At 33.2% G+C, this 72,089-nt stretch overlaps 1 protein-coding gene across 3 annotated transcripts; it reads left to right on the top strand.

Annotated features, from left to right (window-relative positions):
- Window positions 1–17,091: 17,091 nt before the first annotated feature.
- Window positions 17,092–59,016, top strand: LOC123554750 (uncharacterized). Of its 3 annotated transcripts, none has more exons than XM_053547785.1 (6): window positions 17,092–17,248; window positions 37,337–37,431; window positions 51,170–51,345; window positions 54,684–54,795; window positions 56,926–57,049; window positions 57,743–59,016. In XM_053547785.1, exons 1-6 carry the CDS (start codon window positions 17,149–17,151, stop codon window positions 57,820–57,822), a joined length of 687 nt encoding a protein of 228 aa, XP_053403760.1. In that variant the 5' UTR covers window positions 17,092–17,148; the 3' UTR covers window positions 57,823–59,016. The 3 variants fall into 3 exon arrangements, with proteins under 3 accessions (XP_053403760.1, XP_053403761.1, XP_053403762.1); XM_053547786.1 differs by having other exon boundaries at window positions 17,093–17,248; window positions 56,926–57,043; XM_053547787.1 differs by having other exon boundaries at window positions 17,203–17,335.
- The last annotated feature ends 13,073 nt before the right edge of the window (window positions 59,017–72,089 follow it).

Below are 72,089 nucleotides of genomic sequence, written 5' to 3'. Positions count from 1 at the left end.
ACGACAGTTCAAATCTAACTGATTGAAAGAATTTGTTTAAACTTTGTATATGAACATAGTGTCATTTAAAAGAAAAACAGAATTATGAAAAAATCGAAGGTCACCATGCTGGTTCAGGAGTTATTTGTCTTTGAATATGCAAATTTGAAGAAAATTCCAGTTTTAAGATAACTCCTAAACAAGCACGGTGACCTATGATTGTTTTTGCATTTTTCTGTTTCTAACATGAAACTGTGATCATATACAAAGTCTGAATAAATTCTATTTTTGGGAAAGTTTTGCCCCATCTCACATACAAGAAACTGCAGCATGTGTCTTTAAAATACATTATTTATATTGGTTTGAAAACAAATAATACCTAAATGCTTAAACCTAAAGAGATAGTATACGTTTCGGCGCGTTAAACTGGACTAAATTTATGTTCAAAAGAGAATAATCTTGTTTTCAAACTCATATCTGTATCTTTTTATCAGTCCAAACTGTTTATAACGGTTTAAATCATCGAGACATATTCTCGGAGTTTGAACGTACATTAAGTGTCGTATGATTGTCAAATATTTAGGGGTTTAAATTCAGATTTTTCTTAATACGGTGTGACAATGAAAAAGTAGTAAAAATGAAAATAAGAAATTATTTCGAAAAAGCCAAATGTTCATATTTACACATTAACAAAATAGGATATGCATTTTAAAGATGAGCATTTGGAAAAAGAAATGTTCGAATGAGCAAACATTTCTTAGGTACAATTCAAGAAAACCTAAGTCCATAATCCCCGGGATTTTCCAGCTTTTTATCATTACTCACTTTGAAACAGGTTTCACACTATAGACGGCAAATACTTATTATTTAAAGTCCAAGAAAGTGTTTTAATATCATGTTAAAAACAGATAAATTGGCTGTTCAGACAGAGATAGTAACATGCTTAAAAATTGAACCGGTAATTCAAATTCCTGATAAATACGTGAAAAAAGTATTATCGAAATTAAAATGTATCGGATAATTAAACATTGTGACCCCCGCCTTATAAGCAAATGTCTTAAAACTGGAAATTTTAGTACCCTGTAAATAAAATTCTAGTATTTGGGACATATATATGTTTATCCTTTTCTCTCTTCCAATTTGCCACTCAGATATTAACACAATCGTTTTCTCATTACAATTACTATTTTCCACTGTGTCTCTTTAAAATGTTGTTAAAGTGTTGTTTGCTCTTTAATCGAATCTTTACGATGCTTCCCTGCATGGAAACCAATCTATTATAACACCGTACAGTAAACGATATCTGAATGCAAACACTAGTACACGAATACTTTAACGAGCTACTTCTATTTTCTATGTAATATGGTCCTTATATCCAAGTAAGAAAATGGCGTACATCCGTACTTGCCTCAGGTCAGAGAGCGCAAAAACATGATAAAAGATTTCATGAAACATAATGGTTCTTTTGACGTGCATGCTGCGTTTCAAATTTGTTCATTACATCTTCAGAGGTTGTTTAATGAACGGATAATAAGAAACGTTACGAGCGGACCTTCACGTATGATATGCTTTATTATATCTAGAAGTAATTTTGTTTAATGGCTCTACACATGTCATGGCATTACAATACTTATTTATCTAGTCCTTTCGCAAATAGCTTGTCATTAATTTTTTTGAGGCTAACGTTGTGCTGATGTACGGAATAACACAGTTAAGGGATCCCCAAGATGACACTTAGAGAACGGTTCCTAAAACAAACCAATATTATATATGGAATTTATATGACTTTGAGGCCTCCAAGGAATTTTCTGCTTGTTTTCTTTTCTATAACGGTTTGATACAATGCAAATCCATGAAAGTATGATATCAATATTTGCGGAAAGGTCAAAGGAACGTCAAGGGTTTTAGCCCAGTTAGATGCACTACTTTACTTCTATGATGCTCCAGAATACTTATATTTTACTATTGGACTTTGACTTTGAAAAATTATGATATGATTCTAAAAACAAAAACAAAAACAAGATAACTTAAAGAGTTTTACTTGTCAGTAAACAAAGACGAAAATAAAGACATGGCTTGATCTTGCCTTGTAGAAGATCGTTATTTTCAACTGGAATCTTATATCTTCAATTGAAATGTTGAACATTGTTCTTCATCAACATTTCTAACCCGTAAATTCTTAAATAAATATTGTTTCTCTTTTATTATTCATTGATGTTATCTGTTGAATGTGTAATCAGCAAGTAAACATGTTTCCAATGCATGGTTGTAGTGTTGTTTTAGGATATCTAACGATATCACTTATTTACCTCTAATTTTAATAATAAATAAAATTAATGTTTCGGCACAGTATACCTTTTCTGTGTCGATGCGCCGTTAATATGAACTCATTCAAAAGCAATCACATATATACCATTATCCATCTATATACCGATTATACAATATATCTCGCTTTTAAGTACTCCTTAGTGCAACATTAGTAAACATAAAGTGTTTTCTAGGAGATCTTTTAAGAATGTAATCTTAATAAACAGCAAAAACTGCTTACCTTGTTAGGTAAGTAGCAATTAGTTTTAGAAAATAGATAAGACTTTTAGCAAAACAATTTTATATTTCAGCTTCGTTAGTTATGCATACACAATTTTCAGGAGAACTTCGTACCATTAATAAACAAAGCTTATATGTCAGATTCCTCAATTCATCACATATCAATTTAGTCCAATCACTCATATATGACCATCCACGGTTTATAAAACTTTTTAAAATCAAATGGAGCATGCTTTCTAGAGAAATTGGTTCGAGAACTTTTTTTTTCATTTTGTATTGCACATTGATATTTTGTATCATAATTCTCAATCATTATTAAGAAGTTTTGATATTCCTTTAACATATCACCATTCATTCACAGATATGGGATAAAAAGTTTCCAAAAAATAAACCCAACCTTTTGTCATTTCATAATAAACGTCTTATCCATTATAATGAAAGATTACTTCAAACTACACCGGTGATTTTCCTTGAAATAAATTTATAGGTAATGAACGTTTGAAGCAAAAAAAATGTGATTTGGACAGGTTAAATAAATTTGCTACTTTTATTTGAATTTGCAATAATGCCAAAAGTTATGGTCATTTGACATTTCAGAGGAATTCCGTTTCTTTTCTTTCTCGAAGTTTTGACATATATACTCATACTGTATATCTGGGTTTTGAATTTGTTACTTTCCTTAAACTTATCTCTAACTTAAAATGTACACGCACATTACAAATTTTCAAACGTAAAACGTTTTTTTTTTCTAAAATATTGATTAAATACATTTATGAAAATAAGCATACGTTTAGATACTTATATTATGAATATTACATAAAATAAAACAAAAAAAATTGAAGTCATCCTTTATTTTCCCATTTTACGACGAAACCCAGTTTTAAGATGTCATAAAACGGATCTCCAGAGTTTGGCTAAAAATGATCTTTCTTTAAAGTTGATGTTTGGTCATATTATGAACATTAGAACATGAGCTCTTGTTTTTAAACTATTTTAAAAATATCAAATCGAAAAAAAAAAAAAAAAAAAAAAAAAAAAAAAAAAAAAAAAAGAATCATGCCCGAGATAAAAAATCGAACTTTATTAGTTATTATGATTGACTGAAATCGTACAACAACACCATTGGTTAAGAAGTAAAGTAAAATTTATGAGTATATTTGTGCGAAAACGAAATATACGCAGTTCTGTATTCATTCATTAGATGTTCGCTCTATAAAAGGTCGATGTAACTCATTGCAGACTTGGAGCGGTCTTCTGCGCATGCCCGAAAGTGATTATCAGTTGTAGCGCACGGCAAAAATATGCATATTTTTGCATGTCCGCATGCATTTAGTGTACAATATGCATAAAATACTGGCTAAAGTTTAGGGTTAGTATCACCATGGTTACAAAATATATACATTTAAGATATTTTCGTTCAAATTTAGTTAATCCGGTATGTACCGGAGCCTGTAATTTCTACCGGCGCTCCAAGTCTGCATTGAGTCACACTCATAAAAGGTACACTCATATACGGTTGCCATTGTGAAATCATCTTCATTGTCTAATGTAAAAAGTCTCTATAATATTGTTCTATAACAAAAGATGCTGAAGTGAAATTATTTTTGTGTGTCAAACACAGAAAATGTCATATTACAGAAAGTCATGCCGGAAAAATTATCTGTTATGCTACTTGGAAAGAAAAGCAGTTTGAAACATATGTTCTAGATAATTCCAATTTACCAGTGGAATATGAGCAATGTACTTATATAAATTCATATATTGATTCGTATTTTGAAACATTTTCAAAATAATTGAGGTACATGTATTTAAAAATATACGTAATTGCATCATTTGAATGCACTTTTTCTCTAATATGTAAATAAGTTTCAAAAGTTTTAAGTTTTTCAAGAGAAATTCACAAAATCGTATGTTGAGTTTGCAAGTATCTGTTTATCGTTTGAATGCCACTTTAAAGTTGTCCTTGAAAGTACTTTACTGAAAAGAATGAGTAACAAGGATTTGCACGAATGACGTTAGCAATTATCAGGTAGGTAATGAAGGACCAGGTTTAATATTGACTTGCACAAAAGTTGTACAGAAAACTATCCAAATACAGTGGATATAAGGCCTGTATTAAGAGTTACCATAACAGTTTTGTCTGAAAACATTCTATGTATCACAGCGGGTCATGTATGTCGCATTTACACCAGGCAATTACAATAACACTAATCAATAAGTTTTATATGATTGCGATGTGAGAAAGAAAGGTTTTAGATTATCATTTTAATATAATAATAAAGTTGCATTTTTGTTTTTGTTTTTTTTTTTGAACAGCCGAGTTTGGTTCAACATGTAAAGTCTAAACTTTACCCTTTATAAGAGCAATATAATTTCCCAGTGTTTAGAGTTTACACTTAATTTGTGTATCACGTTTATTTTATTGCATGTTTTCTATATAGCAATAGCAAAAACAATTTTTTCTGCCAGTTCAATTTTCTCAAGGCTTTGATTGTTCAGATCATCAAAGTGTGAGCTCTTCTACATATTTAACTAAACAATTGACAAGATATCTCTCTATCTCACTTTTCTACAAATTATCTAAATTATCGGAAAGACCTTGACTTTAAACTTTTCAAATTAAAGTATCTTTAATGAAATCAAACGACCATACGCGATACCTGATTACCATTTAAGGATGTAGGAACGATTTTTTTCATACTCTGTGAGCTTGAAGAACAGTAGTTTCCAAGACAAACAAGAGAAGAAGAAACACAGGTCACCGAACTCGTTTTAATTTTATAAGGCATTTTCTCCACCCACTGTTTAAGCATTTCTGAAATTTTGTAAAATTTTAAAAATGGTGGTACTTAATATAACATATAATATCCCACTTAATGTTATAGGTATTTCAGGTCTTACAGGTTAATATGAATGCAAGGTTATGGCAGTATTATGCAAGCATAAATGTCACTCACAAATCTCTTTCATTTTCACATATTGACATAATTACCCCACCCACCTTATTTTCAATGACAAAAATGTATTTAGATCTACAAAAAAAGTTCTGACCTTAAGATTTTCAAAATTTTGCAGCTTTAATGACACACTAAAATGCTTGAAAATGGAAAGATAAAAAGTTGGGGTCACTGTGCATCTAAGTGATTTATTAAGAAGAAACTGTTAAAACATGTGAATTTTGATATTTTTTGTTCTTTTTGTTTTAATTTATATTTTCTAGATAGTATAAAGTGCTATCTTGAAAACGTTTATTTTAAATATAGCTTATTATTATATGTATCAGTCAGGAAAATATCAACTCCAAACTTGATCTACTTTTATAAATATTTGAAATTAACTACCCCTACCCCATTGTAAATCTTACGTCAATTTTAGGCAAATGCTAGCCGAAAGTAAGTGTGAAAAAAAAATCGCAAAAAATAAAATATGTTTGGTTAAATGGTACATTATTAACCATATTTTAATTATTTAGCATTAATTTTTGGCAAAACTTTTTCAAAATAGCGGATATCCTGAAAAAACGCTCATACAAGCCAAATGTATCTGTAATGCGGTTAATAGATACTTGGTGAAAAGACCTTGATTCCGGATAATATGTGAGTGCAGTTTTTCTTAACATAATAAAAAGCATTTGATGTACTAGATTACAGTAAGTTATGCTAATATTTTAGACAGTACAGTGAACTTATCTCAATCGTATTTATCATTCAGGAAGCAGTTGTTTAAAGATGACTGTTACGAACTTCCGGTGTCTTTATGTTTCCATATGCGGACCCTGTTATGTTTAACATACAATAAAAATATAGACCATAAAGTACCCTATGCGGACGATTCAGCAATACATGGTATATAATTCTAATTACGATCTAGAAATTCCATGTTTAGAAACTTTTACTGCATCCTTTATATATATGATGATGTGAATGAAACGTAAGTAACGCAAGCAAAGTTATTGTAGTGATTTGAACTTAATCATAAATGCATATTTAATAGATTACATAAATGAATAAAAAATAGTTCATATCGACAATACACTTTAAAATTTGTAGAATATTCAAAGAAAAAACAACTGTTTACAACTTAACTAAAATTGCACTATTGAAGACCATTTTATTTTGAGAATTATTCTGCAGTTCTTATAAAATGTATGTTTTAGAGTACTACAAATCGATGGCCAGCAGTAAAACTCAGTGACTTCGAAAAAGACATTTAGTAGACTGAGATAGAACCTAAAACTTTTAAAGATCGAACGACATTAAATAAAGTCTAGAAATTGATTTCTTTGTCCTTGAAAAAAAAAAATGATTTTACAAATGTGAAATTTATGAAAGTTGTGTTTATATCAATAACTGAAGTTTTAATATTGAATTTAATAATGTGACCACAAAGAGTGATAACTCTTACCTTAGGCAAGTACTTTTAAGCTGAGATATATATTAGTACTCCCTTGCAATTACACAATTGAGTGAAAGAAAAAAGGGTTTTAGACACAATATCATAATTCTTTTAACAAGAAAGACAATTAGAATATATTCATAAGCGTTATATGTACTCTTAAAATGCTTCAAATGTTGTTTTTTTTCAGCTTAATTATGGTAAAAAAAAACTTTTAACGGGCCGATAATAACATAAAATATCACTTACCGTTTTATAATGAAGATAATACAGTTTTGCTTGTATCAAAATGCCACATTAATTTGTGACCGTGACCTATGAGGTGTATTCAAAACATACCCGAAAAGTGCTCTAATACCTTTATTGCTGGTCCTTTTTAGCTAAAACTTGAAAATATGATGAGTATGAGCATACTTATTATTACGGTGTCCCTAAAGTGACATGTTACGCACTTTTTTTCCACTTAGGTAATGTGAGACTTTTTTTATTTCGTTTAAACGAAATCATTTCGGTTTGACGAATTAGTTATCTCACATTACCTAAGTGGAAAAAAAGTGCGTAACATGTCACTTTAGGGGCACCGTATATTATGAATACTTACATTACAGATTTTAGAATACTCCCATTATTTATTTTTCATCTCTAAGGCAACGTCACTACCTCAAAAGCGGCCCAATGTAATTATGACGCTGTTATATTACACATAATTGATCATACCAGTGGTTCAATGTTTCTTATCATTAAATACATTTTCTACATCTCCTACGAACAAATAAATACTGTTCATATGATATTCCTGTATTTAATTGATGAAATGTGATGCACAGATACGTATCAGGGAGCTCTTTAATTTTCAATACGTAACTGAACGTTATTAACTTCTGACGTGTGAACCGTGGGTCGTCAGCAATATTCTCCTGATCTCTTTTAAACCTCCCGTACCACTAATAAATTATTGCTTTCTACAGGGAATTGTCTCTTCAATCTTATACAGCATAGCATTTGTCTCTTTCCTTGATTTCTGGTTCAAAACACAAAATATTATCTCATGTCTCCGTCTGACACTGGTTTTAAAGCGAAACTCAATATAATATGCCTGCCGAACTTCTGAATGATGTCACATTTATAATTTGACGTCATTGGTGTAACGCTTACATTTCACGTTAATATTTTGCCAATTTAAGAATATGTAACATGAAAAATAGATAAGTGGCAAGAAATGTATTAGCAAATGCAAAATAGAAAAAGAGACAAAATTGGGTCGGATGACGTCACATGACGTTGCCATGGGGACTAACATTTACTTATTATTTGTCCAACGAAAATATGATCCGAACATATCAACTAAGTATTCCCTAACCTACGTTATATAACACGTTCATTGAGTTTTTGTGATACATGAAGAAATGAGAGCCCTTTTCCGGGTATTTATTGAACACCCCTTGTACTGACCAGCTAAATTGCTCTATATTGTACTGTGTTTAGATAATGTTCAGAACGCTTGGACTTGAATCCAAACAGTTGGGATACTGCTTTGAGTCGCCCCGCTCCCCCCACCCCCCTCCCCCCGACCTTGACACTTTCCAAGACAAAACTGCAGTCGTTGATTCCTATACTTCAGTTTTGCGAACTATTATGTAAAAGTAGCACTTCCAGGCACTCAGAAAATTTTTCAACAGCCTTTCTAGTCAAATTACATTTGTAAATAGATTGTCTAATAAAACTAACAGAATCAGTTTTACAATGATATGGAGTAACTAACAGAGTGTGTTCTTGACATAAATAGGCATTCCACACTTCTCCAGTAAAAGAAATTGTAGATCTTATTGTCAAACGTGCAATAAATACTCATCACTGTGCTTCTAGATATGTTATAATTGTTACACTATAACGCTATTATTTCACTGGATAACGAAAAATCAATGCAATTATACATGAATTAGCTATATGATTCTTTTAAAATCATGCCATTCATCTTTACTTTCGAAGTTTATTTAAGGAAATGAAAATAAATCTTTCAGCGGATATATTTACACGTTACAAAGCTAACGGAATGAACATGAACCTCATCCGTCTACGAAATACACTTGTTAAATTAACAGTTTGTACACACGTCTAGTTTGATTTTAATCAAATGGACGTGTAACACTGTTTTTGACTGGGTGCTTGTGACACATGCGTCAGACAAAATAATCCGTCCTTTCCAATTTTTCCTATGTACAAAATGAAAACAGATAAGGCAATCCTAAGAGAAGAAACAGAACTGTTTTTCGTCAAGTTGTTTAAACTAGCATTAAACAGTACAATTGTTTCGTAATAATAACGTTTCTAAGGTTAACCTCATTTTATGTTGATCTCTAATATGAACTTAGGTGCTACCTAGAAGGCAGAGCTCCCTTGAAAAATCACCTGTGCCGCTTGAAAATTAAAGGAGTGCTGCTGGAATTATCTGGAATTATGGATCCGTTTTAAGAAGTTTATGTTCTTTAAGATCTATTAAAATTTTAAGAATTGATGATAATTCATGATTTCTGAATGAATGTCTTAGAATGCATTAAGATTAAATCTTGACATGCGAAAACTCTACAAATATGCTATATACGAACTAAAGAAAGTTACGGTTCTTTTTAGAAGGAAGAATGTGTCCAACATTAAGGCAAAAATACTGCTATGATAGACGTCTGGTATGGGGGAATGAAAATCATTTACATGTACAAAGCTTGTTTAAAACCAAAAGACTAGCCATCTTGAAAAGTTAGTGATGAGAATTTTACCCAGAGAAAATCACTGTTTGCCGAAATTCTCGAAAACTCCTGTTTTATTTACTGAACAGCTAAGTTAACAGTCTATGACATTTTTATGGTTAATCTGTAAGCACTACAGGTATAGAATAGGAATGGTAGTAGGAGCCTTTTTGATGTTTATTGATAATTCATAGACAATAGTTTTTTTTCCCTAGTAATAAACTCTGGTCAGTGATTTTTAAGCTTGTGGATGAAATATATGTGAACGGGGAGAAGAGCATTATGTGCTTTTCACAGTTCAATGCCTGTATATTTTGTTTCCAAAACCTTTTTAAAAAACAAGTTTTATCTACAGACAGTACATTGGAACCTGACATCACCAACAAAACACTTGTTAAATTTCACATGATTATGTATATATATATTTAAAAAATGCTTTCAAAACTCATAAAAAAGACCAAAAAAAAAAAAAAAGAACTGAAATAAAAAAGAAATTGAAAAAAATGGTTTCCAGTGAGAATCGAACTCCCGACCTTTGGTTTTCAACGCGAACTCGGTAACCACTGCACCAATGTGGAAATATGACATAATCATCACAAATATAACTATATACATAATAAATTTCAGTTATGGCAGCCTGACAAAAATTGTTTCCCATTGAAAATATTGTATTTTATCTTTTATTTCTTCGTAGAAAATGCATTTAGCACTAAATTCTTATTATCAGACGCTCATTTTCATTTTTATTCAACGTTCAAAGTAGTTAGCGAAACGCTTTTGTCAACCGTAAACAGCAAGCGTCTACTGACGTCTTTCTGATTAATTACTATGAGCATTGTGTACTGGAAGAAACCCGAACAACACCGATTCCAAAAAAGTACCACGAATTTTCAACTCGATAGTAATTCTATACACAGTTTTATTCATTTTCTTTTTCACACGTTTAACCGTAATGCGACGCTGTCGGCGCCGGTAGCTCTGCTATTAACGTAGTAGTTACACTCAGCAGTAAAACAGGGTGCATGTTAAAAATATAATTTTTAGACAGCATTTCAATAAATCTAGATAGTCTTCAATTTCAGTTTACTTATTTTTAATATTGTCATATATTCTCAGGACTTTTACAAGCTGCACGTTTGTGTAGTATATATTTAATTTCTGCTTTCTCCTGTGGCTATGGTCGATACTGGTGGATTCATGGACCCAGAATTTGGGGTTCTTACGTCACTCATTCTCTGTCACGATGATGTTTTGTTGTTTTATGGGGAGGGGTAACGTCACAACGACACAATAATAGATCATATGGCGACTTTCAAGCTATCCTTGGTTGAAGAAGATCTCTGTTGCCGCTCCAGTCATTATTTCATCACGGTCACGGATGAGTACCTGGATAAAACCGCTGACCTGTAAGCCAGCTGGATGACTTCCTCACAATGAAGAATTCTACGACCTAAGTAAAGCTCGAACCGACATCTATGAGGGGCAAGTGGTTTGAAGTCAGCGACTTTAACCACTCGGCCACGGAAGCCTCTTGACACTTTAATGTTGTAGTTTTTCTAATTTCAAATGGCTGAATGTGCCTATCATCTTTCTTGTTTACAATGTTGAACCTCCTTGTCAAACTTTATAGACGTGTTTACAATACTTAGATTGTAATATTTGCAATTTCTGTAAAAGCTATAAAACGGCAAACATTATGCTATAATTGCATAATTGAGCCGCGCCATGAGAAAACCAACATAGTGGGTAAGCGACCAGCATGGATCCAGACCAGCCTGCGCATCCGCGCAGTCTGGTCAGGCTCCATGCTGTTCGCTTTTAAAGCCTATTGGAATTGGAGAAACTATTAGCGAACAGTATGGATCCTGACCAGACTGCGCAGATGCGCAGGCTGGTCTGGATCCATGCTGGTCGCATACCCACTATGTTGGGTTTCCCATGGCACGGCTCAATTGTATTTCAACTTGTTTTCAATTTACCTATTTTTTTCACAAATTAAATGTAGCAAATGTTTCTTTGTTTTGCAGCATAACATGCTGTTTTATAAAAGCATTTACCGTCTAATGTAATGGCAAACGTAAATTTAGATATGTTATGTCTCTAGTTTTAAGAGCGTTAATTGTTATTACTTGGACAAAATGTTTTTGATGTTTCCTGTCAATTTGTATTTTTATACGACTGAGGTCATTCGATTTTTAGGCATATTATTTATCCTTTAATTTCCTTTTTAAACTGTTTTAATTCTTTTCTACCATTGGCAATAGATTTTTTAGTAGTATAGTCTTTCCTATTTGGATATAATGCTTTATTTTACCTTTACTTTCTTTGTTGTTGGATTTTAGAACGTTTATTTGATTGCTTGTTAATTGTGCATTTTCTTCTAACATTAGAACCACAGTCTTTTTAACTAAATTGTTCTGTCGCAGTAAGCACTTCTTTGACAGATAACCGTTTCATAGTGACAGGTCGGCGTAAGGACTGTTGCAAGCGTGGCTTATGGTACTAGTATTTGAATGAGATTTAATGTCTGTCTTTCAGTGAAATATATATTCCGCTAGTATTTAAGGTCATTGTAGAATACATTTCGTTTGGCTACATTTCATTCTCGGTGCCCTTGTATTGTGTTAGAATGGTAAAGATTCAAATTTTGTTTCAATTTTAGAAACCTGTTTTAAATCTTAAAGAAATGATTTCGCATTTACAAAATAATTGTAGCATTAAAAAGAACAAAGGTACTACGTATATTCTAAATCAAATTGTAATGGGTAATAGAAACTGGTAATTGGTTCATTGAATAGTTAATTAAGCCATTGAAAAGATTTAATGATTCGTATATTTTCAAGAAACTAAAATAATTAGATAAAAACGAAGTACTTTTCCAAGCTAATGCTGTAATAACAATTTTGCATATCTTGCATAAATTGAATTGCACAAGTAATACATACAGTATGGGAAACCTCATTTGCATAGTTGATAGCAGCATCCATGGCAGAGTGGTTAAGGTCGCTGACTTTAAACAACTTGCCCTCACCGATGTGGGTACGAGCCTAACTTGGGGCGTTGAATTTTTCATGTGAGAAAGCAATTCAGCTGGCTTATGCAAGGTCGGTGGTTCTACCCGGGTGCCCGCCCGGAGGGTTACTTAGGATCTTTCTCATTCATCAGCCCTGACAAGATACCATATGACCTTTAATTGTGTTTGTGTGACATTAAACCCAACAAAATCAAAACAAAACTTTCATATTGTTGCTTTTTCTCTGAACAAGGCAATTATGTTTTGCCAAAAAAAGAATTTAATTCCATGTTTGTACCATTGATTAAATCTGTTTCTAAGTTTATTACCATATACAATTCAAAACTTTACAAGTTTATGCAAATTCTGAATTTTAATTTTATAAAAGTGGGATGCACTTTTGGATCTTTTAAGTTTTTTTTTTTGTAATATATAACTTTGAACACAGTTAGGTCACATGCTAGTTTTGTGTACGATTTAATGTTAAGATTAACTACAAGCAAATTCAGACGTCAACAAATGATTGTTCAGATCAAAGTATCCAGTTTTAAAGTTGTCCTGAAGATTAAGCAATACATTCCTCTTAGGACATTACAATAAAGATAAGACTGTTTCCTGTGTACATGCTATGAGTAATATCTAACACATTGATTTTGTTCATTACATATTGTTTTGTATAATGCTTCGTTTTATTTTTATACTTTCATATTTAATATTATCGTCTCATGATTATGATAAATCTGCATGAGACATCATCTATTTAATAATTATTTATAGATTAATGGCTACTATTATTCTTTCAATTGATATGATGACTCATTGATTACTGATTAATCCTGCCTTTTGAGACATCATCTTGTTAATAAGTTATTTATGATTATGGCTTTATATTATTCTTTCAAATTTGAATTGATGACTCATTGATTACTGATTAATCCTGCCTTTGAGACATCATCTATGTTAATAAGTTATTTATAGATTATGGCTTACTATTATTCTTTCAAATTTGATATTGATGACTCATTGATTACTGATTAATCCTGCCTTTGAGACATCATCTATGTTAATAAGTTATTTATAGATTATGGCTTACTATTATTCTTTCAAATTTGATATTGATGACTCATTGATTACTGATTAATCCTGCCTTTGAGACATCATCTATGTTAATAAGTTATTTGTAGATTATGGATAACTAGAAGGTTCCTTAAACAGGGTGTTTACACTTTTTAAGTCTTGGTTATTCTGGATTTTTCCATAATATTCTCTTTATTTTTGATCATATATGAAAGTGCAAGAATGAACACTTTTATTATGAAGCTGTCTGAGGACAGAACAGAACTTATTAAGTTCTTATTGACAAACTGTCCTGTATTTCTTAATGACAAAATGAAACCAGTTTGGACGTTCGAAGGATTAATACGAAGAGAGGGTTTATATATGTTTTAGGATGTGCTATATTCAGTTTGGTTTGTGTGTGAAATATTTTGGAATTTATATTGATTGGATTTAAATTTGTCTAGGACAGGATTTGGACAATTCTTGCATATTAGATTGGCCTGTACAGCTAGTTAGCATTGTAAGCTATTTGATTTGCTACTTTTATAAAAAAATGTTGTTAATAGTTGCTGGTTTGTTTTATTTCAAGTAACAAACAATTGTTACCCTTAGACGTAACATTATTTGAGAACTTCTTTCTGATTATTTTTTAAATCTAACAAATGAACTTGAATATAAATTGCTTTCCACACTGGGTAAAATGTTATTCAAAGGTTTGATCTCATTTCAATAATTTCTAATAACTATATGCATAGATTTCATTACAATTATACGAGCATTTTGTTTTACCTTTCTACAACCCCAAAGGTTGAGATTTTTTGGACTGAAAAGTATTATTTTCAGTTTTAATTCCATGAAATTGATACATGTTCATAATGACAGCTTTCACCTTTAAAATGCTGAAACATAATAGGCACAAAGGAATTAAATTATTGATGTCCAAACTGTTTGTGGGAAAAAGTATTTTAGGCACGCATTATTTGCAGAGCAACTAAAAGATACTTTGTAACTCCATTGCTTCTTGAATATATCATATTAAACATTTTTCTCTAGAATATATGATATGAAACATTAGTATCACGAGACCACTGTATGATCAAAGCTGTTGAAGTTATTTAGAAACCATTTACCCTGGAGAAATAAAAGATCTTTGTATTCAAAATTGCATAATGAAACAAAAGCTTCGTTAATGCATCTACTTTAGAAGAATTATATCTATATCAATAACAGGATTAAACGGACCAAACTCATCAATTTCAAATTGCTATGGTACATGACTCCAACTGACAATTATGAGCAATTCATCATAACACGGTTAGGATAATTTCCAGGAATGTTTCTCATTACAGATCTGGTGCAGCCGTTCTGCGCATGCCCGGAATGATTTTCATTTGGAGCGCACGGCAAAATTACTTTTTTTGCGTGTCTACACGCATTTAGTGTATGATATGCATAATATACTGACTCAATATACATGTAAGATATTTTTTTGTTCAAATTGCTTGAATCCGGTATATACTAGTAATATATCACAGGCGCACAAGATCTGTTTTAGTCACAGCCAATTTCAAGGAGCATTCTACGAATTCAGGGTCTATAAGTTTTAATAAAAACTCTTGGATATGGTATTTTCTTGTATTTTACTGACTCATGCGATTATTTTCGCTTTTGTTGACTGTAAGAGCAGCTCTATGTAATATTTTGTAAATTTATTCGAAACAGTAGTAATGTATTGTTAATATGAAAATCTTCTCCAGCAGTTACAGCAGAATGGTTAAGGTCATTTACCTTATATCACTTGCTCCTTACCACTGTTGCTACAAAAATACCATTGGTGTGTACATTATTGGAGAATTCATGTGAGGGTCGTGCCTGTAATTATATTGCGCACTGGGGCACAAGGGATTTGCCTCCATCATGAAGTCAAGACCCATAACTGTGTTAGTGTGACGTCAAAAAAACATAGTAAAATTAATCACAACTAGAGAATGTAAGAAATTACGGTGGCATAGAGGGGACATAGGCAATATTTTATTTATCACGTGCGTTAATCTATTGCTGTCAAAGACCTCTATGAAACGTTTCCGTTGCATCATTGGTAATAAGATTCGTAAGTTAAAAGAAAATGTTGGTAGGACAACACAGAGCTATTCTTATCAAATGCACGTAACTGTAACACATTAATCTGTCAAAAATTTATCTGATAGCTGGAGTTGATTATTACATTTATATATAGTAATACTCTTTACCGTGATTGAACGTGTTAATTAACACGTGCGCACGTGATAACTATCACGTTCGCACGTGGTAGCTAACACGTTTGCACGTGATAGCTATCACGTTCGCATAGGAAATATTTTATTAATCACGTGCGCACGTGATAGCTATCACGTTCACATAGGAAATATTTTATTTATCACGTGCGCATGTGATAGCTAACACGTGCAAACGTGATAGTTATCACGTGCGCACGTGTTAATTAACACGTTCGCACGTGTTAGCTAACACATGCGCACGTGATAAATAATTTATTTCCTATATCCCCTCTATGCCGCCGTAAAAAAATATGTATTAACATGTTATATATTTAAAGATATCCTTTGCCTATCTTTCAATAATAATAATAATAATAATAATAATTATAATGATAAAAATAAAAATAAAAAAATTATAAAAATGTAAGCTATAGGGTAACAATTGTTCGTATTATATTTTCAATGTGATATCTAGGTCCAGTAGACGTATGTATAGAAACATGAATTATGTGGACTCAGCTGCTCCACAGTTTCTTACGCAAACAAAATCTTACAGACAATATTGAGCTTTAAAAGGCGTTTTAAGGCTTGTAACTTATCAGGAAAAAAGTGCTTTGTGAGGAAACTCTTGTATCATATAGACGTATATTCTTGCTATTCTGGTCCTATATTTTTACAGTTTGTCTTCAGGTCTTAGATTCTTTCTGGCTGTTCAAGCATATGCGTCAAAAGAGGCTCGTTGCTTGTTATTAGCGAATTTCTTACGACAATCATTGTAGTATATCTGGCAGTTGTTGGCCTTTAATCTATTGCTGTCAAAGACCTCTATGAAACGTTTCCGTGGCATCATTGGTAATAAGATTCGTAAGTTAAAAGAAAATGTTGGTAGGACAACACAGAGCTATTCTTATCAAATGCACGTAACTGTAACACATTAATCTGTCAAAAATTTATCTGATAGCTGGAGTTGATTATTACATGTATATATAGTAATACTCTTTACAGTGATTGCCTTGAAATATTACACTTCGTACATTCGCTAGTAATTGTAAAACGTCGGGTAAATTAAAGCTTTCCAATAGCGCATTTGATACAGAGTAACAAAGACAGACATTTTACATGATATAAGATTATCTTAGATTTTTATATTGTTTTCATGTTAAAAGTGTCCTTTTCCAGCTACATTCAGACGTATCGTATTTTTTTTTCATTGGACGGTTTTGATTGGCTGTCGCTTCGCCACGTATCACATAAAGGTTTGTAATATTCTGTACATTTGGAAAATATTGTGTTGGACATAAACTGTTGGTTGAATCTGCTGTTCTTCTCTATTCCAGGCAAGGGTAAGTGTTTAATACCTTTAAAAACTAACTTTATTAATGTTATTTCTTATTCATTATTTTACGTGAGTATATTTATATTGTTAGAGTTGAAATTAAACGTACCATTAAATGTTTAAATTACAAAAATGTTTAATACATAAAACAGAAGTTGCACGCATTCATACATTTGTGTTAGAATGATTTACTGTTAATTAATTAACTTGGAAATAAATCTTGATGGAAATATACACTGTTGAAAGTATTGCGAAGTTTTAAACAGTGTCACTTGCTTTACAATGAGCGCCACATATAGGCCTGAATTAGAGTCTTTGATAGAGGCATGAAATAAAAAAAAATGTTTCATATAAAAATATATCTAACACTTTATATGGATATCATGTTTAAAGTGTCTTTTGTCGCATTTTTAAGCTACAAGCAAATTTACCTGTGGTCGAAATTGATTTACTGTTATTTTGCCACTTCATGCCGAGGGTTTGTAGAATAGTCTGCATACAATATATTAAACAATATGCTGTACATTACTAATTTATTCTTTGTTTGTATTATTATTATTATTATTTATATAAATATGTTCAGTAGCATTCTCTTCTAATGATGTAATATAAGAATGTACTCATGTATCCGTTTTGATAATTGTCCCGCCACTTTCAAATGTGTTTACGTTATTGGACAGTTGGGAGCGAAAACTTCGAATAAACTTATAAAACTTATATTAAAAAAATGATGAATCCTTTTAACGTCCTTCTAGGGAGAGATCAAGAGGTAGTTTTGCTTTGTTCTAATTAGAAAATGTTTTGAAACTAACTTCATCATAACATATTTTGACGCTGTTATGTGATGAATGCGATGGTATAATATACTGAAGGTTAACACTAACTTTGGGTTAATACAGTGTTTGAATTATTCATACCATTTTTGCCCTACTTTTAAACATTGATTATCCTTTTCAAGTCTTGTATATTCTATAAGGATTTCACTTAAGGAAAAATTGATCTTTAAAATTTAGTTGTAATGCTATTTAAACTTACGCGTTAAATTGTTTGTTATAACATTTTTGTAATTACACCCCTTTAATGTAAAACATTAAAATCCGTAGTATTTCTATTAATTTCAATATAATTTCTAGATTTACATTTGCATTAGGTAGATGTTAGGATATATCAATTATCTGACCAAAAAGACAAGTTTATAAAACTGTGAGAAACTTGCATTTCTAAAAACAATACAGCTTTATATGTATCATATATATCAGTCTGTGCAAATTTTCTACAAAATACAATATGTCTCATACTCATATGATACCTATGAAACAGAACGTGGTTAAATCTATACATTTGCTGAAACAATTCCGTCATTGTTGTGCAACCAGAATTGGATAAGCAAAGTTTGAAAATACTTCAAATGAAAAACTAACAAAGATGAATAACATAAAAACTAAACGTGTAATGTGAAATTTTATAGAACTTTTTTGAAGTTATCCTGACTTTGCATGGAAATTGCAATCCCACATCACCAAAGTAAGAAACAATATATCTATTTCAGCTAAGCGTGCCAGTAACATTCGAGAAGTATCGTTTCTAAAAAGTCTTAAAGGGTTTTAATTTTTCGTCCTCCGCAATTATACATGCGTGTTCGTTTAAGCACCCATGGCATACAGAAATGTGTGATTGCTCAGTTAAAAAAGTTTCGAACAAAGCCAGTACTGGACCAGTATCTGATTGACTACTTTTAACTCATTAAATTAACATAAATATTTTCTTTTGTCTCTGCATTTTGCGTGCATGTCTGTCATACATTCATTTATATACTCGTATACACTGTTGTACACTGTGAATTTTAGGGGAAGGCGGGTGGGATGGCATTCTTGGAACGTATTTTTATTATTATAACTTTGTCCTTATTTTGATACGAATTCATATCAAATGGCAAGAGCATTTTGTTGACAACGTAGGAGACTGGTAATTTTCATAGCTTTTAATATGACGCCATTTTAATGCCACGTAACATAGCAATTCAGTAGTTAACATTCTAATGACAGATAATACTTTTAAGATTTTTTGCCAATACCAGTTTCAATAGCCAATAGTGCCAGTGTTTGCCAGTTATAACCAATAACAGGAAATAGCCACTGGGTGCCAATAAACTGTAAAAGAATTTTGTTAACGTTAAAATTTGTGACATCCGAAGTAATTTGTACCAGTTGAAACTTCCCATTAGAAAAAAATGGATGAAACTCGAAACTTCTCAATATCAATTGTTTAGAACTGAAGTAAGTTATTCATGTAAGTAAATAAAATTCAAATACTGTGGTACGTTGAATAAGAACCATTTCATGGGTAAAGGGATTGAGATACAAAGGAGCATTTAGAACTAATTGTGTTGCACATAAACTGTTAAGAGTGTGATACTTATTAATTCTAGACTTCATTTAGGAGTATCACGAATTGTTGGATTTTATTATCTGTGTTTCAACTGCATTTAAGTGTTAAATTGAATGTGAAGTAGAATTGTAATCAAAGATCAATAACAAGATGCCTTGGTGAATAATTCAACACTTTTATTTTGAACCATCCTCACGCATCGAATAATAATATTATTTCATGATACAATACTGGTAGAAAAGTCGGACCATCTGATAAACACACAACGAATATTAAAAAAAATATTTAGTTCGAAGTTGTTTTCACTCTTCAATGAATTATCCATCATACTCTATATTTGTAAATTTATAGAGTCCTACTAGAAAAAGAATTACATTCAGAAGCGAAAATACAGTAAAGTATCGCTCTTAGCACGTTAGTACCTTCTAAAGATGAAAGCTGCGTCGTGTATTTTTTTTTTAGAAGTTGAATTGTGTTTCACATAAAGTCATTTTGCTTATGTTGCTAATGCATTTTAATTCTACAATAGGGGCCGTCATGGAGTATCTAATAATAAGCATTTAGCAAATTATATATTGCTGCAATTTGCCTCCAAGGTTTGTCCAAACATTTTGAAACAGATCTGCCAGAAAGTATGAAACTGAACTTTCAACAGATATTTATGATTACGCTTTGTTTATTAATCTGTGGTAAAGAGACAATTTATCTCATAAAACTCGCATGAAATCAGACATTTTTAGAATGTTACATAGATATAACATTGAAAGCGTCTTTTACAACTCCTCTGTGGATTCCTATAGCCGATGACAGTAGCTGTCGCTATGTCGCTTGACAATAAAACACTTGCATTATATGATTGTTTAAAGATCAGGTAGACAAATATTTTAACAGCAGGTAGAGAAATGTTTGAAGATCATGCAGACAAATCATAAGGTAGACAAATATTATCAAGATCAGGTAGACAAACGTCCGAAGAGCAGGGTAGACATTTATTTACTTATCAGGTAGATAAATCATTATTGATCAGGTAGACAGATATTTGAAGATCATTTTGTTTGTTTTGGGTTTAACGCCATTTTTCAACAGTATTTCAGTCATGTAACGGCGAGCAGTTAACCTAACCAGTGTTCCTGGATTCTGTACCAGTACAAACCTGTTCTCGCAAGTAACTGCCAACTTCCCACATGAATTATCAGAGGTGGAGGACTAATGATTTCAGACACAATGTCGTTTATCAAATAGTCACGGAGAACATTTGAAGATCAGGTAGACAAATGTTTAAAGAGAAGGTAGACAAATATTTGAAGATCAGGTAGAAAACTTTTGAAGAGCATTTAGACAAATATATTAAGAGCAGGAAGATGGGTATTTAAACAGGTAGACAAATGTTTGAATATCATATAGATATATGTTTGAAGATTAGGTAGACCAATGTTTGCACATCAGGTAGACAAATGATTGATTACCAGATGGACCAATGTTTGACCAGTAGGTAAACCAATGAATAAAGATCAGGTAGACCGATGTTTGAAGATCAGGTTAACAGATGTTTGATAATCAGGTGGACAGGAAAAATATTCGAAGAACAGGTAGACAAATGTTTGAAGAGCAGAAAGATAAATTTGAAGATACGGTAGACAAGTGTGTGCTTGATGGAATTTTAGCATTTCTCATTTTAGACTGAAGGAAAATAAATAGTTACAAGTATCTTAAGGTAACAAGTATCTTAGGTTTATTTTTATAAGTAATAATTACAATTCACATATCCAGTTAGCTATATGATACTTTTGATTAATCGTTTAAGCATGCTCGTTAAATTTTAGTCACAGTTCTGGGACGATCCTCATGACTCATTTCTTCCGATTATTTTGTAATCATGCGCATTCGTAATTATCATACGGAGTTCTTTAAGGCAATTGGTGTTTTCCTAAATTTGACCGGCCAAACTGAACATCAAGGAACATCAGAAAAATTTACTTGCTAACAGTGAATAAAGACGACATAATATGACCGCGAGCAATAAAATCTGTTCGTTATAAACTTTGTTCCTCTTTCAGATATTTAGGAAATTATCAGGCGAAATAAGTATATTCCTCGTAATTCGATGAGCCTATTTTGAAATAAAAGCGAAAACACTTTTCACGGGCAAGTTTTATTGAATTAATTATTAAGATGGTTTTCAAAAAACGCCGCTGTTGGGCTACAATCTTTGACCTTTGATGTTAAAACCCACATAATATATCGACGAAGAGTATCCAGAGATCTTAAATATACCAAAGAGTATAGTAATACAATGGACCTTTGCACTAGACATGTCTTTTCTGAAATGTTTACGGATAAGAACGGTACATGCAAAAACCCCAAGTTATTGATACTTCTTTCGCTTTGCGATCAAATACAAATAAGAATTTTTGAATACCAAATACACACAGAATTGTTTAAACGTAGTGTGCTATATTCTGGTCCAATTATTTGGAACTGTTTACCTATAGAAGTTAAAACTGCTCATTCATTACAATGCTTTAAATCATCATGTCTGAACTGGATCAAAATTACATAAACTATTTCCTTTTTGTTTTCTGATATGTATCTGTTTTATTTTGATATGTACATGCCTTTTCAATGTACTCATGTTTATTATGCATTATGTTCTGTATATACATGTGTTTTCTTCTTGAGAGGGCCTCATGGAAGATTAGCATCAGCTAAATGAGCTACCCTCTATAAATAAAGAATTTACTTATTTACTTACTTACATACTGTGAAATCATTTAAATTCGCTGGCATAAAATTTCGCGCCAGTTTGAAAAAGGACTGTTTCGCGCAGGCTTTAATTCGCGCGTTTCAATTTTAGAAATGAAAAAATAAAATTGAAAAATAATAACAGCGCGGTCGGTCGGTCCTAGTTTGTTTGATGGGATACAGTAAAGAGTTTGCTTTCTTATGTTCTTGAAACTACCATACAATAAATTCGATCTTCTAAATCAGACTACTAAATCTTCAGATCAACAGAAATACGAAAGAAAAGAAAAAATAAAAAAAACATCACCAGACAAACATACGACAAACAAATTGCCAAACCATAGACAAAATATATGGGGTGGCGCAGAACCACCTTTGAACAGTGAGAAGGAGAAAGCTAAAGTTTAATTTAATCAACAGTATCACTCTTGTCAGCGGAAATATTGAAAATACTTATTATAAATACAAACAAACTGATTCCCCAAGTTCTGCCTATTTAGCAGCAGCCAAAGATAAATGATAGTTTCCATGCTAAATAAACAAGTGTAGAAGCGAAGCTATGGTAGGATAGGCAAATCCTATTGTGCCACATTCTCATTCATCAAGCATTTCCTGGTTATTTGGAATAGTCAATTGTAGCCACCGTCTTCTGATTAACAATATATATTTATTGAATCAACTTAAACATGTAACATACCGTCACCAAAAATCTAATGATAGAAATCCTATGGTTTACCAAAGGTGGTAGTTAAAGTGATTACTCTATGTCCTACAACAATCACCCTTAATCAGTTTTACGTGTATAATCTAATAGATGGTAGTCTTCAGGGTAATTATGAACTTTACAATTTGCCAGCGAGATGTTTTAATTTCCGCTTTCATGAAGTTCGGATAACTCTTAAGTGCGACTCTGCTGGAGTTCACGGCAAAGATGTTAAAAAACAATGTTATCTTTGAATAATTATTTCATTTTTTTTTTATTCCACTTGAAGTGATACCGGTTAAGTTGTTAGACTGAACAAACCTGAGCCACGTGAACACTCCGGATACAACAATAAAATGTGTAATTGTGTACTGTTATCCACATTCTGGTATGAATTAAAACACTTCACATTTAAAGACACTGAATGATTTAAGGTGGCCTATAAAGCTTTAATTTAATATTTCGAAATTACATAAACCTAGGTATTCTTTTTGAAATTTGTAAATATATAAAATAAAACTGAGCATAGTCTTTATGACTAACATAGAGACCCCATAGAGTTTACTACCTCTGTGGCCGACTGGTTAAGGTCGCTGACTTCAAATCAATTGGCTCCTCATCGATGTGGGTTCAAGCTTCCCTCGAGACGCTGACACTGTCATGTGAGGAACCCATCCAGCTGATTAACAGAAGGTGGGTCATTCTTCCCAGGGATAACAATGCACTGAGAGGGTCCTCCGCCACCATTAACGCTAAATTGGTTCTTGCGACGTTAAGCTCAACTAAAAAGAGCTTACTAAGGGAATACAGTGTTTGTCCGATCATCAATTTTTGAACAAGGCTTACGACTAGGCTCACACCCTGCACCTATCACTATACTGTAAAATCTAAATGTTTGTGGGGACTGATTTTTTATAATTTAAATTCGAAGGTACATATACAAGTCTCATTCATTTCATCTTAAAAGATTTAAATCTAGCAATTCATAACCCCATCACGAACAAGTCATTTCGGGCATATAACATGTCCTCGATTTAAGAAACAATTAATACCAAACCACTGTTTTAACATTATTTATACACGGTGAGCAGTAATACGTCGTGCGTAATAATTTCACGAGGGTGAAATTATTCCAATTCTTATACGTCTTTATTGTAAAAATTAGTTCAAATGTGATAGAACTGTTTCTTCCGGATGTATGGCGCCAAATTGTAGGTCGTCAAGCTCCTTTGATTATACACGCCTGGACCGGACATGGTAATATGTCTTGCGGAATAGTTCAGTTAGAGCGCAAATAATGGCGAATTATTCTGCACGGCGAATTACCAACTCAGTGTGTGTGTGTGTAATTTATCAAGGCAGTTGTGCTATGTGACATTTTATCTTAAACATGTTTTTCAGTAAAATGTTTTATCAAAGTTGAAAGAGCTACTACTCGAAGCGCACACGGCGCTAAATATCACGTCGACGTGACGTCAACATAGTATCGTTGTGATGATTTAAGCGCTGCCTGGTCATATTAGAATTTAAATTATTGCATAATAACTGCAATTTATACTGTATTCCCTAATTGATTTCCTCTTCCTGAAAAGGCTCTCGCAAAACCTCCCGATTATGTATTTAAAGGCAGTTTTTCGTCTCCTTGTTCCCAATTTCAAAAGTCAAACTATAAAGTTTAATCATATTCAAAAGTTGCTGTGAACAATTTGTCGTCAGAAACCATGTTTATAATGATTATGTGTCTCAGCGTCACAGAATGAATTCTTATTAAGTCGATGTTTATAGTCTTTTCAAAATAAGATAGCTTCATACAGTAATCGAATGCATGCACTAGAAAGTACCATTGAAAATTTTTATTTCGAAACACATCATGATGCCCTTTATCTCAACGACAACAATCTTCATAACATGTTTTGTTTAAACATGTAACAGTATTTTTTTCAAACACCATGTACAATTACAGCAAGCTCAGATGAGATGTTAAGGCATAAATTATTTTACCAAATAATCGAGTCTGACTAAGGGATCATAGAGGCAGCGGTCACATTAAACTCTCAACGGGGTTCGAACAAGCACAAAGCGGAATATAGTTGTGAAAATTTAAGAATTGTCATTGATATATAGAACATTTTAACGTCAGCATCAACATTGGAATAAAAGATCTTAATTTTGCTGTCTTTCACAAGAGACAGTCTAAAAAATACAACCTTTCTTTGCAAGTGTTCATTAGGACTAGAACCTAGTCCAGCTTTTCGTGGTGGAGGAAGATCGAGTATGTCCATTCGTGCCTTATTTCATCAAGAACGGGCACCTGGGTATAACCATCGGCTTTGGGTAAACCAGCTGGATGGTTTCCTCACAAAGTCATGAAGAATTATACGCTTCAAGTGAGGTTCGAACCAAAATCAATGAAGTCACTTGGCCACGAACACCCATATATCCACAGTTCTGATACAGTGGCTCGTATGAAATAAAACGATTCACATTGAAAGAAACTCTCTGATAGCATGTAACTCTTTATATAATTGTCTTGGCTAAAATCTTCAAAGCTTTTTCTCTGTTATATTTTATTTCAAAAGTATATAAACCTGGTCTTTCAAATCTGTAAGCAGATGAAAAGCTGATCGTAGTCTTTATGTCTACAGGAAGATACATAGCTTAACCCATCATCAGTTTTTGAACAACGCCAGCAACAAGGGTCACACCCGAGACCCTAAAAAACAAAGACAAATATCAAACAGGGAATGCCACGTACCAAAATCGCAGCCTCCCCAAAACGAAACCTACAGCACACAGACGTGCATACCACAAATACACACACATACACAAGCGTGCACACACACAAAGCCAACACACGAGGACAAAACGAACAAACAAAGGAACACAGTGGGGCACCGCCCTAGAACGGTCAGTGGCAAAAACACCACTGGGGAGCTTAAACCGTTTTATGGTGCGCACCCAGCCTCACTATTACCCCCACCATGTTCCAAAGACACGGGACAGTGTAAATAAAAGTAATCCCCTCCAGGTGAATCTCTAACACACGTAATGGAAACAGAAAGGCATGGCAAGTTTACTGTATAATCATTGATATTCGTGGTGACTGATTTTCATTGACTGCGTGGTTAAATCCACAAAATTTAATCCAAGCGAATAAGTGCAATTTTCATTCATTTCATTTTAAAAGGTAAACACCTACTACGAATTCATGAAAGTCATTCTTTGGCAGAACCACGGAATTTTACGGGTACGAAATTTAATTGACAGTTACTGCATTTAAATCCGTATTCCCTACCTAAAACGGCTATCACAAAACCTCATGAATATGAATTTAGAGGCAGTTTTTCGTCTCTGAGTTCCAAATTGCAAAAGTCAACCTATAAAGTTTAATTTATTTTCAAAAGTTGGCTGTCAACAATTTGTCGTCAGAAATCATGTTTATAATGATTATGTTTCTAAACGTCTCACAATAAATTATTATTTTTCTCATCTAAGTAACGGATCATGGAGTGAGCTCTCACCGGAATTCGAACATTCATTACGCGGAATATATTCGTGACAATTAAGAATTGATATAGTTATATTATTGCTCCCACTTTTAAACAGGAAATTAAATGTTGAATTGTATCAAAAGTAATAGGGTCATTATATGCCAGTAAAATGAACGGTAACTGTGATTTGCAGTAACAGTATTTAAACCAAAAAGTACATATATATAGTCATGTTATATTTATTTTTAGCACTAAAAACCATTTTATTAGCAATTGTAATAAAAAAAAAAGAACTTCGAAACACATTAAAGTTATTTCAAGGGCATTTCGAATGCTTTGAAGATTTCTAAGGATTTTTTTATTAAATTTTGAGATTGCAATATACTTTAACAAAACCGATAACATTTATTCATTTCTGTGACTTTTAATTAGTTGATTCAGCTCTATAAACAATCAAACTTTTAGCATCATTTGTGAAAGGATTTCAAACAATATTCAACTGTAGAAATCCTTTACCATATCGTATTCGCTTGTTACAGGATAGTGTGATACTAGGAACATAGGATATGGTATCTAACTTGTCGTCACATAAATTGTGGATGTCAGGAAGAATAAAAACAATGACGGTTTAGTTTCATTCACTACAAATTTCATAAGAATCATCGAATGATAAATAACTTTGGTACGTAATAAAACCAATGGAAATATCTTTTGGAAACATAGAACGACTTGACTTCAAGCACCGGCTTAAGCGGATTTCTTTTATTTCCTCATGTTAAAAGGCAATATAAGCGTGAGAATATAAGGGCTAAGTAATCACACACTCTTCACTTCAGACGCGCATCACTGCTTTCGTAAATTAGCAATAGTTCAATGCATTTAAAGAGCCAATGATATCTCTTTTTGTGTTAAAATCTCACCTCAATTAACTATCTACCTTGGTGTAAAGATGGATAGTATACATGCTTTACACTTTCAAAGCAGTAGGGTGTATATTATGCTAAATACATACTTCAGGAATATATATAATTATCAGTAGAAGTATTTAACGACGGATTATTTGCAAAGTCATTGGTTGAAGCAAATCTAGAGCTGAGCGCGAAAGAAGACTATATCAGTTTGTTTATCTATTTGCACTTAGAACTCTCGTTTTCACTGACTCGAAGAAATAAACTTTGACAAATGGAGTTCAAATATAGTTTCTACGATCAAAAGTTTATCTCGTAAATGATCACACATTTTTTTGAGTATAAGAATCATTCACAGATGGAAGAGATGCCAGTTCAAATTACAAATGTATTAGATCGTTGGTAACTAGGCGGTAACGAGGCTTTGATGAGTTATCACAAAACCAGTTATCCAAGATCCAGATATATTTCCATCTGCACCTTCTACCAGTAATTCATTTTTCTTTAATACAGTATTCTTCAAACAACAGAAGAATTAAAATGAAATGAATGCTTTTCTTTTAGGCACTACTTTTATTTTACTAGTATATGAACTCACGCATTCATTCATAGATTACTGCACGTGAGTAATCTTACCCCAGTACCGACAAAAGGACACGGAAAAATCCTGTTTGGCATGCAATGACACAGTCGCACTCGTTTTCTCGATTTCCTACTGATTTATCTTGGGAGTGACAAAAATGTGTCACTGGACGACATACAAATTATATGTAATATCATTATTGTCGATGATAGCATGAAAATATGTCTGAGAAGGTCTTATCTTTGCCTTTCTTCACAGGAAAAGTAATTACAAAAATCCTATCTATATAGGGACACAGTAAAAATTGGAAATGACCAGCCAATAGATATGTATGGTAGACGATATTTACTTGATTTGGTGTGAATCAGGTGTAAGGACGCTGATTACTTCTAAATCAAATGTATACCTACGCAGTTGTAGTCCAAAACTCTAATTAGTCCAAATCATTCTGCCTCTCCACATTACTCTACTGCCTTTCAGTATGTATGTATGTATGTATGTATGTATAGCATTATCTGAAGGTCTGCTATGCTCCTATTGCATGTTAGAATGGCAGCTTAAATATTTTATGTCCACACAAAAGACACGAAAAGAAAAGCGAAACATTGTTATAAATGATAAAGCGTTACCTTCTGAAACAACAGGTATTACCTTTTTTTTCTTTTTCTTTAGAAGAAAACATTTCTTCATGGGAATATAATTCTCTGAAAAAAGATATCTAAGAAAATGTCGAATAAAAGTTATCAGTGGAGTGCTTATGGCATAATGAACAGTCCGACTTAGCGATGTACATCAGATGAAACACATTTGCATTGTTTGAATTCAACCTTTATATTATCAAAAATGATACGTCGTTTTATTGAATAAAAGAATAAACTAAACACATGATGACATTAACTTTTGAAGCGTGTCTTTCCCTCCTGTTGAATATTCGTCCTTGATTTGTTCCTTACACCCCGACCTTTTATCTAGACCCCTTACACATTTGTTTTATTTTGCATATATAATGTTATTGGAATTTATTAAACAACTCAACTTCCATACTTTACCATTACATTTTTGTTTGTTGTTGCTGGCCTACTTTGCGATGCAGGGCTCTTTGGCTGTGTTTTTGGCTTCTCTGTGCACCCAGGAAATCTACCCTTACCTTTTATCTATTTATTTTTTTGTTATGTAGTACTCTTTCTTTTCGTGCTTAGTTTGAGTTTCATTCAACATGAAATATGTTATACAGTCTATCTCATGTTTAAAGTCGAAAACACAACATATCTTTTCACGCTGTAAACATGATGTTTTATATCAAACTGTGTATTTTAAGGTTCATACATACTGTAACATGACCAGTTTGTAACTGATATAATTACATTTTTTATACATTCAACATGATCTTTGTCGAAGATTTTATAACGTTTTTAAATGTCATTTAATACAGGGAAACAAGTTCATTCTAATATAACAAATTAAATATATAAAAGTACGAAGATTGACTGGCCTACTCATAGGTTCAAGAATTAGATCTAAGTCAAACTAGCATCAAATGGAAGATATTTATTTAATAATATGTAGTTGAAACTTCTGATGTTTTATGTAGTTGAAACTTTTGTGGAACTATTTCACATGACTTATTAACCTCAATGTCTTGAATCAATGTATGACAGCTCACTTCTGCTTCAAGCTAATGGTCAGTTTGATTATTTTGTCCTATACAGTACTAAATTGTGAAATATAGTCAGTAGTTTGTCACAATTATAGCAGAAAAAGGAAAAGGAAACAATAAAATAGACAGAATAGGATATCTTTAACAACTGTAACGTGAAAAAATGTGAAGAGTGTAATAACGCGTAAAATCTCTTCAGTCGAACGGTTAAGGTGACTGATCTGGTTCTGAGCCTCGCATAATAAAGGATTCTTCCATGTGATGAAGCCATCCATCTAGCTTACAGAAGGTATAGAATGTATGTATGGACTACTGCTAGCCTATATATATTACATTCATCTAACAATAAACTTCCGATGGTATAACACATTTTTATCATCAGTTGACTTTACATTGACTAGGGATTCAAAATTAGAGTGCATCCTGTATCTTCATGGGACTTTCAAGCAAGGGTAAATACTAAAAGTATGTAAGACTTGCAATAATTTAATACCACTTTCGAGTTAAAAGTATTTATAAATATGACCAGTATTATGTCCTTAAATCTCAAACACTCGCGTTCCGCTAATTAGTGACATACAACTAAAGAAATTTTGAGATCGCCATGTGTGTGCAATCATAGCAAGATATGAAACATTTTTCATTATTTTACCATAACAATGAGACAATGTTATTGATGGATCTTCATTTCTATATCAAACAATATAAAAGTATGATAACTGTCTATAATTCTAACTGAAATTTTGTTTCCCATGCCTTTTTGTCTAAAATCGTTATCATCGTAATACGGACTCATGTATATTTCATCACGCTTTGTCCTGTGCCGCCGATGTTTTGTGGGTAATTTGATGAGTTTGATTGTTCTCTTTTAACAATGCATAGTATAGAAATTCAATGTGATTCAGAAATTCTGTATTGACAACATTTATCGTTGGCATTTTGTGATATGGAAATTATAATTTTTGTTGGGTGTTCAACGTCGCATGGACACAATTATGGGTCATATGGCGGCTTTCCAGCTCTGATGTGGAGAACGCCCCAAGGTGCCCCTCCGTCTTGGTTCGGCGGACACCTGGGTAAAACCACTGTTCTTCTGTAAACCAGCTGAATTGCTTTCTCCCATGAAAAATTCAACGCCCCGAATGAGGCTCGAAACCACATCTTTGAGGGGCAAGTGAGGCGAACTCAGCGACCTTAACCATTCGGTCAGGGAGTCCCCCCTAGGCATGGACATTATTATTTACCTTTTCATACTTTCACATATGCACTGGTAAAGTATGTATTATTGTTTTAACAAGATGATGTGATCTGGTAAAATACTTTAAACCACTGTCTTGCATCAGGAATTAATGCTAAGAAGGTTATGGTTATCTAAATAAAGCGCGGTAGGTGTTTGGTAACTAAAAACAAACTGCAAGCCACTTTCAATGACATCCTTCAAAACAGAAGGCAAAATAGATGCAAAACATATTTTCTAAGTATAATGTAAGCTTTAATGTCGCCTTATAAATAAAACATTTCATTTCATGCCAGACTTGCAAGTATTTGTGACATAAACCAACTGCTAACCCGATTTTGGAATTAGTGCTTAGCATATTAACTCCATTAGGAACTACTGCCGAATGAGAGAACTGAATTTCTAACCGCATAATAAATTATACGGATCGAATTGCAGCTCAATGTAGCGGGCTAAATATAATCCCAGGCGTAAATGCATTACTTTTACAGGTTTAAAGTGGAAAAAATATATAAATAGCATTTTATCATGTATTATGTTGATATTTAATTAGCACGTTAGGAGAACGGTTGTCTGGTTAATGTGTCGGCCGCTCAGTCCGGAGGTCGTGGGTTCGAATTGTATTAAAATCACGAACAAGTGTTTTCATATAAAGCCAGTGTTGTGTGTGTTCCATGAAGTTGATCCTAGCGAGATTAAAATGGCAATACATTTAAAAATAAATGTAGTATGGAAGGAAATGAACCGACCTGAAAGGAACCAACGTACACCATATAAAATAAAAAAGTGGAAAACCACAGGTCGCCTAACACGACATAAATGAAACTGTTGCAGGCTCGATTTGATTGAGCCTGTTCATGGACATTGGTGGAAATGCAAGCTACCGTCCACGCCCTCTAGCCCCGGGTTGAGCAGAACTCAACATTTACACCTGTTATAAGTACCGGAATATAAATCAGAGACATCCTGAGATGTATTCATACGGTAGTGCACATGGAACCTTCAATGATGCAAAGTGTAATTCCACGAAAACTGGCAGATGAAATAATAATTTTCAAGGCTTAAAGGCGTACGCTAGAATTCCCTGTATATGAGATGGGCGAAAATTTTCCCAATAACAGAATTTCTTTAAACTTTGGATATTGAAGGACAATCATCTAAGAAACCAAAAAATGCAATAAAAATCATAGGTCACCGGATTCGAAAAAGAGTTATCTGCCCTTGAAAACGTCATTTTTGGGGGAAATGCCGTTTTCAAGGGCAGATAACTCTTTTTCGAATCCGGTGACCTATGATTTTTATTGCATTTTTGGTTTCTTAGATGATTGTCCTTCAATATCCAAAGTTTAAAGAAATTCTGTTATTGGGAAAATTTTCGCACCAAATTCTAGCATACGTCCTTAAATTGATGTACAGTACTTTTTTTAAATACACGATGCCTATCGAAATAAAGAAAATGTTCTGTATCTATAATTAAAACAGATTGATGTTCTTTTTCTTACAATGTGATTAACTTTTGGAAACGCATGAAGATCAATTTTGCACTCTAAGGTTCGAAAATCATAGCGGCGATTTTTTATGCTACCTTAACCATCCCTGGCACAATGAACCTTGACAGAAAAGTAATTTTGACACAAAATATATGACGTCAGTTCGGAAGAAGAAAATTTCTTTAAAAGAAATATATTGGTTCCATCAAATTTTACGTTATTAGTCGAGTGTCATTCACAAGTATAGTAGCGAAAACGATGTCTGGGGCTTTATAAATGTAGGCCAGTCGTATATCAGTCTTCAGAATGCCTGAAACGTTCATTTGGCAGTTTGTAACGCTTATATCAACTGTTTTAATTCAGAATATATGTGGTGTTATTACAGTCACTTGATTTATTGCATATTGCAATTTACGAGCATTGTAACACGTGTGATGAACTAATACAGATCGGAAATGAACAGATTAAGTATCAGACAGATGTGTCTGTATTGCAGAAAGTTATACTCTGTACAGTTTTGATTCGTAGACAATTGTTATAGTAAAACACACCCGGTCCGGAATGTAATAATTTAAGATTTCAAATCATTTCAGTAATCATATTCTATTCTTTTTAAAATGAAATAGGATTACGTCATGAAGAAAGTCTTGGTGATTTTTTTCCTAGTAAAATTGTGATAATTTATAATAAAATAGTAGAGGTAAAAATATTGAAATTCTTGGTTATATCACGTAAACATTCTGAGACTGTACCATAATCATTAAACACACAAATACACAAAGAATTTAACATCCCTTAACCGTGTGTCGTAGTGGAATATACTAAAAATGAAAGTCTTTGTATACTATTAATCGATAAGATCCAAAAAGTCGCGTTTCCCTTGAAGAATGATCAAACAAAGCATTCCGATTGTGATTTTTAATATCGTAATACTTTTTTTTCGAAAACTGAAAAATATTTCACTTTTGATTTAGTAACTTTTGAGTCCTAAGAACCCTCGTCGTTTGTTTCAGAAATGGTACATTTTGTGTACTGGCTCTCATAAAAGATTTTTGTGGCTGTATTCATCAGTATAGAACAGATATTGTTAAATCTTTCATCTTGTATGGCAGCTCATGTCTTCTTCTTATAGATAGGGGGATTTTCTGTGTCTTAAACTTTGTATATCTTGTTTAAAAGCGGAATATCTGATCATCAATCTTGCCTAAATTGTCATACATATTTTCCGTGATTCTCCCGTTAAGAGACTTGACAGTTTGACTGAAACTTAAGTTATAGTAGTCGGAATATTATGCAGCTGTTTCTAAAATAATCTATTTTTATTCGTCGCCATATTCTTAAATTTTCTATTTACCAAATGGGTGTTTTCGAGAAAAATAGGTTTTAGATTCAAATCACCATATCTTTTTACCTAATTGAAAGGCACATTTGGAAACTGGTGTTGATTGATGACAAAATATGTTCTTATTATCGTAATATTGTTCTTTAAAGAGAGATATTTGGAAAAAATGTTTTGAAGAGAGCAAAAGACGAGCTTAACTGTAACAGTACTAAAATACTCTTAAAGTCCGTTTGTGGGGAAAGTGGGACATACAACAAAAGAAGACTTGTACTAAAACAAAAAGATTAGACAGGATTTAGCTTTACGTCAGTATCATACAAAAATCTCAGACAAAAGTATATTTTCTTTTCTATATTCCATAAACGTAATGTGTCCGAAATAAATTATCCGATATACATACACATACGATCCGATAAAGTATAAAGAGGCATGTGTTTGCAGCAAAACGATTAAGGAATAGCAATCCTATTACAAATCATATTATACTTATATTTTGTTGATGGTGTCTTGACATATTCGATAATGTAAGTTTCTATGAGAATTTGAAGATGAATATCATGTGACGAAACAATGTTCATTGATTGGTCCATGTGTCTTTTTTAACCTCGAATAGTCCCTTGTTATGGAGATACAACAACGCACAGACAAATCGTGGATGAAAAACGTTGAAATATCTGAGTAGTTGAACAAACAGCCACAATTTCAGTGACATTACACTATTTAAAGCAGAAAAACGCCATAGGATCTAAACTGTCTAAGGCTATCTAAATATCCCATGAGATAACAACTTTCCGACATAACAGCAGAACACTTTCAAAATTATTTACATAATACGGAACAATACAGAACAACACGGAACAATATGGATCAAATTGAAACTATTACTTTAAGAGAGTAATATCAATTTGAGGAACAGTTGAGAAATAAAGTGGAGTTAATAAAGTATAGTAACTGTAAGACTTTTTAATTGTTTAGCACGAGCGAAAGTATGCAATGCAAATTCTCGATATAGATATATTGTCCATGATAGTTTATCATTATTGCAGTCATATTCATATCCTTCTTCGTTAACCAAGTGTGGTTGTATAAAATAGCATGGGTTTTATGCAAGAACCTGAGTTGATATTTCTTTATAAGGTTGCTGCTCTGGGAGACTATGCTCCTAATAACACTGTAAAAGTACCCTTCTTAAATCAGTCTATGCTTTTCTTGTTCGCAACTTCATGCAACAATCAGCATATTGTTTTGGACTATTTTTAACAATTTACTAAACTTACACATTCGACAATTTGTTAACGTTTGTCACAATTTGTTTAAAATAAACGTTAATCAATATTGCTTTGCCAGGCCTGTATCTACAATGAGACAAATGAGGTGTGCTTTTTATGGTGGCATGGAGTTTTTGTAATTTTGATACTGAGATATTTTCAGTTGTGTTAAATCAGATTAAAAGTAGCAGCAGTTATGCTTTATTTTGTGATATGGCAGTTATATATGAATTGATTTGGACCTTTGTGATCAACTCAAGTATTGGTATTGGTAGGCATAAAAAAATTGGTAGGCTCCATTTTAAAATCAAGGAAAGTTTGACATTTTTACGCACTTCAGTTACCTGACATACCTTCGTGTGTATGTGTGTGCGTTTTAAATATAAATTAAGCATATTTTCATTTTTATCAACCAAATTTGGGCACGCCCTTGCCGAGCAAAGTGTTCGACATAAAGCAAGGTTTTGGAGAATATGCAGCTCAGAGACACATACTGCGGTTTTTCTGCAGAAAACTAATTTTATCAGAGTCTAGCCGACACTTAGAAGCATAGTACACATACATCTATTTTTCCCCAGTCTGTTTAACCTTCCTCTGTTACCTAGTCTTGCATGTATTCAAATGTAAGCATAAGGGTATTAATGACATGTGTGACTTAAAATATTGCTAATTCTCAATTTCATACTACTTTAATTTATTTTTATCTTTATATCTCTTTTATTATGCTTTAAGTCACACCATTACAATTGTTGATCATATAACATCTTTTTCGGTTTTGATTGTTAAAGAAGACCCATAAAGCACTTTCAGATATTAATTAAGGCATTGGCGGGCACCTGGATAGAAAGTAAGCAAACTAGACGGCTTCGTTATTCTGTTTTGTATCTTTTGCAGAAAAAATAGTACCTTAACGAAAAGATATATTTATAAAGGTATAAATTTGCTTCGCATAAATGTTTTAATACAGATCTGATATGTAAGTTGCAATGTACCCTGAAAACATCTGCATTGCAGTTAATCGGGGAACATCATTCGTATTTGCACAGACCTTATTACAAATCATGTCATTTTATTCCTTCTTTTGACTTGTATCAAGATTCGTACTCATTCATACAGGTTACGCTGTTCCGACCACCCATTAGATATTGTCAAAGAAATGTATTTTAGTGATTTGCAATTTTCTCATGTAGCATACACTTTGTCCTTTATATGAAATCAAATTAACGTTGAAAAGATAATGCTGTGGAAAAGAAAGATCAAATATAAGAGAAATAGTTGATAAAAGATAAGAACGACCTCGACAACTGATTAAACAGAGAAAATTCAATACAACTATAACTTGTAACTTAATCACCCATGTTTAGTTGAAAGTTATTACTCGTTCAAAGCTAATGCGATAAATGTATATAAAAAATCAAGACTTTATTTCTTTCTTGAGAAATAAAAGTTTGTGGGAAAATCTGGCTGATCGAATTTCAAAATGTAATTTTGGTTTAACGGAAAACCTGATGAATGTTAATGTTTTCTTGTGTTGAAATACCGATTACAATTAAACGAGTTTCCCAAAACGCAATGATTACATGCGTTTGTTTATTTGTTTGTTTGTTTGCTTGTATTTGTTTTGTTTGAAGTGTTACCGACATAATTCATGTTATATGGTGACTTTTAAGCTTTCGAAGGTAGAGGAAAGCCACCAGATGCCTTTCGGGGGCATTATTTCAAGTACGACAGTGTCCCTTGGTCAAACCACCGACCTTCCAAAAGGCAGCTGAATGTCTTCATGAAATGAATGTCGACTTTAGCAGGTAATAGTCCTTAAGAGGTGAAAGACGAGTGATTCAAAGTCAGCGACCTCAAACACTCGGCCACGAAACTTAATTAGTATGGAAATGTGAAAAAAATCTAAATATCCTTTATGGTTATGCACCATTAAAATTTGTCATATGAAAAAACAACATTTTTTCTCATTATTTTATAAACATATATGTTCGTCATATAGTGAAAATATTTAATTAATAACCTAATTGCTGTTTTGCAGCTTTATTTATGTACAAAATACGTCGTGTCACAATTTACGCTTTATACGGATCGCTTTAGATTGTTTCCCCTTTGTCGCCTCGATGTATTTGCAAACGCGGCAAATGTAGCGTTACTTGTTTCAAGACAACAACATCTTATGTTCTTTCTTTTTATTTTCAGATAAAAGACAGAAAATGGTTATAAAGTACCTTACAATACTGTGCGAATTGTGCGTTTTGATGGTTTCGTCATCAATAGTTAAACGTTCTTATCAGGTAACGAAACGAAATACGTTAAATATTTTATTTATTATTACTCCAACAAACCAAAATGTTTGATTTGTGAATGTTGTCTAGAAATATATTTTACTATCAGAACTTGTTTCATCCCATGATGGAATCTATCATATGCTAGAAGTTTGGAAATCACTAGCATTTTCTTTCTTCATAGAAAAACTACAGACAGTGGAACCTTTCTAAACCGAACAAAAAGTTCGAATTAGAGGGTTTTTCGGATTAGAAAGGTTTCTATTTTAGAGCGAGAATGATCCTGCCTGTTACACAGGTTGTGTATTTTCATTCTTTTTGAACAGGATATAATTAAATCATAAGCAACATGTAGATTGGTTTAGTGTAATGTCAATTTTAACATGGTGATTCACATATATTCAACATACTTTATGTATTGAATTTTAATTGATTCTTATAAACGTATTAACATTAACGCTAAACTGCCATTCATATGTTTCTTGTCACTAAAAATTTATGAACAAAACTGTCCGTGCCTTCTTATAAGTTATTCATAAATTTACGCCTCGTTAGAAAGGTTACCTAATCTTTAAAATGCATATATATTCGTAATCGGCACTTAATAGATTTAATATGACCAAAGTCTTTCTCTCTTTACAAAGTTGACTTGACTGTCGCTCATGTTTTAACACAAAGCGTATCTATCATGATTGTCTACAGATATTGCCCTTAATCAATGAATTATAACTTCATTGACACTTTTTACTACTTAATATTTAAGAATATTAAAGTTGGAATTGTCACATTAGATGAAATTTATATGTGCCTTGCCATTTGGTAACAAATAAGGATTGGCAAATACATTATTCTGAAGGGTCCGACCAGGTTACAATAATATAACCTTTAAGTAATACAGTTCATAATTATAACTCTTTACACCTCATTCTTGGTATCTATCTCCATGAGAACATATGGGAAGAAAAGTCAGTTTCTTCTTTTAATGCTAAACTCCAAGTAAATAAGCATTTGGTGCCATCTTTCATGTCATTGTTACATCGCGGATGAATGTGAACAACATGACCTCCTGCACTTGAAACGGACGCTCTACCACTAAGCTACTGCTGGTAATACGCCGATAATGCTTCTATGAGAAACCTGACTAATTGTTAACGGGTTCTTCTGATATTTTTTAATAAAATCAAATAAAGTCTTCACGGATGTTCGATATTGAACATTATGAACTTTCTTTATGCATTCTTTATGCATCTTCGGTGCGAAATAAAATGCTTAATCTTGGCAATGCTTCCTTCTGTCTATCAAATAACAAAACTTGTTTGGAATATTTAGAAGAAATTGTACTAGTTGCGAAAAAGACACGATTTATTTTTATGTTTTGAAAATATGTTTAAAATGCCCCCAAATCAATCCTCTAAAACGTTTAACAAATAATAAAGTTCATTAATTTTAATTGTATGCCATAATCAAACACAATGATTTCACCTGATAATCTTGAAAGTACATTTAAACTTCTATTACATCTATTACATAACACTTGCATAGCGATCCGTGTATAAAGATATTTTAATCAGCTTTTAAAGCAAGCACGACATAAAAGTACAAAACTTCAACAGAAAGATTCACTTTCAAATCATTCATTCATCACTCCTACAACATTGAAATAAATGTACGTGTAAATTTATAGATGTACAAAACACAATGACTGAACACATGGTAACACAAATGACTACAGACACAAACATGCGGTAAGAAGGAACAAGTGGCAAAACCACCGTATGGGAGTTCAAACTGGGTGACTGGCACAATACCTCACGTTTTAAGCTTCATCTAAACTTCAAGACAGTGTAAATGATGGGGTGTTGTATGAAATGGTTTGCGACATTAAAAAACAAACGTTAATTTGAAAAGTCTAAAATTGCTTTGGGTACACTTGGAGGTAACTGAATTGATTATGGTCCGTAATTTTTATTGAAGTGTTTAGTCTTGACGCATATGTGATCTGGTTTGACTTGCGCTCTTTTGGCCTGTAATAAATAAGCAAAAAGCTTGAGATACTGGTATTTGTCATCATTCTGTTAAATGTCTGATGTCGGTTTGTTGTTCATGAGTATGATGTAAACATAATAATATTTGATATTAAATTCCTATCTATGATAGCGGCTTTTTATACCATTGCTCTATATTGTTAAAATGCTGAATCCAATGAAAACAAATGAAACTTGCAGCTTTTTGCCCAACACCCTTAGTCTAACAGTGCTATATAGAAAGTAAGAAATCTATCATCGAAAGAGAAGATTAAACATTTCCCTTAAAAAACCCCCACTCTTTCCTTGTATTTAAATTTGTACAATGTCATGTTTTCATAAAACATAACTATTCGAGTACTCTTTGAAGGGTTAGTCCATGTGTCTGTCGAATTTTAGAGCAAAATATTTCAGATAAAACAGCTGATTATTATTGCAAAATGTTTAAGTCACAAGAGATACCGAACAAATGCCGCTTCAAATTAGAGAAAATCCTGTAAAAATGAGCCACACAAGAAAAAGCCAACATAGTGCATTTGAGACCAGCATGGATCAAGACCAGCCTGCGCATCCGCGCAGTCTAGTCAGGATCCATGCTGTTCGCTAACGTTATCTCTAATTGCAATAGGCTTTAAAAGCGAACAGCATGGATGCTGACCAGACTGCGCGGATGCTGGTCGCAAATGCACTAGTTGGTTTTCTCATGATGTGGCTCAAATGTTAGATACTATTACTTGTAAGAGTGATCGCTATTTCTTCATGAACATACAGAGACACAATTATATACATCTATGTTTAATTGTTGGATTATAGAGCAGAACTACACTTTTATCGCCGTTCAAAGAAAGCGTCCGCGCAAAATCAAATACTAAATTATTGTCTTATTGCCAGCGGATATGACATTACCTTAAACAAACATTCAATTGTCATAGCAAACTTTCAAAATTCTGGTGAAATGTGAACTGAATGTGAACTATAACGTCAGGTTTTACAACTATGTTCCATCATTCATTGGTTGCAATTTATATTCGAATATATTCGTCGTTTAGTAATTAGTCATCGTCCGTTTACCATTTTCGTCAAACGATATTTCCTTTGAAACCGTGCCGTGGACGTTGATGAACTTGGGCCTCGATATTTCTTGGATAGTCCTCCCCGAAGGTTGTTTAAAGGGTTTGGCTTGGTTCGCTTAAACATATTTTTTCCCAACAATGTACATAATTATATTTAAATACAATCATTACAAGTACAGTTGATGGAAAGGATTAGAACGAAAGACAAGTCTTATAGAGTTCTTCTCCTGGCTTAGTTGAACATGAGGACCGCCAAAGTAAAACATAGAAAACTCTTCAAACGAAATCTCCTAAACGACTGATCCTATTTTATACTAATTTTACACAAATATTTTTCTACGTAACTTAAGTAAAAGTATTCAATATTGCCAATAGGGTGCCTGGTCCTTTAATACATTGTATAAAAGCATTCTTTTCAGAATTAGCTGCCCAATTTTGTAATAATTTTACGCAAATTTTCTTATGGTGCCCAAGAAAATATTCCGCATATGGGTGATCGTCTACTTAAAGTTTGTAATAGCTAGTTTTCCTTGTTTTGCCGCGTATGGTGAACAATAAACAGCTTAAAGACTTCTTCTCTGAATCCTCAGGCTATATTTCATTTGATTTTTTTGAGAAATTTAACGTTTTATACTGGTTTCAGCTGTGAGCCATATGGAGCCATCATGCACCTTGCTACACAGGGGCTTCCATGGCCGTGTGGTTAAGGTCGCTGACTTAAAATCACTTGTCCCTCACCGATGTGGGTTCGTCCCTCACTCGGAGCGTTGAATTCTTCATGTGAGGAAGCCATCCAGCTGGCTTACAGAAGGTCGTTGGTTCTACCCAGGTGCCGGACCGTGATAAAGTGATGCAAGGAGGGGCACCTAGGGTTTTCCTCCACCATCAAAGCTGGAAAGTCGCCATATGACCTATAGTGTTGGTGCGACGTGAATGTAACAAAGGTTTTAAATGTTTAGTGTTCATATGTATGCATTATCGTTAAAAGAAAATACATCGCATAAAATAAGCGCATGATTTCAGACAATGGACTCAGCTGCTTTAGATGTTATAAACGCAAATACATAATAAAATTTTTAATAAAGCAAAACGGGAAACAATTTGAGAAAGGACGAAATGTACTTTCGGTAATAATGTGATGCTAAACTTTTATTAAGTTGCTGAATTCACTAAGCGGACTCGTTGCACATGTGGTATTGTAATGTAAAAACAGAACATTTTCATTATATCCGTTGGATATTGTGTTTGTCTAGACGCTATCTGCACTTTCTATTGTTGTCTCGTGAATAAAGTTTTGCAAAAACAAGTATTTAGAAGACTTTATTAAGCGAACAAGATGTCAACAACGTTAATAACAGTTTTACTTCACTCATTTTAAAATATATTGTTTGTTTGTCAAGCCTCTACATGCTGAACATTAATCCTGTTCTCATATTATGTGGAACAATCCACTGCAGTTCAAGCGTAACCGCTATCATAATAACACATTAAAAGAATTGCTTTTTGTGTATTTTGTAAACCTTTAAATTTATAATCGTAGAAAACCATACTGACGATATTTCATGATTTAATAAACAAATATTCTGGACGTGTAAAAAATAGTTCCTTATTTATTTTTTATAATCTTGGTATTGTGCGAGTGTTTGAGCAATTCAGGGCTGCCGTTTTTAAACAACAAAAACAAGCAGCCACGGATTCTAGAATAATTATGAACTTTATATTCTCATCGAAATATTCGGAATCACTCCGCTCTATGGTTAGGATTATGGTTAGGTTATGGTTGAAATTGGCCTCGCTCTGAGGCAAACTTAATTTTACATAGAGTTGTATAGGGAAAACCTTTAAAAATCTTCTTGTCTTGAACCACAATGCACAGAGCTTAGATATTTGGTATGCAGCATTGGCTATTGGACCTCTACCAACATTGTTCAAATCATGACCGGTCTATGCACAAAGAAATGTTGATTCTTTAGGCGTATCGGTTGAAATGTCACTAAATAAGCACTGGCTATCAGTCCTTTCAGGGCTTTGATTTTTACAAAGCTGTACACATCTTGCGGCGAAGCAATTTTTGGTTAAGTATTTTAAATGTTAGTTTGTTAATTGAAATTTCACACATTTGTTCACTGTCATGACCTTACATATAAAGTACAGTAACACCATTATATTGCGCATTCACATTTTTAGTTAAGCGTTTGTATATACTGTAAGCTTGTGTCTTAGTAACTTGTAGCTCTTGCAGGAATAAATTTGAACTTCACACACTTGAGTCATTGTGCTGTGACATGACATGCAGTACCGGTGTCACATAACTTTGTTTCGCGTTTGTATGAAGTTATGCCCCTTTTTCGAGTGAACATTCTCTAATTTAACATTATACAAACGGTGAAAATTTTATTCTTCAAATTTGCTCCCCGTTTTGCGCTTCGGTAGTTACTTATTTCTTAGACTATATTTTCGTTATTTAAATTTTTACTGTCTTCCAACAGCTCTTTTTGCTTAGTTCCCTTAAATATGCTACTGGCTGACAAGTTTTGTAAATGTTCAATTTTGTTTAAGGGCATGAGTTTTAATGTGAAATTTCATATGTGCCCTGTTGTGCGTAACGCACGAAAATGAGATCATTTTAAAATTTCCAAGTACTACCGCTTCCGAAAGGCTTCGACTATTGGCGTAACAGGCTAAAAGCAAAACAATCATTTAATAGCTTACAAATTGCGTATTGAATTTCTTTAACTTTGGTCCTAAACTGTTTCTATTTTGTTATAACGAACATAGTACATCTCCTTCCGAAGTGACTAAAGATTAAAGATCTTGACGTTGCATGTTGTCGCAATTATATTGTCAATAAATTAAAACAAAATATGCTTCTTTGATGCAGTTGACGGAAACCATACTACATAACGTTAATAAAGCGACCATATGATTTATAAAGTAACAATGTTAGCAATTACAGAAGCAAAATTCTAAACAAAAAAGTTGTTTTTGAAATAGTATTCTTATCTAATTTACACTCTAACACGACCAGCAAATAACCTACATACATGTAGAGCAAAATCTATCTCGGGTTATTATGCAATAAACCACTCGCGTGCATTGACGTCATCCGCTCCAGGTACGTAGCACGGTCGTAAAAAGTAGTTATCATTTTTTTGTAATACTGCTGTACTAGTATGTCGTGTTAGAATCGAAATAACGAGTTCCCAAGTGTGATTTATCGTAGAATAACCCGAGTTTTTCATTCTTATGCGAAATAATATATCACTCAGGCCTACGGCCTTCGTGATATATTCTTACGCATAAGAACTCAAAACTCGGGTTATTCTACGATAAACCACGTTTCGGAAGTTATTATTTCTTAAATATACCAGCACTTTTGCGCAATAAATGCCCTTTGAAAACTTGTTTGACTTCTTCTGTGTCTCGTGATTTGTTCTACGTGCGTATAAAAGATAATTATTAACAGGGAAAAAAAAAACAATTCTAAAGACGTTGCTTGCAGGCTTTCTTTCAGATTTTTAATTTAAATTTGATTTTGGAAATATAATTTGCCTCGCTTGTTTGAGAATATCTTTGTTTAAAAGATACTACTAATAGTTGTTAAATTATGTTATTTCATTGCTGTCAAGATTAATTGCGTGGTATTCAATATATTCCTGTTTCATTATCGTTTGTATTTTTTAGTAAGATTGTTCAGTAAATAAAATTAACATTTTTTGTATTGATACTTTCATTAATAATTACAGTATGTTTAAATGTTAAAAAGTCACATTTAGGTGAATAGAAGTTCCCGAAGAAAGTGAAAACAGAACAGAAAAATGAACATTCTCCAACAACGGATAATTCCTAAGGCTACGGAAGTTTTATAATATGTTTCATTGTTGTGGCGACGTTAGTAATTATTTTATTTTTTCATAAAAGTGAGACGTGGCATAATTTTCAAACTTTGAGTTTTGCCTGCAGAAAAAAACACCGCTTCTTTCAAATTCCAAATAATTATACAAAAAGCTGTATATTTCCAAGAAAACTGAAGTAATATTGCCTTCAGACATTTAAAAATAAAATCAATTGTAATGTACCATGTTGAACTACTTCCTTCCCTACTATTTAAAATAAAAAGATATTCAAGCTATTCCAATACTAAAAGAAATCTTAAAATCGAATGGAATATACCTAATCTACACACCTTTTCTTGAAGTTGTTTTGTCTTTTGTGGTAAGAGTGGAATGTGTATAACTTTTAGCGTAAGTTAGAGCGGCAGGTGTACATGTATTACTTTTGTCATTTGTTAGAGCGGCAGGTGCATTACTTTTGAACTCGTTTTAAGCGGAATTTTCATTCTGACATCGTTTCAAGCAGAATATTTATTCTTTATATATCGTTTTAAGGGATTGTGTATTATTTTTGACATCGGTTAGATGGGCATGTGCATTATGTTTGACATCGGTTAGACGGGCATGTGTATTATTTTTGACATCGGTTAGACGGGCATGCGCATTTTGTTTGACACCGGTTACATCGGCAGGTGTATTATTTTTCACACCGGTTACACCGGCAGGTGTATTATTTTTGACATCTTTTAGACAGGCAGGTGTATTAAGGATGGGTTTATGTCCGATAAATTAGCGAAAGCTTTACACAAAAAAGATTTTATTTGTTTCTATCGAAATACGATAAAACCTTTTTAACTTACACTGCTAGCTAATGTGCCTCCCGAGGAGTGGCTGCTATAGACAAGTTTAACAATGTCAGTTTTTATGAAATGCTGAAAAAACACGTTTTTTTTATAGTTTTAAAACGTAACCGTTTGTTTTTGACTCGAAAGAATTCTCTTGGACCTTGTTTATTCAAAATATGTTCACCGTACCTTTGTGATTTGAACTACTTATTCCAAGTCTGCTGATTGACTGTTTGAAGCCAAATGAATGTAATAGTACTCTAATGTTTAATTGGAGAATCATTACATTCTAAGTGGCTACAGCATTTGGTCATCAAATCCATTTTACTTAAGAGATACGTGAATGTTTTGATTGCTGCTTTAATTTACTGATTGTAATTCCATGTACCACAGAAGTTTGACATGTTGAAACTCTCTGAAAGGCCATTTGAAAAAGGACGGTGTGATATTATATCCACTTGACAAAAGTCAGTTATCAGATATTGTGCATGTCTAAATGATTTTAGTCAACTAAAATGATGAAATATATAAAAATCTTTATTGTAAAGTTTCTTTCTGGAATACTTTACCTCGGACGTCTTTGGTAATAGGGGTCATTCCAATAAAAAGATATGAATTTGAACAATAGGAGGAAGACACTCAAGGCTTTAGTGACATTTCTAGTTAGATGCTTTAGCATTTCGGAGCCACTTAATCTCGAAAAAGCAGAGTACCATAAATTATAACGACCAACAATTGATGTTAACGTTATGTCGATTAAATATAAAAAAAAAATGCTATAACAAAAATTGTTATGACTTAAATAACATGAAATGCTGTTATGGCGACTACAAATCAAAAAGATTTTATAGGGGCTATATATTATATTGTAAAGTAAACTATTCTTACGGCAGTTATAAATCGAATTGCAGTTACGCCAACTTTAAATCGAAATGTTGCCTTTACAACTAAAAATCGAAATGCTGTTATTGGGACCATCAAAAAGCTCAATTGCATCTATCAATTCAGCTGACGTTAAGGCGTCTATTAACCATGTTAACTGAAATCTTGTTTTGACAACTATAACTGAAACGTTTTTAATAACGACTATAGACTGTATCTGTTATGACGAATAGTGAAATGCTTTTTTAGTAACACAAACGAGAATATTGCCAAACAATAAGTGTCCCCTACAGAAAAGGACATTTGTCACATACCACGTTATTTTGAATTTAACTTGATTGAAATGCTTGCATATTCTTGAAATTAGCTACAATCTATAACAGTTTAAAAAAGTAAAAATTGTTGGAAAAAAATCCCATTGGATTTTTCGAAATTTATCAGCAGACTGCTACTTGATACAAATTACGTTCTAATAAACAAAATATACAATGACTAATTGTTTTTACACACTTTGATAAAAATTATGTTTTCCGCCCGGAAAAAATCCAGCACGCCAAAATATGGGAAAAAAAGTCTAATTGGACTTTCAAAAATTCCAATCGGACGACATATATCCGATTGGAAAATCCAATTGGACAAATTGTTTTAATCATTTTTTTGTACATAAGGAAATTAAAAACAATGCAAAACTATATCATTTATTGCTCATTGGCCTCTAAACTACCATCTAAGCTAAAGCAGAAGTTTCTTAGTCACTTAGAAATAGTAGTGAAGTTTGCCAAAATCCTGGTTTTGCAAAGATATCCCTGTGGCTGTTAACTACCACCTTTTTATAAGTTAGTAAAGGAACTATAAATAAATATCTATACTAAGTATTTTGTAACTGCGGTTGGAAAGACAGATGAATCAACGAACGGGTAAAGGAACAGAATCAAAGATTTGTATATTCTACATATAAGTTTCTCGGGTTTCATAGAAAAAAACTCTCGTGAAACTTATAACGGTTTGAAAGAATCTGACATTTGTGACTGAGAAAAGGACAGAAAATGGACGAACGAAACAAATAAAAAAATAAATATGGGCATTTTAACAAGAATCATATACCTATTAACCAAAAGTGAAGAACACAATTTCTTGCACTTTTTCAGTAAATACAGAATTCCATTTAGTATGATGGTTGGGTAGATGGGGAGTACACCAGACGCCCCTCTAGTAAAAACAAGTTGGGTATTAAATAATGTAGATAGTGCATTTGTTTGTTTGTTTTAGGTTTAACGCCGTTTTTCAACAGTATTTCAGTTATGTAACAGCGGGCAGTCAACCTAACCTTCTGTACCAGTACAAACCTGTTCTCCACATGTAACTGCCAACTTCCCCACATGAATCAGAGGTAGAGGACGAATGATTTCAGACAGAATCTATTTTATCAAATCATCACGGAGAGCATGCGCCACGCCCATGGCTCGAACTCCCGACCCCGAGATCCGTAGATCTGCGCTCTCCCTATTGAGCTAATCGGGCGGGCTAATGTTACATATATAAGCATTAGTAATTCCCCGCATAATATACATTACACTTGAATAAAAATATATATTGTACACTGCACTACTATTAGATGTACTTTGCATCATAGTTGATGTGGAATTATGCTGAAAACAGCCTTTCAGGTATGTCGTCTGCTATTAACTGAAAACACGAGATGAAAAATGTACCTTTCCAAACACTACTTTTAATCATTTAATCATTTAACAATGACATTCACGTATACTAACATTCGTATCCAAGGTATTTTCTCCGCACTTTTTTTTTTACATTGTAATTGCTCAAGCAAGTAATTTTCTGTTTCTTGTTTAATTAAAGTGTATTGAATTAGGATAATTACTTTCTCATGACCTATATACAAGAACTTTGAAAAACTAATCTACTGTAGATTCTTAATATAATTGTTTCCGCCCTAGAAAAATTGATAATTAGCACGGACTCCAACCATGGGAAGTCAATTAAACAATCACTTTACTGTGAACTTTTACAAGTTGTATTTTTATTTGTAATTGATTAGTACAATTTTGTTTGGTAAATCACTTGACAGTGTATGCAAAATCGAAGTTTAATAATTTTCCATAAAAATACGAATAATCATAAATTTGTACCTATCCTAAGTATATAAAACGCCTCGGTATCCTGGTGGTAGAGCTCCGCTTCGAGTGCTGGAGGTTGTGGACTCAATTCCTGTCCGCGTCATACCCAAGACGTGAAAAATATAAGTTGTAGAACTTGTTTCACATTCGACCAAGAACAAATTAGTATAAACCGTACAAACATACGAACATAACTGGAGGAGTGGACATCAAGTGCTACAAAGGTTGAGACAGCTGGCTTTCGGAGTAGACGTAGGTTCGTAGATGAAATATGGTTATCATGTGTACAGTGTACGCACACTTATAAACTTTCATATCCCTTTCCATTTTAGGGCATATAACTAAAACACATTTATGAAATACATGATATAGCGGGTATTTACAAAAATATGTCGTAAATGATACATCAGCATTTCTACAAAACTGGATATTGCTATAGCATTTTATGTATTGTTTTTGGTTTAAATTTAAAAAGGGATGTTTTTTGTTTCGATTCAAATATATCTTTTATGTTGAAATAGTGGAGTGCTATTTATTAGCATACTTAGCATACTTAAGGTGCAAAATAGTAGGCCTACTAAACGCAATGACATAACCGTATTTTGGCTCAGTTTGGGGTTAAACGTACCGCGGAGTAGCGTAGGAGTCCATAAACATCACTGAGTTATTTTGCACCATATAACTCAATTCATGAGGTGCGAATTAGGTGAAACAGCTTTGTGTTTTATCATTTTGATTATTAAATCTTTTTATATTAAACAATTGACAAAATATGGCAGCACTCCTTTGGCGCCTGTAGGGTGCAAAGTAATATGTGACACGACGTTAATATAACAATTGCTTGTATTGACGCCAGAAGACAAAATGATAACAATTAATCATAACAGATGTAATCATTTCACCGTGCAATAGCATCAAATTCTGAAACTTGAAACTCTCAACCCAGGATACAAAAAAAAGCAACTTGCTCAGTGCAGAGCAAACACAAAAATTTACCCACGCAAGTTCATAAGACAAATTATAACAAACATGAGGACACAAAGTGTATCAGTAGAACGTGATCATCCATTATTGGCAGTGAATTCACAAAGGCGTTTCACTTATGCCCGGTCATATCTCGTAAATATGATTTAGTTTCTAATCAATTTAACGTCGCTGTATTCCCTCTATTCACTGTGGCGATTTATAGATTTTGATGCTCCTATATTTTCTATTGTCGGGTGACACTGAGCGTATGATATTAAATGTGTTTGTCATTTAATGGTTTCCTTGGGATCTGTTGTCCTTTTACATAAAGATTTATTGGGCTGGCGGGTCACATAGTTCTTCATCAAATATTACTAGGTGAAATGTTAAGAGCCAATTTTGTCCTTGAAAGAAATAACACGACCTTCTCTAATCTCCGGTGATACTATCATGTGGGCTTAACGTTGCTACAATTTAAGACATCTAACTAGTACTAAATTAATTTCATATTGGTGTTTTCATATTGACCTTTCGTCGACTGTATAAACTAATTATGATCACACTTCAGTTAAAAGAAAGCAAAAGAAAAAAAAAACAGTTATTGCGTGCAGTGTCTGTATACTGGTAATAATATATCTCAAGTCGATTTTAATGACATAAATAAATTGTATTAAAACGGTATGAAAAAAATAGTAGTTTTTTAGAAGCTTAGCCATAACAATGAAAGCAATATTCATGACAAGTATGAGCTAAAAGCTGAGTTTGTCGAATTTGCTTTTTAAAAGTAGTGACTACATCAACACGCTTCTTGCTATGCTATTTTTATTTTCAGTTTTAGTTTTAAAAGCCATATTGATGAAGCTCCCTGCTTCTGTTATTAGGCCAATTCACTGTAGTTTCTCGATAGTTTAAAGACAATTTATAGCATATTCTCTGTGTGTTATTCTTGAATGAAGCTGTTAGAGTTGTGCCCCACAGATTACAAGAATGTGGACAGTGTCTCGTATGTATATTGGATTTAAATGAACTCAAATGTTGCAGACGCGGTTATGAAATTTTTGTGACTTTCATTAGACAATGAAATAGAAAAAATGGAAACCACGGTTCACACAATGAAGTCTTATCCCTGTGATGAGTTCAGATACATTTTGGCGTCTGCTCATGATGGCAAGATAACTGTCAAAGGATCATTTTTTTTACAATCATACCACTCAAGTGGTTTTTCGGAATAGCACGCTACTTCCAATTAAGAGGTCACATATCTTAATTCCGGATGATGTGTTTTGTTTTTATGTAAATGAAACACGTATAACCTCAAATGTCTACAAATCTAGTAAATTTTCCCAGAGGAGGGCAGATTAGTGTTGTTGAGAAGTCCTAAAAGAACACAGGAAATGTTTACTAAATGGCGAAGCTTGATATTGGCATTACACAACAAAACAAACATGCAAACAGTATTTCTTCGAATAGTATTTGATAATAATATATCGAAATGTACAAAAATTCTATTCTGATAATATGGCAAAATATTTTTTTCCGTTGTTTTATAGCTACAGTGACATTACTCTTGTGCCAACCCTCGTACATTCTGGAAATACCTGACTAGATTTTGTAAAATTTAAATGTTCTGAACTTTGCTATTTCAAACGCACATTAAAATAAAGAATAAAATCCTACACAAAAAGTGCTATTTGAATATCGTAACCAAGAGCAAAGACAAAAGGCTCACAGCACAATCCACATACAAAGATCTCAACTAACCCAAAAAAACTCTTTACATGGAAATATATGCAGGTACTCACATATATACGACATATGAATGGAACAACGTGAACAAGAGATACCCATATACTTGTTCGGTCACCGCCTTAAAGGGGGCGGTTTTAAAAACATTGGAGGGTTTGAATTGGTTTACTTGCACTTTACAGAAAGCTAGAACAGTTATGACTATTTATGCTTTGTTGATGTATCTGTTGTTCCTTTCAGGATTTCCCATTACAAATGTGCCCACAGAGTGCTGTTTGCTCAGACATCTACGGATTGCCGTCACAAGGTCTCGGACCAGCGTCCTATATGATTCAGTTTAAATGCAAATGTCCGAGCGGTTCTGAATGTCCCTCCATGCCTGGGCCACAAACGTTAACGACCGATGTAGATAGATGGCAAGTATATTCACAATAATAAGTAGAATGTGTATAACACTTTTTTTTAAATGACACGTGTCTGTGAATGGGTCACAAATTTCAGAGTAGTTCTGCAAATTTGATATACATTGTACCAAAAGTCATGACCTAACGTCACCTTTCTGGATATTGGACCCACCAAGCGTAAAGGAAAGCTATCCTAGATGAATGTCTTCCCATTACTAAATTTTATAAGAAACGTTCTAAAGATAAAAAATGGTAATGAAAATGTTGACACCTGCTCTGCTTCCAAATAATACCTTCGAATCTGATGAAGTTTGAATGGGATTGTACTTCAAAAGTAAAACACTGATCGCGATAGTAACTGTTTATTTTTAAAGGCAACATCTTGATTGATAAATGTAAAAGGTTTTATTAAAATCTACGTGGTATAAATGTTTCTTTTTCGCAAAAAAGAAATCAAAACTGTGAGTAATCTAATAGACTCCCATTAAGAAACCTTGCGTGTTTTTCGCGACAATGTCGTCCAAATTGCAACGTATCCCACAGACTTCATTTGTAAAAACTTGCACGAGGTCTGAATTTTCAAAATATTCTAATGTGCATGTACCGAGAACGCATGCACTACATGAAGTTTCGTAAGTAGGTTTCTGATATATATTGACTATACTCTGTTTCTTGAGGAAAGATATTGAACGACTTGCTGGCTAAACACCTGAAAATACTTGTAAAGATTAAGTCTTTATTTTTCTCTCCAAATATTATGCAAAATAAACGACAGTATATAATCAGTTGCGCTAGCACCTACTCTGAAAAAAATATATTGCTTACATTATATTTCCTTTCCATTTGTTCAGCATGTGTTATTTAGCTTATCAAATTCCATTTTTTCGTTTTGTTTGACATTGAAATCAGCTCCTCTGCCATTACATTCAGCATACAGAACAACTGCGACGATATTTGAGGAAGGTTCTCCCTGTTACATGCGGGCGTCATGAAAAAACAATGGCACGTTATCACTAAGCGGCGCTATCATTACTTTGGCGCATTTCCATTAACTGTTCAAGCAAAGTGAACGTCAACATTTTTAATGGAACAATATAGGGGGAATGTAAACATTATTCTGTGTATCGCAACTACATGTCAATAAATTACAGATATCAAGTTAATCATCTGCAGGACTCAAACTTCATCAGCGGATGAAGATAAATGATTTGCACCGTCAAACAACTATGTGGCATTAATTGAATATAATGCCATTAACTGAGTCAATGTTACTAGAAGTTCGGTTTTTTCCTAACTAGATAATCATCAAATGCCAAAAGAATTGATGTGCCTAATTTGTGAATATATTCTTTTTTTCTGATTTGTTTGATTTGTAAACATACATCAAAACCCATAAAAACACCTATCCTTTAACTACCATATAAAGACTAATTGTGTTACTGATGCAATCAGGTTTAATTTATATGAAAAACTCATCAGTTTGTTTAATCAATTTCGATGCTTCGGAACCTAATTATACATTGTTTGACCATGTTTTTAACTAATTAATTAAAATTCTGGATCAATGAAATTAATAAAAGCGGCTTTCATCAAATATTCTATCATCTAGGTTTTATAAAGTGAACGAGTAAAACTATAAGGTAAACATAAATTCTATTTAACACAGGCGCTGACTTCGACATTATCGTCCATATATATTTCCAAAGTAAACTACTTTTCAAGTTTAACCAGTTCCACGTGTATGGTATAGAAACAAATCATTAAATTCCTCTTAGAATGAAATATAAGTTTTTGTTTACTTTTATGAAATAAGCTTGCGTTAATTTCTTAAAATTGTAGAACAAAGGTTTTTCATTTATCACATTTATTTGTAAGGTGACACATTTGACTTCAAGCGTTTTATCAAAGTGACTGTTCACAGAGCTCTATTGATCAAACTTATTAGTTGGCCTTTGTGGTTGACCTTTTCGAAGCAATTTCGGTCTCAATAAATCAAACTTATAAAAAATTAATGACATTTCATGACATTTCAGAAAACTTGAAAACAAATCTGTAAGCATGACTTTAGAAATTATCTTAAAAGGGTGATATGATATTTTTTTAACTTCATATTGTATCAATTAACAATACGCCAACGCTCCTATGCACATTGCTGAGAGGTTCAAGCATATCTGTTTGATGAGGATATGTCGTTTTTGTCCTAATAACAATTTTTTTTGTGTTATTGTCTTATGATATCAAGTTTATGGTACAAAAGTGATCCTTTTCGTAATGCAGTCAAGTGCGAAGAGTAGTATAGTGTTATACAACGGAATAAATTTAAGTAGTTCCGATTACTTCGGAAAGGCAAAATAATCTATCATATGATATCAAACTAAAAGGGTTGGGCTACAATGCTTAAGGATTACTTTCCCATTAAAGTTGACATTGTGTTTAAGTAAAAGAGCTAAGCTGGAAAAGGCCTTTGTCGTGGGAGAATAGAATAAAATGGTCCCGGCTTCAAAAGGTCAAAATTGGCATGATATTATAGACAGACGGAAATATTGTCCTCTGTAAGGAAAAGACATTACATCAACTTAACCTGATCGCGTACTTCAGTATCATATATATTTTCTACGTGCTGGGTTTGCAGTTTGATAGACCAAATAATACGTTGTTGTACAGTGCAATTAGTATAATGTTTCTGGTAGAAAGTATTTTGTTATAATGTATGAACATTCAATCATTAGTATGCATTTTTAGTTCGGGCTTGTGACATTTTTGATAGAAAAACCCTTCTCACCCTTTTGTTTGGTGTCGTGCACGCGCAATAAAAGTTTTGCATCTAAACAAATTTTCTAGAAACTACAAACCGAATGCTTTGAAATTTCAATATGTCTTTACATATTTTATCAAAAGTATGTCCTTATTTAACTGAGGAAAACTTGGTGAAATTTGAAAGGTTGAAGATCGCCAAGAAATTATTTTGCAAAATGACTTACTGATGATGTTATAGGATAAGTTGCGTACATCTGCCTGAGAAAATGTATACAATATTGCTGATCAGACGAAAAGGAGTAGAATTCTCATTCTAGTTAATAGCTCAGTTGGTAACTGGGTAGAATTGACGACCTTCCGTAAGACATCTGGATGAGTTCCTCGCATGCCAAAATGAAGCAGTCTACAACGAAGGCAAGTGTTCCAACCCGCATCGGTGAGGGGTTAGTAATTTGGAGTCAGCTAACTTAACCACTCGACCAAAAAAGCCCCTGAATGCAATGCATATTTGAAATAATGCGTAAGTTCATATTAACAGATGAATCGTCAGAAATGAAGAAATATAATTATAAACATTTAGCATGATTTTTCAGGTACGGCTTGTGTCAACCTGTTGAAGATATACCTCAGTGCCGCCAACCAGGGGAGATCGCAGAACAAGTTATCGTTGACGGCCCCGAATTAAGTACTCAGACATATGTTAAGGTTAGTAGAATAAACAATTTCAATTTATTATACAAACTAGTAGATTTATCAACACTGATGTCACTACGTCATAAATTTTATCATAAGAAATATCAAAACTGTTATGAAAGCGAGTTTGAAGCTAAGCAAATTCTAATTCCGGCAATCCGATGGCTCTGATATAGCATATTCTCTTTGATTATTATCACTACGGTACTCATATCAGTCAGTACATCAGAAAGGAAACATGGAATTTCCAATGAAGCAATTTTAGTCTTTATTACTGTACATGAAATTTAAACAAACCTAAAAAGGTTTCATTTTTAAAACAAAATACTATCTACAGCGTTGAAACGGTAATTCGATGATTATTCGTCAAATAGTGAAACAGTTTTATCTGCTGTCCTGTACAAGTAACTGTTTATGCGTAAGAGATATGCGCAAGAATTCTCCAGTCGGGTGGCTCTTGTCAAATGTATACATTTTGTTATTAATCGCAACTGTGAGAAGCCGATTTGCCAAAGTCAACAGTTCAAAGTCGTTCCGCAACTTTGGACAATTCCTTAAATACATACCCACGGAAAAATGTATACTTTTTAATATTTACATTCACTATATATCTTGTTTGAAAAAAGACGTTTATTTTCTTATAAACATCATTGGTATATAATATCAAGGCCGGCCCTTTCCACGTGCCTGTGTAAACCGACGTCATTCGCAAAAATATACCCAAAATGGCGTTGTTCGAAAAATTCTTTCAAAATTGGACGCGAAAAAAAAAAGAACAATAAATAACAGCTTTATTTTTTTTCTCACGGTATAGATAAAAACTAAATCGACACGATTGTAAAATTTTCCCTGGATTTAACGACATTTTAAATAAAAACCAGGAAGTGTATTGAATTACAATCGAGCGTGGGTGGGGCTTTTTGGCTGTTAAATCTTGATGTTAAAACGACAGTTATTTTGGTTTTCTGTAAATTATTGAAAGCAAATCCCTTGTTTTTGTAAACGTTGCATGAAATTGTTGTCTCTGGTGTCATTATTTTCTAGTAATTAAACAACAGTTTTGGTTTTATGAAATAATCAAAATTCATGTACTGGTTTAGTAAATAACATTTTGTGTCACCTTTTAGATGGAAATTCTAGTTTTCCGCCTTAAACATATTAGGACGGTGGGCGTGTGCAGACTGGAAATCAAAAGTTTTTACTTAAATGCAGCTGTTTTGGCTCTTAAATGACCAAGAACTCATTCTTCCATGATTGCCTTAAGTCTTAAATGCGGCTCACTTCAATGAAGCTCCTGTCACAAAGTTCAAACTTGACAAAATATGTTTGCGTTTCATATCGTCGAGCTCTTAGGTGATTGAGCAATTGCTAATACAGCTGTCTTTTTCAAGAATATTTTTGTTTTGTGTCTTTCAAAGGATAATACTTTTTACATTTTTACATTTTTTACAAAAATGCATTGATTTTAAAGCTGTGGGATTGCGGCGATTTAACAACAGATAGAACAATCGCAGTACCAAGTCAAACTCTTTATGTCAAATGTCTAAATATTTAATGCAAAGAAATATGATTTTTCTTTTGGTTTCGAATAGAATCAATGATGGGTGGTGGACGGATAGCTCAGTGGTTTGCACACTGGCCTTCCAATCCCGAGGCCGGGGGTTCGATCCCCGGCAGCTACTCGGGAATTTTCAGAAACGCTTTTCAGTGTTTCCCACCCAACTAGAGGTGTACTGGTCAGGAACCCAGGCAATCCTTGCGTGTATTAGTGCTATACACTGGGCACGTTAAAGAACCAGGCTGTCTATTCGCAACGAGCTAGGCTAAGTAAGCTGGACAAGCCTGTATCTGATTTCTGATCTCTCTTTCGTGGGGGCTTTGTCTCACTCTGTCCCTCTGGTCAGATCGCTCTGTGTCTGTACTAGTAGAGGATGAATTATGCGCCCTGTGTGGCTGCATTTGAACTATGTAAAGCGCCTTTGAATTGATCATGAAAAGGGCGCTATACAAATTGGTATAATAATAATAATAATAATAATAATGACACAAAACTAAACTGGATGGCAATAAAACGTATCTATCTTAATATAACTGTAGATGGACAAAGGCTTCACTTTATACAGGTACAGCTCTTACTTTCAGGTGCATTGTACGTGTCCTGGTCATCTATTTAATGACCGTAGTCCGGCAACGGTTTGGAGAGATTCAGCCCCCAGTTCCAGTGGTGCTAAATACGTGCACAACCTTATGTGCAATAATGGTAATGGTAAGATATTGTTTGTCATAATGCACCACGTGCTCTTTAAGTTTGAGGGCCCGCCATGCAATGCGGAAATGTCCATTTCGTGTGCTATTTTGGCCTCTTTCGGACATAACAGAAAATTTGTGTGGTTTTTTTTTCATAACAACCTAAAATGTCGAAATTATATACAAAGAATATGTATTCGAACTGAAAATGCCCATTGTCATTAAAAGTCCGCTACCTAAAGAACACGAAATAAGGCTTAATGACGAACCATACTTTTAAGTCAACTAATTGAAAACTGATATTAGTATAAGAGGAAGATATTATATACAATAGTACGATGATCAGTTTATGAGTGGACTATTTGTAATTTGTAAAACGAATATTATTAGTCATGTACTTTACAATTATTTTCATACGTAATCTAATTAAATTATCTACGTTGCACACTTCTAAACGGTATCAAATATGTTACCTTGAAAATATACCAGCAAGTTGTTATGCCAAAATAAGATTTCAGAGAAATTTGCCACAAAATTAGATTCATATTTTCAGCAGAAACTTGAAATGCACACATTATATTTACTTAGTGGAATTGGTGTTTATTCTCAGGCATGCATTAATGTTTGCCTTTTATTAAAGAATAAATTCCTATCATTGCAGAATGCTACATACAGGTTTTCTTATCGTATTTGTTTTGTTTTTGTTTTGCAGATGACTTAATGACAAAACGAGGACGTTATGGTGGCGGTGGGAGCCGGTCAAGAGGACGTTTCTATTTTTACAAAAAATAAAAAATGGCTGCATTAGTTTTCAATAAACGTTATGCTCATTTAAATGAAATGATATATAAACTTGAAGTTAAAAAGACTACAATGCATATTCAATTACCATACCGCCGGTGAATGGCTTATTTTGATTTATTTAAAAAAAATGAAATAAAAGAACCCGCACTATTGTTGAGATAAGCAATTGTTTTAAACGAGCCGAATCAGCGCTATAAATGCAACAAACATGACAACCACAACTTTTGACAAATGGGTCACTCTAGAGCTGTATCGCATAACATTTATACCATAAAACAAATCTTATTCTACACTCAATGACTTTACAAACGCCTTATTCATTCTTACGGCAATTATTTCATTCTTGCAATTTGTGTAGAAAAATTTTGTTATTCATTATCTCCAATGATGTACAGCACATCTTTTGTGAATCATTATATCTGCACGAGGACCTTTCGTTGTAATTCATGACATACAATATTCACAGCGTTGATATACAAAATGCTGTATATCGCGACGCGACAAGATCAAACAACATCCAATTACTTCAATAGATTTTTTAATAGAGTAATAAAATAAGAATCTATAATTACAAACATTTCTAGACAGGCTGTGGTAAAGTGAACATTATTTGACACCACCACGCGAACAATTTAGTTTGCGTCAAAGTCACATGTGTTGGCGTGTTGCTACGTAAAGTCAGCCGCATATTTTATCATTGGAAAAAATGGTCAATTTACCTACCTGTTAACGATGTATAGGCCAAAAGAGAGATTCGATATTCAGAACTTATTGGCGGTAATCACGTTTCTGTTTGTACAGACAAAATTTCACCTCAAAACACTTACCTTTTATGTATGTTTTACAAATATGTATACTATGAAATTTTTCTTAATGTCTAGATCAGGTGTTTTAATGTTCTTAAGTGTATATCAGCCCATCGAAGCAACTGAATATTTGTGCGTTTACAGACTTTGAATGTTCTTAAATTTGCAGGAATGTGCGCCGTGTAACATGAATACTTAGAAAAAGACTCTTTATTTTTTTTACTCGATATTCATTTTTATCAACTGCATAACATACTAATTTTAAGTAAAATGGGTCAAAGAAAACGTCTATAAAATTTGTTAATTTAAAAGCAATCTTACTTTGTACTGTAAAAAAGATATATTGTGTTAAAATAAAGCTCCTTACAAAGCTGTATTTGTTTCTCTCTTACTGGCATAAACTGAATAAACAATGTCCGACAGAAACAATGTAATGTGTAACTGCTACAAGCATGAAACATAAAACGAAGATATATTGCTACAAAACATTAGGTAGTGCAGACGCAAACCTCAATTGTTTTCCCATTTCGAATATACAAAATCTTTCGGGAGGAAAAGCGGCGCAGAATGTTGGATTGTTTTCTGGGTTGCTGGAAAAAAGCTGGAAGCACAGAACTCGACCAAGACATATACAAACTGAATAAGTTTGACTGAGGTAATGAATATAATCTGGAACGTAGGTCCCTCGGAAGCACCGAGAACAATGCAAACAGTGAAAATTACCGACTCGGTTTGATTGAGTCTGTTCATGAGCAGTAATGGAAAATGCAACACTGCCCACGCCCCCTAGCACCGGCTTAAGCAGCATCCAATTTCAAATCTAAATGAGTTAAAATCAATGATCCCGAAGGACCAGACAGTATAACAACACTGAGGTTAAGTCGGGCGACTTTTTATCGCTGCTACACAGCACTTAACACTCGCTGTTGTGAAGTAAATATAATCTGGAAAGTGATCCCTCGGAAGCACCGAGAACAATGCAAACAATGAAAATTACAGACTCGGTTTGATTGAGTCTGTTCATGAGCAGTAATGGAAAATGCAACACTGCCCACGCCCTCTAGCACCGGCTTAAGCAGCATTCAATTTCAAATCTAAATGAGTTAAAATCAATGATTCCGAATGACCAGAAAATATAACAACACTGAGGTGAAGTCGGGGCGACTTTTTATGGCTGTGAAGTAAATATAGTCTGGAAAGTAGATCCCTCGGAAGCACCGAGAACAATGCAAACAGTAAAAATTGAAGAGTCGGTTTGATTTAGTCTGTTCATGAGCAGTAATGGAAAATGCAACACTCCTCACGCCCCCTAGCACCGGCTTAAGCAGTATTCAATTTTCAAATCTAAATGAGTTGAAATCAATGATTTCTTAGGACCAGAATATATAACAACACTGAGATGAAGTCGGGGCGACATATTACGGCCGCCACACAGCACTTAACACCCGCTGTTGTGAAGTAAATATAATCTGGAAAGTGATCCCAAGAACTACCGAGAACAATGCAAACAGTGAAAATTCGGTTTGATTGAGTCTGTTCGTGAGTAGTAATGGAAAATGCAACACTGTCCACGCCCTTTAGCACCGGCTTTAGCAGTATTCAATTTTCAGATCTAAATGAGTTAGAAACAATGATCAGAAGGACCAGCAATATAGCACATAATTACTGCATGATCACAAGTCGCATTGGCAGCAATAATTCTGTACAACAGAGAAACACAAAAGCCGATAGTGGGTCTGAGATGGGTGTTGCACATTTCATTTCTTTAGCACACTGAATCAGTCGAGTTTTATCCTACTTTATTTAGTTTTGTTCAACTTTTCAAAGGATTTTCTAAAAGATTCTTGTTACCATCATAAATTTCTAAAGGCAAAAAATGCAACAAATGCAACATGATGACCGGAAAAAATCTGTCCGTACTTTCTTGTCCTTTTGGTCCTTCCAGTGTTTTGTATGATAGCGTTTCCCTTCAGCTGGTGGTAAATATCATGAGAGGTGTTGCATATCTCATTACCTCTCGTGTACAAACTCTGGACGCTGAACATATACTGGTTTTAGGCAAGCATGGATGCACTGGCAACTTCCAAAGGAGCTTCCTACAAATCTATATTTCTACATAAGTGAGATCGGAATGTATTTTGTTATTTGGCGAGGACAGAGGTGATATTGCCGCGACCAAAGTGCCCTCCATTGTGTTTTCATCAAAGGTCTTCCAATGCTACTGAACACTGCCTTTAACCTCTAGGGATAAACATTTTATATATTTCTTTAATATGTACGCATGAATGTCATAGCAGATTGAAAATTAAAAAGATTTAGTTGCACATGTGATTATGTCCTATCCGTAATATTTTTTCTTGATTGAACGCGTTTTCATTAAAGAACAACGTAAAACTTAATACATTAAATTATTCAATGTGTTGTTAAGGGCGCTACAATTTGAAAGACTTTGCAATCTTTCTATACGTTTCAACCACTATAACGATAATGAAGTATAACAAGCCAAAGTGCTTGTCTCGATATTTGCTCCTTGCTGATTACTAATAAATTAATGCAAAACTATATACACAACATGTATTCTGGAATGTAAATTAAACTTGCATTGGACAAGGAGTCAAATGTCCAGGGAAACGTTTTCCATGTGAAACAAAGCTGGTAAAGCCAGATACTGATATTGTTAGGATAAACTACGTTTGCTCTCCAGCAATCACGAGACTCGTCATCTCTATCAATGTTGCATTATCTCAGTTATGACTTATTGAATTAAGGAAATTACTTACATATCGTAAAATGATATAAAAACATTGATGAATGAAACATTTCCATTGAAAAGCTAGACAGTTTAAAAGAGTTTAACACTTTTAACAAGAAAATATCCTGTTAAAAACAACTGAAACAGAACAAGAACTTGAAGGAATTTAAAAGTCGGATTTTTACTAAGTTCACCCAATAAAGAATTGTTTAAAGTCTGCTGACACCGAAACTGAGCTTCCTCACTCGTTTCCTTCTCGGGGCAGTATTTTGGCCAATGTCACAATTTCCCCTGGGACAGGGTGCATGTACCACGTGACGTTTTCGTTAATCTGGGATGCCAAAAACATGGCGGATTCCTCGATAAAAGTGACATTTTCTTAAATAGCTTTTAACCAACCTTTTCAAATAAAGGGAAACATAGATGAGTGCCATCTTACATAAAAATCCAACACTCGGCTACAAATGTTTTGTTACAAAGTCCGTTTGTTTTCTCTTAAAGTGCAACCGCGCAACTGAAGTGAACAAATTTGATGATGTTAAGACGGGGGGACATTTTCGTAATTTCAATAAATTAACCTTTTAAAAGACCGAAAAAGACTACTTTGCGACACATATATTTGTATGAATATTCTCTCGACATATGCACCTTAAGAAATTACAAAATAAAAGCCTTTCATAGCTTCTGGGGCTAGATTTATGAAATTGCTAAGTAGGGGTTCAGTTTTGTTAATGCTAAGACGGGGGCATGAATCAACGATTTGGTAATGGAAGTCCTTGGTATTTCATTTACCCGCTTCATTGAAGTTTTTTCATGTTGATACTGCTCATTATAAAACAATACCGTAATATTTATGTTAAAATTAAAATGGTCATGACAAATGAAAGCTTTTTACCGACTTTAAACTGAATACTTTATGTAAGGTGAAAGACTTAATTTGACTGATTTAATAAAAAATGCACCATCTTTCACTATGTGGTGTCGGACCGTTACAGTTTCTCCTTTGCTGTATAGTCTTTTGGACATGGATTCAGCGGTGAATTTCACAACAAATTTACAGCACTGAGAGCTCTGTATTTCTGAAGATTATTTATTGTCGTAAATCAATAAATCATAAAGAAACACTATCATCAACAATGAACTTCTTTGCTACATATCAAAGTATTCAGGCACTCTTTATGATTTTCCACCCACATCCGTCATGGCCGCCAGTCTGGAATAGTTTTCCGCACAGAAATGTAGTCCTGAAAAAAAAACAGGAACAAAACAACTGTTAAAGACATCAGAAATGACACAAAATGTCAAAGTAGAGATGCCTTCAAATTGGGAACTTCAAATTTCAAAGAACAGCTCCCTAGGATACAACGACCCGGAAGTACTTCGGCACCCTATTTGGCAAGTTGACGCTTCTTCACAGTATTACTATATTTCCAAGTCGGCTTTAGAAAATAGTAAGTCTGTTTTTTATCGCATTGGTTTTGTCTTCATTGTTTAAGTTAGTTTGTTTTAATTGGTTCAACTTTCGATAACTCTAGCTGAAACATGTCTCTAATTATTAAAATGTTAACAGTTCTTGCTTTTGCTTTGCTTCTGAAAATGGTTTAGAATCTGAACAGCAATGTTAATCTCAAAATTTGTCTTTTTAGGTCTTAATTGTGTGCTATTTTTATCGCTTTTGTTGGAATATATATCTAAACTGCAGTTTGAAATGAAATGATTATCATACTTTCAAAGCCTTAATAATGTTATTTAGATACATGTATTGAATTATCAGAGTATGTGCCGGTAATTTCTTCACATGTGTTGTGAAATCATAGTAAATGTTCGAAGGTTAAAGTTTAAAGAACTTTTTTTTTAAAACCTTTGAATTACCACAAAAGATAACATAATTCAGAGCCAATATTTATCAAAAACACGTTGAAGGTTTAATAAACGCAGAGATCATTTTGATACTTAATCATACTATAAAGAGGTTGATCACCTCAATTGAGTTGTAAAATCTCTCTCACAGACGACCATGATTCGAAACCCGAAACCGACCATGTCTTTTACTAAAGAAAGTGAACATTTTCTTTAAGAAGATTTGAATATGGTGCCGTTCTTCCCAGGAACGATGGTTCGATAAACTGACCACAATACAACTGGCATTAAATTTCATAAAATGAAATATAAATAAAGACCAATAAGTTGAAGGTAAAATCATTTATGAATGCATGCAAAAACCTTGACACTATAAAGTTTCTTAGTAAATTGTTGCAAAACAAATGGCATTGAAAAAGAATTAAAGCCAATTTCAGTCCCTTTCGATCTACAAAAAAAAAAGATGAGAATCGGTTTCAAGCGTATACATCGCAGACCGATTCTTCATTCAAACGACTTGCCATGGGACATTTACAGGCTCAGTAAAATGATATTCTGTTAGCTGTAAAGGCTATTCGATACAAAAAATATATATATATTTTTACCAACAATTTCATCGAAACAAAAACGTGCCTAGCAACAAACTAACATTTTTGGTAACAATAATTTCAAACATTTGGTTACAACCAAGGCAGTCGAGTACAATTATTCCAGGTTGTAATGCTTAAATTCACATTCAAAATAAAAGAATTTTTCTTAAATGCATTTTTGTCACAACATTTCCTTTTTGACCCCATTTATTAATCTACTAAATGCACTTCACTTAAAGTTAATGTTATGAAGAACAATAATTAATAAATATAAAGGGGAAAAGTGCTACCTTTCCGACCAAAAGTAAATCATAAATGACCATACTTTGAAATTCGAAATGATTTTCAAATTTACTTTGATTAAGAAGTTGGACACCAAAGCATACTGTATGGGAATGATTAAGGGTCATTATAACACATGACCAAAATATCCACCCTTTACAATCTCCTACAAACCACGGCATATCAGTTGTGAAAGATTGAAAGTAATCAACATTATAGTCAAAACAATTTCTAGAAGTAAGAAGAGATGGACAAAATGTTCAATGTTTAAAATATGCCAATGTGAGGTCGTAATATAATAATGTTATTAGTCTCACCGGAAAAGACCGCTCGCCGCAGTTATACATGTAAGGTCCAAGATTTCTCTGGCCACTTTCGTGGCGCAGAAGGCTTTTTTAATTATATGCCCTTTCGCATTCCTGGCACACAAATGTTTGAAATGTAAATGCGCTTTAGTACTACAATGATAATAATAATTCATATTTTTTAAACCAAAAAGGACATTCCGAACAAAATGTCTTAAGATAAGATATCTGGAAATAACATATACATTTCGATTTCTTTTGACAACTTACTGACGCTAATGTCAGATGCGCAAATTATTTTATTCAGCCTAAAAAGAATTCAAAGTTAACGTGACTGAAATAGAATTCAATATAAACTGATGCTTTTTCAAAAACTTAACAGTATTCTTTACAAAGGTTACAAAAATTATCTAGACATGACATTGTAGTCGCATTAGAAATGTAGTATATAAAGTGAAAGTTGATGCATTTTCAATTAAATCAGACAAATTAAGTACTAAATAGTTCACCTTAGGTAAAAATTCATAGTTTACAGTCGGCGAACAGCTTTCATTTGTCATAACCATTTGAAATTTACCAGACATATAGCTAGATTTTGCTTAAAGTAATCAGTATAAACATGGAAAAAACTTAAATGAAACAGCTTAATGAAATACAAGACTTCCAATAACAAATCTTTTAATCACGCCCCCGTCTTAGTATCGAGAAAAACGGACCCCTACTTAGCAATTTGATAAATCTGGACTCAAAAACTACTGAAGGCACTTAATTTGTAATTTCTTAACGTGTATATGTCAAGACATTACTCGTACAAATATCCGTGTCGAAAGTTAGTCTTTTACGGCCTTTTAAAGGGTTTATCTATTAAAATTGCGAAATGTCCCCCGTCTTAACATCCTCAAATATGTTCACTTCAGATGCGCGGTTGCACTTTTAGAGAAAACGAGCGGACTTTGAAACAAAAAACTTGTAGCCGATTGTTGGATTTTCATATGAAACGGCACTCATCTATGTTTCCCTTTATTTGAACAAGTTGGTGAAAAGATATTTAAGAAAATGTTACCTTTATCGAGGAATCCGCCATGTTTTTGGCACCACCGATTAGCTAAAAAGTCACGTGGTACATGCACCCTGTGGGAATTAGAAAAAAAAATCAACAGGGGTAAAACTTATGTATGAACCAATTATATCAATTATGAGTCGTTGGTAATAACAAAATTAAGGTATTACATCCATTACAGAAAACCTTAAAATTTATCAGTAGCAAATTTTAATACAATCTATTTTAGACGCTTCACATCATTAGTTTTCATGCTCGAGCGGTCAAGGCATCGGACATTTTACACGTTTTCAGGTCGTAGCTTCAAACCTCCTTATAGCCACATTTATTTTTCATTTTCTTATCTTTTTAGCGATATTGTGATTGGTAAGTAGTAAAAATTCATTAAAAAACATAAAAAACAACACTTTTTGTTTACAAACAAGTATACGAAAGAACGTGTTAAAAGAGCATAGAGATGAAAAATCGCGTAGTTGTCCGTTTGCAATCTGATTGTAATCATTTCACTTAAATGCTGTTTTTGTAGCAGATACAAGTATTATAATTATAATGTAGCTTTAATTAGAAACTTAAAGAATGTTTGTTAGAAAAGTTAATTTCATTTTGATGACAAATTTCGTTTAAAAAACGCGGCAATTACAGACAATATAAAGATGACATGTTTTGGTGGCATTAAAACGAACATGGCAATATAAGGTATTCATAAATTTTCACTTTGCCTACACATGATTGATCAAAAGGACTTAGTCAATACAGAAGGCATGTGAACTGTCTAGGTTTAACCTTTACTCTGCTAAATTTCTAAAATGGACTGGGTCCGTATTCATAAAGCTACTAAGGGAAAATTTTCCCTAAGGGACTAACTGAGGGAAAAGTTCAAATACATTTTGTGGACAATCGTCGAAATAGTTTGAATGTCTAACAATATTGTCTCATAGAGCCTGGCATAGTTATGATGATTATCATTAAATCTTATAAAGTTTACACTTTTCATTTGTGCTATGGTGTTAAGAAAATTTTCCTAAGATTTCTCCTTAGGAGCTTTATGAATACGGGCCCAGGTCCATCATTCAATTTGGACAATATCACTTATTTCTGGAACTAGTATTTGTACGTCTGCACTGGTCGCAACAGAATCAATTGCCACCAACAGCTATAGAATAATAATTCTAAAACTAGGTATGGTTGTTATGTCTTGATCATGTTTCGATTATACTTTGCATTTACTCATATTTTCAAAAATATGCGACTGTAGATCTGATTTAAATATATAGTTTGTAAGGTTTGTAAAAAGTGTTTATTATGGATAAAATGCCTTGAAAGGTATAAACAAGGTGAACTCTGACTAATTCTCCTTATTGTTACACAACACTACGTTTATGAAAAAAAAAGGTAATGGTAAATAAAGAAAACATTTTTGAAATGTATGTGAATTAACCAATAGGTTTGGGCCTCCCGTTTCAAATAATTTTGTGTAAGTTGACTGGAAACAAAATATCATACAAGTCCATTTCAATCTAACTCTTACATTTAAGTATTTTTCCGATGACACAGGAAAGTACACTTTAAAAATATCATAAGACAGGATTCCAACTTTACTTTACGGTCATTAATTAAAACGAAAATTTTCAAAGTACAAAACCTATGTTGAAACTTTAATTGTAAAGTTTTCATAACTCATCTAACAACAGACGCCTGTCGGTTTCAAATTTTACTTTGATTTGGGCCTCCCAACAATCTGACTAAAGTACATCTCCTGCTACGCTACGCTTAGGATCTGAGAACGAGCTATTGATAGCCTCGTTCTGACGACCCTTTCGCCAATCAGAGCTTAACTTACAACATTTTGCAAATCTATATTTAGTCTTGGGTTTTGATATTTACAATTCTTACGTCGTGATATGTCAGATAGCCGGTTAGCTCAGTCGGTTGGCAACTTGCTCTGTAAGCGACGGGTCCCGGGTTCGAGCCCTGGACTGCACATTTTTCTTACTCTTTGACATTCAAACAAGTCGTCTGAATGGTTCAAATAAAAATAGATTTGCGAAAATAAAAATAGCAATATTGGAAATTCAAAATATACAGAAGACGAATGTGAATGGGTCATTCTCAGATCTTCGTTTAGAAGATCAAGTACTTTAGTCAGATTGGGCCTCCCACAATGCAATATTAGTAATTATTACCAACACGTTTCTTTTCTCCGTTAACTAGCAATTGTACCGGAAACGTCAATATACGTTTTAGTCCATGCACTGACGCCTTAATTTTATATCTGATGCGTAACGTAATTCAATTTGTGTTGATATATTCATTCTTGATTTAGTTCAGTATTGTCAAAATTATTCAGGTTAAAAATGGACAAACTCATAATATTTACATTATATGTATACGTGTAATACGTATGTAGTAACAGATTATTATCTTTGTATCAGGAAATATGCACTCGTTCTTTATCGGAAGAATATTGAGCTACTGAAGTCGCGCAATACTTCCGCTCAAGAACGCGTGCATATTTCCCGATACAAAGCTAATTACCTATAATTACAATCAAGAAAAAAAAGTAATATCTTATAATTAAGACTATTTTGCCTTACAGTGACGTTAACACAAGAATTTTGTACCCAATAGAAAAATGCAACATTCTAGAACGCATGTACTTTGTTTGTTGTTTGAGATTTATAGCATTTCCGCATCAAGTTACTTTTAGTATCTTGCGAAATTATACACACAAGAAAACACGACTGTGTAAATGTGAGCTCTAAAGTAACACTTATCAATTAATTCTTAAGACAACACAAAGCAAAATTCATGTTTACAGCAACTGATATAGTAATGAAATATTTATATATTTATATTTGATAGCAATAAAACATAACAAAAGAGTCATGGTGACCCTATATCGCTCACCTGTTACACTTCGCGTTGGCTAGAGGGCGTGGACGGTAGCATGCATTTCCACTACCGTCCATGAACAGGCTCAATCAAACTAAGCCTGCAACATTTTCGTTTTTGTTGTGTTGAGCGACCTACGGAGTTTCCACTTTTTCTATTTGGAATCATCAAAATAAACATTTTGACCAAGAATCATAACGATTGGGTCAAAAATATGGCCTCTAGAGTGATAACAAGCTTGATGTGAGCGGGTGACCTAGTTTATAACCCCACATGGTCCAGTTTCAAACTTGGTCTATGAATCATCGGGTTTACCATTCTGACGATGTTTCATGAGGATGTGGTTATAATATAGCCTGTAGAGTGATAACAAGATTTTCCTTTTATTTGAGCGGGTAACCTAGTTTTTGTTTTGACCTAGGAATCACAAAGACAAACAATCTTACTACGTTTCATGAAGATAGGATCATAAATGTGGCCTCAAGAGTGTTAACAAGCTTTTACTTTGATTTAAGTGGTGATATAATTTTTGACACCACATGACCCAGTTTCGAACTTGGCCTAGGAATCAGCAAGATTAACATTCTGACCAAGTTTCACGAACATAAACGTAGGGCCATTAATATGGCCTCAATATGGCCTCTAGAGTGTTAAAAAGCTTTTCCCTTGTTTTTTAACCCTACGAGGCCCAGTTTCGATCTTGGCATAGATAAGATAAAAATAAACATTCTGGCCATGTTTCACGAAGGCAGAGTAACAAATGTGGCCTCAAGAATGTTGACAAACGTTTGTTTTCATTTGACCAGGTGACCTAATTATTGATCCCAAATAATCCAGTTTTAAATTTGGCATAGGAATCATCGAAATAAACATTTTGACCATGTTTGTTTCATGAAGATATGGTGATGATATAGCCTCTAGAGTGATAACAAGCTTTTCTATTATTTGAGCGGGTGACCTAATAACAATTTTGGCCTAGGAAGCACCAAGATAAACATTCTAACCAAGGTTCTTGAAGACAGGTTAATAAATGTTGCCTCAAGAGTGTTAACAAGCTTTTACTTTGATTTGAGTGGTGACCTAGTTTTTGACTCCGCATGACCCAGTTTCGTACTTGGCCTAGGAATCATCAAGATAAACATTCTAATCAAGTTTCATGAAGATACAGGTTTGGCCATAAATATGGTCTTTACAGTGTTAACAAGCTTTTCCTTTAGTTTTAAACCCCACAAGACCCCGTTTCGAACTTGGCATAGAAATTATGAAAATAAACATTCTCACTATATTTCATGAAGATAGGGTCATAAATGTGGCCTCAAAAATGTTGAAAAGCTTTTCCTTTGATTCGACAAGGTTACCTAGTTATTGATCCCATATATAATCCAGTTCTGAATTTCGCATAGGAATCATCAAAATAAACATTCTTACCAAGTTTTATAAAGAGATTGTCATGAATTTGGCATCTAGGGTGTCAACAAACTTTTACTTTGATTTAACCTAATGACCTAGATTTTAAGCTTAATTGATCCAGTTTCCAACTTGTCCTAGAGATCATCAAGATGAACATTCTTTGCAAGTTTGTATCAAATCAAACCATAAATGAAACCTCTATATGGCTGAAAGTACCAAAATAGAAAAGTTTGCCCCTTTCAGGGGAAGTAACTCTAGAACTCATGATTGAATCTAACCATTTTTCGAAAGGAACCTAGAACCTTATTTGACTCAAGTTGTGTGTAAGTGCGGTTAAAAAACAAATGTAAAATGTCACTTCTATCATGTCCACAAATTTTGGCTCTTTCAGGGGTCAATTAGGGGCCGTAACTCCGGAACCTGTAATTTGATCTGACGAATTTATCATGGAATCCAAGATCTATTGTTTGTTAAGATATCTCGCAAGTTTTTATCAAATTAAACCATAAATGAAGTCTCTATATGGCTTCAAAAGCCAAAATAGCAAATGTTTGGCCATTTTAGGGGCCATAACTCTAAAATCCATGATGCGATCTGGCCATGTTTCGAATGAAACCGATATATTATGTCGATACAACTTGGAAAAACAGACTGCAAAATATTGTCTCTATCGTGTTCACAAGTAAAAATTAGCAAATGTTTGCTCTTATAAAACCCATAATAGGATCTGGCCAGTTTTTGAAAGGAACAGAGAAATTTTTAATGTTGCACTGAAACAAACAAAAAAGAACAACATAAAAAAAAACATAATGCAAACGGAAAACACCAATTGTCTCTCTGGGTCCACTACTAATTATTCTCAAGGTAAAGCTAAAAAGCAGACATTTTTTTTAATCAAAATTTAAAAGATGCTTCAATTAATTTGATCATATTGTTCCAGTGGAGATATATATTTAAGTAGCTACATAAAATGTCTAAGGACAATATGTTTTGATTTTAATGGACACTATCTGTCAAAAAATATGAACACAGACCAATACAGTTATATAAAACACTGTATACGAGACACTTATGTAGGTGTATAGACAATTGTAATTCCTATAATTTAACGCAAAACAGCTGTAAACATGTCTGTCAGTTGATCTATTTTTACCATTTATAGAAACCTAAAAACAAATTAATTTGTTTGCAATCTAGAGATGCCAATGTTTTACACAACAAAAAAGGACAAGAAGCAAGATTCTTAAACAAATGCTTGTAGGTAAAGCACTCAAGGCTATGAATATGTTATTAAATAATATTAAACATTTTGATTTTTCTCCGAGAACTTATTTACAGTTATTTGATTCTTTTGTTAGCTCAATATTAAACTATTCGTGTGAAGTCTGGGGTATGATTAAGTCAAAGGAAATGGAAAGAGTACATCTGCGTTTTTGTAAACGTATGCTAAATGTTAAAATTTCTGCGAGCAATGCAGGTGTGTATGGTGAATTGGGAAGATTTCCTCTATATATTAATAGATATATACGAATTATGAAATACTGGTTCAAATTATTATATCCTGATAATTGTATATTACAATATATATATATCAAGCTCTCTTGAAGATTGCGATAAAGGTAAAACAAACTGGTCATCAAATGTCAAACTATTGTTATGCAGATATGGATTTGGTTATGTATGGGATAATCCATTTTCAGTTGAACCCAAATCCTTCATTTTGCAATTTAAACAAAGACTTTTTGACAGGTTTGTACAAAATTGGCGTGAAAATGTTAATTCCAATCAATTATTGTCTATAGTGTATAAGTATCTTAAACCGGACTTTGGATACGCTCCATACCTAAATATTACCAAGAACAAACATCATCGACATTTGCTAACAAAACTAAGAATATCGGCTCACAGTCTACGAGTAGAGACAGCTCGCTATGGTAAGGCAAGAGAGGAAATGTCAGATGCGCAATAACGGTGACATTGAAGATGAATATCATTTTATCCTGCGTTGTGATAAGTACAAAGATATTAGAAAGGAATATATACCAAAAAATATTTTATCAGATCAAACATGTTTAAACTGTTGGAACTACTGAGCTCTGAAAATAACAAAGTCTTAAATAATTTATGTAGTTTTATTGAAAAGGCGTTGAAAATGAGAACAGTTACGCTTCATGTAAGAACATGATATCAGCATTCTAATTCTAATTTAGTGTCACTGTCTGTTATCATACCATGAGGTAAAAGTATGATAGTTCACCACGTTAGGCTGATTTACTAGATTGGTTTATATGATTGACA

Source organism: Mercenaria mercenaria, chromosome 7 (assembly GCF_021730395.1).
Source record: "Mercenaria mercenaria strain notata chromosome 7, MADL_Memer_1, whole genome shotgun sequence".
NCBI lineage: Eukaryota > Metazoa > Mollusca > Bivalvia > Venerida > Veneridae > Mercenaria > Mercenaria mercenaria.
This window is presented reverse-complemented; position numbering and strand designations above follow the sequence as displayed.

Excerpts from the sequence above, each read along its gene's own strand:
- LOC123554750 (XM_053547785.1), top strand. The coding sequence starts at position 17,149 with ATGTTAAAAGTGTCCTTTTCCAGCTACATTCAGACGTATCGTATTTTT. Across the intron at positions 51,346-54,683 it reads ACGACCGATGTAGATAGATG|GTACGGCTTGTGTCAACCTG; the intron begins GCAAGTATATTC and ends ATGATTTTTCAG. Across the intron at positions 57,050-57,742 it reads TATGTGCAATAATGGTAATG|ATGACTTAATGACAAAACGA; the intron begins GTAAGATATTGT and ends TTTGTTTTGCAG.